Source organism: Strix aluco, chromosome 4 (genome assembly GCF_031877795.1).
Source record: "Strix aluco isolate bStrAlu1 chromosome 4, bStrAlu1.hap1, whole genome shotgun sequence".
Lineage (NCBI taxonomy): Eukaryota > Metazoa > Chordata > Aves > Strigiformes > Strigidae > Strix > Strix aluco.
The window spans coordinates 62,011,484-62,083,572 of record NC_133934.1 but is presented as its reverse complement, the minus strand read 5'-3'; positions in this window follow the sequence as shown (position 1 = coordinate 62,083,572).

The following is a 72,089-nucleotide window of genomic DNA, read 5'->3' as shown; positions in this document are numbered from 1 at the left end:
TCATATTCAGTATAGGATGGTGTCTACCCCAAGCAGCAGAGGTGCAGAGACTGCATTTTGGCCTGTATTACTCTCAAAGCTAGCAGAGTATTTTGCTTCTCTGGGGCTGTGCTTCTGGGTGCTGTTGTCTTGCTAACAGCATTGATGGTGCTGAATGGGATACACCACCCCTGGAAGTTTTTGAGAGTGTGATAGGTAAAGAGGAATCATAGAATGGTTTGGGTTGGAAGGGACCTTAAAGATCATCCAGTTCCAACCCCCCCTGCCATCAGCAGGTTGCTCAAGGCCCCATCTAACTTGGCCTTAAACACTTCCAGGGAGGGGACATCCACAATGTCTCCAGGCAACCAGTTCCAGTGTCTCACCACCCTCACAGTAAAGAATTTCTTCCTTATATCTAATCTAAATCTACACTCTTTCAGTTTTACCCGTTACCCCTCGTCTTACCACTAGACTCCCTCTCCATCTTTCCTGTAGCCCCCTTGAAGTACTGGAAGGCTGCTATAAGGTCTCCCCGGAGCCTTCTCTTCTCCAGGCTGAACTACCCCAACTCTCTCAGTCTGTCCTCATAAGGAAGGTGCTCCAGCCCCCTGATAATCTTTGTGGCCTCCTGTGGACTTGCTTGAGCATGTCCGTGTCTTTCTTGTGGTGGCGGCCCCAGAGCTGGACATAGCAGTGCAGGTGGGGTCTCACGAGAACAGAGTAGAGGGGGAGAATCACCTCCCTTGACCTATTGTCTACATTTCTCCTGATGCAGCCCAGGATACAGTTGGCTTTCTGGGCTGCAAGCACATGTTGCCAGGTCCTGCTGAGCTTCTTGTCAACCAGTGCCTCCAAGTCCTTTTCTGCAGGGCTGCTCTCAATCCATTCATGGCACAGCCTGTATTGGTGCATGGGATTGCCCTGACCCATGTGCAGGACCTTGCACTTGGCCTTGTTGAGATTAATGAGGTTTGCATGGGCCTGCCTCTCAAGCCTGTCCAGGTCCCTCTGGATGGCACATCCCTTCCCTCCAGCGTGTTGACCGCACCACACAGCTTGGTGTTGTTAGCAGACTTCTGAGGGTACACTCACTGAACTGAAAGGCATGTAAATTTAGCTTGTTTTACCTCTATGAAATAGGTAGAAAGACATCTATAAAAATCTCTCTCACTCTGACAGCTTTATGGGTCTGTGCTTCTGGTGGGGCTGCATGAATAACCTGTGAATTGACCCTAAAACTGGGGGGCAAGTACAGTATAAAGAACATACGTGATGGGTGTTCCATGCCTCTGTACAACAGATAATGCAGATGCACTGTAGTTGAGAGGCTGTTGAATGCTGCAGCAGAACCCCCTAAATTCCTGTGACTGGTCTTTTTGTGCCACAGCTGTTGCGTATTAGATCTTTTTTGGAGCCCTCCCGGAGTCACTTGGAGAAATTGATGCTATAGACAGCTTCTGTTGGTTTGATCACATCTCAGTAAGAAACTGAAAGCACTGGACAATTCTCACTAGAAAATAGCCTAAGAGTCTGTAAGCTTGCCTGTTACAAATGGGGCTTTACAGTGAGAAAGGGAACAAAGACTACCTTACTGCAATAATGCTCTGAAACTGTCCTTTGTGAGGTGAAAAAGAATGGCAAATGCATCCCTGCTGAAGTCTTATTAGAGAAGTCTGCTTACAACTGGCTTGGCTGCAGCAAATTTCCAGTGTACTTTCACATAACCCTCTGCTTTATTGTGGTTGCACTGGCTGCCAGAAAGCTTGACAGCAGATTTGATGACTGATATTTCTGTTTTATTCAAACATTTTATTTTATGCTTGATCCAATCAGCCGTTGAGGAATGGATTAAAATTCAAGCACCACAGGATTGCTTGGACGGAAATAAGAGTTCAATAAATGTCATCTTCTGTGGCACTAAATTGACTGTTTAAAGGGCTAGGCCTTTGGTTCAACCCTTCATTGAACCTTGGCTTCTGCTGATTGAAACCTTTGCTGAGGACTTTAGTATAGAGAACATATGTAGTGGCTAAAGCTCTCTGATTGCCCAGGGCTATTTATAGAAGCCTGTGTCCTATTTTGAAAACAGATTTCTGCACAAGCACTCTGAAGTGCTGATGTCCTTCATGGAGCCTTGAGCTGCCTTGTGTCACAGAAATAGCCTCCTAATATGTTTAGGTGTTGAAAGCAAAACTTCACAACAATTCAAGGATCAGAGCCCAAAAATGTCATTACAAAAAGCTGCCAGCTGTATGCAAGCACCAAAGGTGTTGCCTTCTTAAGTGTTGGCCTTCTTTTCCCTTAAGACCTTCAGGGAAGTATAGCTGGGACTCATGTCCAGGATTGACTGCATTCAAGTAACTTGCTGTTTCACTCTTGGATTCCTTCTAACTTCCCTTAGGGTTTCATGTGCATATCACTTGATAGGCAACTGGAAGACCAAGTCAACCCTTCCTCAGCTTGAGGAGGATTTAAATCCCTGGTTTTGCTGCTCTGGAAAATGCCTTGATGAATAAACTGTTCTGTCTGGAATTTCTTCACCTGTGAAGGAAGTTACTTTAAGTGGACTTGGGTTGAGAGTGTATTTCCCCCATTTCTTTTGTACTGTGGTGGGGAGTCCAGCTCAAACATCCTGACAGATCAGTTGTTTGTCCCAGCTTTCTCACAAATTTCTACATCCTTTTCTCCCCTCTATTCCCTCTGCCACAGTGAACTTTCAGAGGTTGATCCAGAGGATTCTCAGCTTTGCCCTGGGGCATCATGCTTATTTCCACTGCAGCACAAGATGATTTTAAAGGTCATTTTACCATGATGCTGTGGCCTGCATTCTCCTCCAGGCATAAAGATAAGGCATAAACAGTGAAGTCCATTTGCAACCCATTTAAAGGTTACAGGGCTCTTTATCTTGTGAATGAGAGAAAAAGATGCAAACAGTTCTGGCTGTAGATGTCAAGAGAAGCTCTCTTTTCATAAGAAGATATGGCCTTGCACAGAGTAAGCCCTGAAGAGGAACTTACCATTTGTGCTCAATTTTTCACAGCCATTTACTGCAACAGTGGAGAAAATGAGAAGGGATTGTCTTAATGGAATCCTTCCCTGAGTCTCAGCTCCTGAGTTGTGGAAAAGAAAAATATGTCGAGTCTCCATCATATACTGAGGTTAGTCTAAGAATATAAGTCTTTCCACGAATATCTTGATCCTTTATTTTTCCCCTGAGCTCTAAGGCTGATGCTTTTGAGCGATATAGACCCTGCTGCTTAAGTCCTCTGTGCCTATGTGGTAAATTTGACGTAGATGCTTTGAGGTAGCCAGATTGTAGCAGTGCATTATCTCTTACTGGGGTGCCTGTGGAGGATCGGGCAGTGAGCTGTGGCTTATCTCATCCATTGCTGCATACTTAACTGGGAGTGCTTTACCTAGCAGTGGGAGTGCTTCTGCATCGCTCCTCTCATCCTTCTATTAACAGAGAGAAATAGAACATGAAAAGCAATTCAGATCTCTGACCCCTCCAGAGGGTGATTCAGCACACCTTTTTTACTTTTTCTGCATTGATTCTCATTTAAGTGTTTTTAACTAAACACCTGAATTTATATGGGACAAGTCCAGGTCTGAGTGTCCTCCTTTTTCATGTGACCTCTGCACAGGCTGCTTATACAGTCCTTGCACTCTGCTGCCTTTCTGCGTACCATTTTGTAGAGTCTTGTGCCCTTCCCTCTGAAGTCCTAGTCACTCTCTCTGTTGTCAGTCAGGCTTATTTTTCTTGAAAAAATATATGTTCTACTGAGCAGTGTTAGTTTTACCTTTTGGCACACAGATCATTCAAAATTGCCTAAAAAATATTTGTCACCGTAATGATCAAAATTTGTAATGAGACTACTGCTTCCACAGACAAGCTGCTGTTAAATAACTTCCCAAGATCTTGCACAGTATTCACAGAACATAACGAAGACAGGGCGACCAACTGCAATAACAGAACTGCCTGTATGAACATTCTGTTCCATTGGCAAATCTGAAACTCCCACCAGGATTAGAGTTTTTTATCAAAGAACCAAGAAGGGAAACATATTGCTTGTAGTGGAGAAGCAGAAGTAGGAACCTAAAGCAATGAAAAATTTCAGGCAGTATTTTTGCAAACCCTTATTTTGCAGATATTTTTAGCAAGTGAAATGAGGTTACCTCCACAAGCTCCTCTTACTGTTCTGGCTGGGATCTGGGGAGCAGAGCTGGTGAGACTGACAGTTGGCTACTTGAAGATGCTGCCAGCTCAGTTTACTGCAGAATATCATCAACAAAACCATCCTCCAGTCATTCCTTGTTGTTCATTATTTACTGATTTCTCAAACAAAAGAGAAGTCAGTTCTTGGAGACCAGGCTACAGAATTGCACATGTGCCACGCTATATGTAAGACAATTCATTATCCAATTGCATCTTGCCCCTTGCTATCGAGAAATGTATATGAAGTAGACAGTAACATCTTTCCTTGTTTAATTACTCCCTTCTAAGAGAAGCTGAGACATTGAAAAACAATGCTGGATTTTTTATGCCATTTCATGAGACAACCAGAGGATCCAGGGAGTTTGCCTGTTATGGTAAGTGTAGGAAAACCACCCTTGTTTCTTCTCCTGACCTGCTGCCCCTGGTCAGCAGGGAAACCTGTGCCTCCAAAACTGTGTTTGCCTGTACTAGTTCACTAGGGAAAATGGCACTATTCAACAGCACTTTTGTGGTTCCTCAAATATTTCATTATAATCATGTTCATCCAGTTACTTGCAAACAAATCCAATAAGAGAAAGCGTGTCTTCTAGAAAGTCTGGTCCTGACTTGAAAACTAAGGCTATGGAATAGGTGGGCACTGGTTTAAGAAACAAAGCATAGATTGTTCTTCATGTCACCATGCCTGAAAAAATAGTTAAAACTAGAGCTTCCAGTATTTACTCTGAACACAAGTATGAAGATGTTACATTTGGAAAAAATAGAACATGACTTAAAAAAACGAGTTCAAATCTGGAGGAAGTGGATCATCAGAATGTAAAGCATTCACATTACTCAAAGCTGTGTCTAAAAAACATTGTCAAGAGCTCCTGTGCAAGCTAATAAAACACAGTGAATAAATGTTGGAAAACTTAGAGAGATGTATTTGTAGGGTGAGAAATGCACTGCAGTGCATATTGGAAGGTATGTAATGCAAGGTTCTTCATGAATTATAATCACCTGAAGATGGAACTTGATCAATTTCTCTAATAAAAGATTCCTAGAAAGTGGACTTTTAAGTTCTTATTTAGGTACTAAAATATATAATATGAAAATTGATGAAAAATTGGAGAAGATGCAGGAAACAACAACAACAAAAAAATGGACTGAGGGCTGGAGAAAATGCCTGGTGGTAAGAGATTTAAATCCATCTGTTTATCTTACAAAAAAGATTTGGAGGTGACCCGATTGCAGGTGAAGGACCTTTATGGGAAGAAGAAACCAGGCAGTAAGAGGACTCTTTAATCTCACAGAATTGATCTCAGTTAATATCTACATCATGTCTTCCTAGGACCATTAGGTGGTAGAATTACAACTGACTGGGAATTTTCTGATGAAATGGCTCTGAATTGAAACCAGAAGGTACCAGTTTTGAAAATATTTTTGATGGGAAAAGTTTCTCAAGCTCTGAATAGAGATTCAAGACAAAACTAGTGAGTCTTCAGGAGGGCCAATAGAAGTAAGGTAATTTTGTGGGGTGTGGAAAGCAGAGTTATGTGCCATCATAGCACATAATCATAGGAGCCTTATGAAAGGGAGCATGTCGTCAGCTGAGCTACCTGCTGCTCTGGGAAATAGCTCTTCCTTTCTCTTTCCCTTTTATTTTTTCCTTCTCCTTTTCTATCTTGACCTTCTCCCTTCCCTTTGCTGTCAAAATCACCTTCTCACAAAAATAATTTTCCCAAACAAAAACACCCTTTCAAAAATATTCATACTGTCCAGATATAGGACAGAAGATCCCTAAATTCAAGAGGGTCCCAAGGTAGGGAAACTGTTTCCTGCATAGCTGTAGAGAAAATGCCAAGGCAGCTTTTCATGCTGTCTGTTGCACTGTACTTAGAGTAGCCAGACTTCACAGACTGCTGTCTGTGAGTCCCATAAAGTAGATGTTACAACATGATGTGATGCTCACCCCATGATTTTTGTTAACTCAAACTACCAGTGGCACTCTACATGGGACAGTGTTCTTCAGAGAAAAATTTCCTATTCAGGCTGCTGCTTCAGCATTTTGTTTATGCACCAATATTTCAGCAAACATCTTGCTTCTGCCACAATGTAAATAAGACATTTTCCTTGTAAATAAAATACTGATTGATCTAACAGGAAAGAGTTAGGTGTGTATCTCTAGCAGCTCTAACAGAGAATAGAATGTCTGTGAGAACAGAAGTAAATAAAAATTGCATGGTATTTATATAAAAAGAAAGGTGCAACATTCTGTGAAGAGCAAAGACCTTCCTTGGGAGAAGACTGGCAGCAAATCTAGTTATTTAATGTATAAAACAGTGCATGCAAAACAGGACAGACTTGGATCTAAATATCAACTTAATGTCTCATTTCAGGAGGGTTTTAAGCAATAAGGCTTGTCATCTGTAAGCTAACAGCTATCATGGGTTGATAATTTTTGATGAGAATTTATGAATTATGAATTTTCCCTTTTGACACTGAGTTAGAACAGATTAATCCTGTTTCTTACTACAGTAAATAAGGAATGTTTCTTTCTCAGTTTTACAGGTCTTGCTGATGTATTGTAAGTTTCTTCTCCCTATGGAAAGATGTTCCAAAAGGAAATATTGTTTGTTTGTTAGAGCACCCCAAAATAAAGTAACTCTGTGCTGTGTTTACAGTTTTGTTCTTGAAACCTTGTGCATTAGAACACAGTGAATATCTAGGTTTTAGTCACTTTAGTCTGGTGAAGCTAAAGTAGCTGTGAAGGGTCCAGTTGCATTTATTCAACAAAGTAGGGATGATTGTGCAGGATCAGTCTAGGCTAACCACACACAAAGTCACCCTCTGTTCCCAGTAGGTTTTGCAGTTTATTGAAGAACTTCCAGTTCAGACAGTGTTGCTGCAAGCAGGGAGGAATTGCCAGTTTCTGCAGGTCTACATTTTCTGTTTTGCCCAGCTGCAATCATGGTGCTTCTCGCACTCTAAAGGAATAAAAGAAAAGGATAAGGATTTCAGCTGAGCTACAACATTATGGTGAGATATGCCAATTGATCTGGTTAAAGCAATGTGTGCTGGAATTTTTCAAGGAACCAAAGGGAATTGTGTCCAATGGCCATCGGAGAGCAGTAAAAATAGCGTACTTATGATCAAGAAGTTTTGAAAGTTTTTGTTTGAGATTTTTCTTTTCATCAAACATGGAACATCTGTCTGACTTCCTCTTTGATCATCCTGAGGCATTATTGTCCATAGTATTGAGTTCAGCTAGCTCAGTCCAAAGGGGATTACTTTGCAACACAGATGTGTTCGCACTGCAGATAAAATAAACGCTAGTATTGCCTCCAAAAATGGATGTTATCATTACTAAGCAGGACATCACAGGAGGCTTTGTTTGACAGTGCAGAACAGTGACCAGAGTTTCTTACAAACTGTTTCTTTCCAAAAGATTTAGGGAAAAACAAATGCCCCCAGCTGCAGCCAATTGGCTTAACAATTAAAGATTTAGGGTCCTTATTGGGTTGTGGCACTTAAGTGCTGAGAGCACAGCTAGTGCACAGCCTTCACCATCAAGAGGATGAAGCCGCATTGTTTTATCTTGTACTTGCTACAGCTTACTGTCCTGGTACAGTTTCCCCAGTTCAGCTTGTACAAGGTAGTTTGGTGGATTTGATTGCTCAGTTTTCTGTGTTTTCCCCATATAATTCCTTTGTTGCAAATATTTCTGATCACTAGCATCTGTAACCCTTGGTGCTTAAAAATCTATAAACCCAACTTCCTAATGCCCTGAGTTCCTTGATTTCCTGCAATGTTTATGCTTCAGGAAAAGGGTTGGCCTAATTTATAAATGTCAGCTTGCATCCTCGACATCATCTGGGAGGCCTCAGCACCTCTTTCAAAGGAGTGTTAGTCAGGAATATTACTGACTTGGCAAATCTGGCTTTACCACAGAAACATGTTTCCTCTTAAGTGCCACTTTGAAGCATGCTTTTCAAATTGCACATGGCTAAGGTGTATATAAGGAACTTAGTATCAGGTAGTGTAAATGGGTTCAGCTTCACTGCCTTGGTAAATTTGTCTTTATCTTAAATGAGAATCTAGCTCACAGATTCTAGCAGAACAATAGGATGTTTTTTTTTTCTTGTTTGCTATTTGTTTTCACTGCAAAACAGTTCTGGAAACTATTCAGAAATAAATACCTTTGCATCATCACAAGTTCTGCATTTTGAATGCATGTTAAAATAAATTTGCTGTGAGATCACAGACCAGTTTAAAGAAAGCTTTGCAAATGAAATGAAATCTCTGGAGGGTGCTACTCTTTTTTTTTTTTTTTTAATCTCCATTTTTACTTAACCACAAAACCAAGAAAGAAATGTTATCTCAGAAAGAGGGTGAGTACCTTGGGGTCTAGTCCTACTGGAACCACCACTAGCATTTTTCTTTCCTTGATTAAGCTTTTTTTGCTTTCTTGTGTACAAGAAAGTATTGAAAGTATTTGAAGTAATTTAAAGATGGTTTCTCTTGGGATTTTTTTTTTTTTTCTTGGGAGTGTAGCTCAAAGATGTGGCAGGAAACTTTCTTTATACCTTAACAACACCCAGTTCCTTGCAGCCCTTTTTTTTTTATTCCCATCTTGCTGTGGAAGGTTGCTGGTTTGGTTTTGGTTGTAAGTATCCTTCCTTCTAAATGTCTAAACCAATCTCCTATTGGATTTTGTCAACTTGTTTTTAAAGAAGTAGTCTCTGGAATTTCAGTGTTGTGTGAGTTTAAAAAAAAATTCCAATAAAACTTTTTTCAAAGATTTTTGAAAAACAGTGTAGTAGGGATCTTTGTGCTTTTCCAGCAGTTTTCTTTCATTTTTTGCATCAGCCTTATTTCCAGAGTCTTCATTTCTTACACAGCCTTAAGAAAACATACTGGCATCCCTGTGCCTCATTACAGGATTCACATCAAGGCCTGGGTGACAATGTCAGCTTTATCTACATTATAGGGACACTCTAAACTGCCCTGGAGACCAGAGCGGCACAAAATAGAAGGATGACTCCTAGAGGAAATGCTTCCATCTCATGCTTTTGCATGTCCCCACAGGACTGATAGCCTGGAAGGTGTGGAGCTATACCTGTGGCCAGTGCAGCTGTCTGTGATTTTTGGGCAAGTGGCTTAGGATGGTGTGTGCCACTGAGTTCCTTGGTATAGCTCAAATGACTGGCTGGGTTTGTTTCTTTCCGTGGGAGCTCAGGGTGTCTCTTAAGTCTTTGTTCTTCTGTGTTGCATCACCTCATAAATCAGGAGGAATCACACTACTTTATCAGCCTTTTACACTAAATAGATTTAAAAGGGATTCTGAAGTCCTGTTGTGGTGGTCAACATATAGGAGGGAGGACTGCATTTCATTTGCGTTTCACACCCTTCTTAGAAAGGAAAGTGGAAGTAGCCAGTACAAATCTGAAGCCATTAGGTCCTGATGCGTGAGGTAAGATCTGCATCTCCAGGAAAGAGACCTGGAGAATTACACAGGCTTGAGAACAGCAACACTGAAATATTTTGCAAAGCACAGATATTATTCTTGCTGTCAGCAAGGCAGTCGTTACCTTTTCTAGAGGTGATCTCGAGTGAGATGGGGTCTTCTGCCACAATGAAAGATACAATATGGCAATTACTCTACAAGGATATTTATAATTCTCTGCAAAGAGGACCATATCTGCTTTAGTGACTGAAGAGTGCTCAGGTTCTCTGGTGATTAGGAGCATGCAGCTAGAAAAACTAAATAACACTTTAAAGCTCAGATCACAAAGGTCTTACAGCATAAGAAATGGCTATGTGTCCTGAGTAAAAATGTCCTAAAGGGAGGCCAGATGTTTAACTTCCTTCTCTGTTATAGCTATATTTATGTTCCTGATCAGAACAGGCTAAACTTGGACCATGATGATGCCCGTATTGTAATGAGCATTTACTGAAATACTTAAAAATAGTGTACATGGCTTTTATGAGAGAGGATTTTTTTTCTCTTAAATGTCATGTTTTCCTGCATTTTATTCTAGAAGAGCTTTCCTTGGACTCACCTTTTGTAACCTTTAATAGCATTCAAGCCCTAAGACTCACAGACTCCTCTGTCCCCACTGTCCCAAGCTGACCTGCATATGTCCAGGACTGTACATTCCTAAATGACACCGTGCCTTAGGCTGGGGCAGGCTGTGGTGTTACAGATGATCATGTAGAAGCAGACTGTTTGTTTTAGAGAGTGAGAAAATTACTCTGAAATGACCATAGGATAAATTTGCCTCCTTGAGCTGGCACTGTTTTACTTTCAATAACCTGTGTTAAGCATTCACAGCTTTTTAAAAACAAAAGGAGCTTGAGTATTCAAAGGTTAATACATTAATATGCCCATGGCTTTCCATCCAGTCCTGCTTTCTCTCCTTCTCTGGCACTTTCTTTGAACTCACAAATGAATCACTGAATTAATTCTGATTCTGTATGGTGAGAGAAAGGGAAGTCAACAGTTATTTACTTAGGGCTAATGGAGGCTGCATGTATGTGTCTTATTTCTTTGCTGGTGGGCAATTATCTTTATTGCACAAGACTTCTCTCCAGCTGTGAGACACAATCCAAGCAGGGAAAATGGGGTATGTTTCCTCATGGTGTGTCAGCTGTTTTCTATGAAGAATTCTGTATTCATGCAGACCTGTTTTTAACACTAAACCAAAGCTGCATTTTCTCAAAGCTCATTTCTTCATAAACCAATGTAACAACTATTTTGATTGTTGACAATTACACATTGTATATTTGGAACACATCTAACCCATTAGAGTGGCAGCATAGCAGAGGGATGTCTTGAGGAACTCGGAACAATCTTTTCATGAGATATGTAGCTTTTGGAATGCACTGGGAAGCTTTATGAATAACGCATTTGAATATAATAAGACTTTTCATGAACATTTACTTATGTTATATCTTCTCTGATTTCCAAATGCTGGTGATATTTCAAGGTATAAAGCCAGGTTTATAAAAGAACTTGCTTGGCATCTCAGAGATTCAGTGAGACCTGATGTAAGGGTCTAGGGATCAGTCAGCTTAGGGACAGTACAGAACTTGGATGTGGATAACTTCCATGAGTGTGACCCAGAGGAAACAGTGAGTGTTTTGAATGTGCTCTTTTATGTATGCATCAGCTTTAATGAATTTATCTAAGTGCTTCATTTCTACAGATTGAGCTACATGGAGCATTATACATATGAATCCAGACCCTTTGTTGGCAGAAAGATTCACAGAGAATGTAAGAGCATGGTTTGTTGTTATATGTTGTGCTGTTAATACAGTTCACAACTTCATGTGCTCCAGCTATTTGTCCCAAGATAGTATCAGGTATTGGGTACAAGTGTAATGTGGAGCTTACTGATTCTGGGTTTGCTTTTGGGGAAGGAGATATCCTGGATCCATGAAGCACCAGCCCACTGGTGCTGGCTGTGACACTGAATTTGTGAAGCATATGCTTGCTTCCAGCCTGCTTTGTCCATTTGTGTTTTGGTGGTTGAATAAGTGAGTGTTTAAGGTGTGTTGTATTCTGGATAGGGTTCAGACCTTGCCTTCAAAATGCATAAAGATGTCATTTCCTCTCAGATAGAAGCATTACAACAGAGCAGAAATATATAACTAAACTGCTACAAAACAAGCGTGTCGAGATACCAGCCCAACTTTGCAATGAAGTCTTCAGCAGTAGGTGGGAAACAAGACACAAAACAACCTTGCAGCTCAGGTTTAATGAGCTAGCTTTCTGCATTCCATCTCAAACTCTGAATATCTGAACATGTGATCTATCCTGTGACTGTGCTTATCAGTTGCTGAACATCAGTCATACTGTGTTTTTTAATGAATGTCATATCATAAATATACGTAAGTTGATAGTAACAAAAAAACCTGCCACTTAGGGGTGGAGAGATTTAGGTTGGTTAACACTCAAAGTGGACAGGCTTTTGTTATCTGTATGGGACATTGGGATGTGTAGATGCCTATTTTTGTTTCTTTGTTCACGGAAGTACTTTTTTTTGTCACTCTGTAAAGTGTTGTTTTGGGTCCTTATCTTGTAAAACATGAAAGCAGCAGATACCTAATGAAGTAGGAGGAATGTGTCAAGGGCAGAAGGTGAGATGAACTGGATAAAAACTTGTTAATGAGGAGATAATGGTATTCTGGGAAAGGCTGAAAAAGAAGGTTGGGAAATTAAAGCTTCTTTCACATTATGTAGTAACTTGTAAATATTCTAGAATTTCATTTTTAAAGGCTCATATAGTCTTTCCAGCCCAAGGCTTATAAAGATGGCACAGTGAGTTCCTAACTTAGGGACGTTAGTCTAGACTTATGACAATACTTGCAGACAATAAATGGGATTGCCTTGAGTACTGGAATTCTAAAAAGCTTTGTGTTTATGGACTCAAAAAATTACTGAGATAGTTAGAGCACGGGAAGTACGATGTGTGTTTCGTCTTTTGGAAATGTATATTGTTTAGGAAGTGGAACAATTTGTTTTTAACAGCATGTTAATTTTTTAGCTGAAACATTGGATTTAAGCATCACTGTGCCAGGATCAGTTTGGGTACAGCAAAACCCTTGTACTTGGTGTCACTGGCACATGCCTCCCTCATCAGTAGTTCTCTATTTCAGAACATCTTTGCAGAGGTCTTATTTCAAAACAGCTTTAATACTAATGGTTTCCAAAGGACTTATTTTTAAACTTATGCATTTTGTTGGTGTTTCTCTAATTTTCAGGCACTTGAGGCAAGGCAATAACTCCTCAATTTTCAAAAATATTTGCAGTAAAAATAAAATTTCTGGGTTTAGCTGCTAGAAAAAAAGTAAAACCAGAAAATGAAAAGCTATTAGGCTGTTATCATTTCAATACCAAGCTTGATCAGTTTTTTCCCCCTGTACTTTCATTAAGTACGCAAGGCCCCTTTTCCAACTTAATTATTGTCTAGTGAGGTAGAGACTGTTCTGCAATGTAAAGAATGCAAAATCTTTGCTATGTAGTCATTGTTAGGTAAACCCCAGATAATTGCTGGGTCTATTTAAGATCTGCATTTTAAGTGTCATTGTAATAACTAGGGAAGAGGAGAGCAGCCTGAGTTAGCATAACTTTGTGGCATGGGTGTTCTACCACTGCAGACAAATTAAGTAAAATAGTCCCACTTGTGTATTGTTGCTATAAGAATATCATTAGGTGCTGTCATTCATTCAGAAGTGTTTCTGTAATGAATTCTTTAACAAAGGTTGCAGAAGTGGATAAAGGAAAATAACAGAATCCTTTGTTCCACTTAGGAAATTGCAGACAGTTACTTTTGTGATGCTAGTGAAACAATAATACTCTATTAGAAAAAGAAGTGGATTTCAGACTAGAGGTTTAATTAAAAAATAAATAAAAAGGAGTGAATTGCAAGGGTAGTCATTTTCCAACTCTGCAGCTTCTAAAGGGAATCTCCTTCTTGTTGCAAGATAAAGCATGCATGGATGCTAGCCTTGTAGCTGTAGGCAGTATACACCCTGCCCATCCTGGTTTTTTGACAAGCCTGAAGACACCGGAGTAGCAAGTTAGCTATCAAGATTATGGGGTGGGTCAAAGCTCTTACTGGGGCTTATGATTAACATGCCATTGACTCTGACGGGTACCAGCCCTTCTCCCAAACACCCTGTGTTGGCTAGGACAAGCAATGACAAGGGAAATAGCAGTAACAGAAAACGTGTCTTGGAAGCATCTGTTTTAGCTGTAGGCCTTTTGTGTGCAGAATGACACTGACACTTCAATGTCTTCAGCCCATTTATTACAACCGGGCAGGCATTGTGTATGGCTGAATCGGAGTGGTTTTAGAACTGCTCAGCTGTCAGGTTGCTTGAGTGAAAGTTGTTATGCAGAGTGGCAGGGCACATCTGGACTTGCAATGTATTGGTATTATACTCTTCTTGCTGTCCCAGGCTATTATGCCTCTCACCTTGAGGTTGCTGTGCCACTGCAGAGAAGCTGCAGCTCTTGTGAAGCTACCTGAAGAGGTTGGATTTTACCATTTAATGCATTAAAGCAAATCAAGACTGATTTTGGTTTACTATAATAGCCTGGGCTGCAAACCACTGTGGAGCTTCTCTGTAGGCAGTCCAGTAATTTCAGGAAGCATCATTTTCTGGGAGGAGGGGCAACAACTGCTCCAGCCACCACTAGCATCTAACACCGTCCCTCTTGCTAAATTTGCTGTGGTTGTGTATTTTTTTTTATATTGTCTCCTGCAGGCTTTGTGATTTGTTGCTGCTGTTCCTATAAGAAAGAGCTTACAGTGACAGTGTTGTCAGCAGGGTCTCATCTCCCCCTCCCCAAGGCTTTTGCTCAGGTAGGTCATAGCAAGATGAACCAGGGAAGGTCTTCAGAAAAGAAGCAGTTGGCAGACCTGTGTTGGAGGGAGGCTCCATACACACTTGTGCTGAATGGGCTGCTGTGGCCACAGGACATATACAGGTCAGTAATGTTGTCAGCTGCCTCAGAGACTGCTGACAGACCCCTATTCTCTTCCAGAGGGAGCTTTCGTTCACACTGCTCTGTCTCCTGTTGTGTCTCTTCCTCAGCTGAAGCTCAATTGACAGGCACTAACACGTGGCTGCTGATGCAATGTGTTGTAGGAACCTGGCTGTCAGTAGCTCAAAAGCAGCATTTCTCTGAAATAGAGAACTAGATTGAGATCAACCGCACATATGTCTTTTTATATCAGCTGTGGTTTTCTTCTTTGAGGGAAACTCTGAAAATTCCTACCAGCACTCAGCAAAATTACTGATCTCTGGTTTTGACAAGGCAAATGGGCATAAATTAGTGACAGGATATGCCTTATGTTTCAGCAAGGTTCCTGAGCCTTCCTTGTGAGATAGGACTATGTTTTTCATCTGGCATTTGGGAGGGCAGGAGGAGTTTAACACAGACTTTTCCAGTGTAGTGGTTTTACCCCATCAGGTATACACATATTTAGCAATTAGTTCTATGAAGTATAACGATGCTCTCTGCGGCACTTCAGTGTTTCTAGATGATATTTAGACTGTGCAATCAGACTGTGATTAGATGGTTTACAGTTCAGAATCATTCTGACAGCTGCAATTTTGTGGCTGTAGTGACAGCAGCAAAGGTAGTTCTCAGCAACACCTTTTCTAATGGTGTGATCTTACAAAAGTATCTGAACTTTGGCCAAAGGCCTTGGAGGAAGATTTTGTGCATCTGGCTGTATGCTTTGGAACAGTCTTTCAGCGACTGTGGGTTTGTTAGACCTGCATCTGTACAATGGCTCTTGTTACCTGCTGTATCACTTGGCAGTCTAGTCTTCTTTTCTTGCATACTCAATCAAAATAGATTTCTTGCCCTGAGAGCAGGATGAGTAAAACCATGTCGTGCCGCCTGCACTGAAAACGCTAGCAGATTCTTACTAAAAATTGCGCTTAGTAATTTCTTGGAAGCATGCTACTCACTAACTCACTATTGTCTTGTTGTCAGCAGCATAAGAGGTGATATAATAGTAGACTGACTGCTTTCTTCCAATTTTGCTAAGAAAGAATATCCTCAAAATTTTGACCTTGTAACATTAAAAAGCAAGTATATGATTTCCATTCAGGGACTCAGGAGACACCTGAGTAACTGTTACTATTATAATTTTCACTTGATAATAATTTTTACTGTAGCTGGACAGTGGTGCTGACTCTTGAGGCTTCAACAGTGATTTCCTTTTTCACTGGAATTGAAGCAGAACATTTGACAACGCTTTTTGGGTGACAGACTTCTGGCCAAATTTCCCTCTTTGGAATGAAAGTCCAAATGTTACCTTGGGTACTTTGTACTTCTGGGGTTTTTTTGTCAGGTAGTGATCAGGTGGGCTGAGGGAAGCACCCTGGACCTCCTCAGGCTTTTCAGGGTGGTATTTGCCAGACTTCTTGTTTTTCTGGAAACTTTTCATTTAGCTGAAACTGAGTATTTCTGGACACACACATTTAAAGTGTTCTTATGTTTTCTGCAGATTGCCCAACATTAAATGGAAAATGCAACGGTTTCAAACCAGTTCTTACTGTAACAAGACCAAAAAGAGTTCACAGAAGATCATCTTACAGTTTTACCCCAGGTACTCAGTCCCAGTAGTCTTCATAGAAGAAACCTCTTAAACTAGGTAGACTCTTTACCTGCGATGGCTCTAATTCACAGCAATATCCAAGTTGTATTATTCCACTAAGCCAGAACTACTGAAGATGCAAAGCATGAGTTAAGGCAAAGCCATTTATTGAGACTCCACAAGTTTCTGTTAATGAAAAGATAAGCACATTTCCTTATATTTGCCACACTTTAAAAGTATCACAGTTGCATTTGATATTAAGGGCCCATTTATAAATATTTTATTGCAGTTCAATAATTGATAAAGTGATTTACAGCCAACTTGATAATACATTAATGCTTGTGGAGTACGTTATGCTAACCATATTAGCTGAAAATATGTTTTGTAATTGTAGTGGTTTGTCGGTGCCTCATCCATTAAGCTTTTATTGCCAAAGCCTTTTAATTGTTTCTTTGGTTTGTTATTTGAAATGGGTAACTATTTAACTGAAGAATGCCTGGCCTTTCTGCCTTTTTTTATTACTATGTGTGTGATAAATGTGCTCCTAATATATGCAAATTAGCAAGCTGTTACAACCTTTTCATGGTCCAGCATCACAGGGTTGGCTATGCATGAAAACACCTTGCTTCCCCATCTCTGGAAAAATCTCCCTCAAAAAGCCTGGTGAATTCAGAAACTGCTCAGTCTCAGCTTCTTCCAAGATCAAAAGGCACCCCAGATGAGTATCACAACCTGATTTCTTCTTTTCATAGGCTTGTCATTGCACCAGGAAGATGATATGTGTCAGCCTAACAGCTGACTGCTGAAATGCCTCCAGGATTTCCCCAGAGAGGGTTTACCCCACCCCAGGAAAGCTTTTTCTTCCATGTCTAAGGCTGTGGGTAGGCTAGTAGAATTTTTGACAAAGGGAATCATTATAACAAACATGTTAAAAACCTGTGTAAAGGCAGTATTATTCTTTTTTCTTCTGCATTCTATTCATCTATGAAACTTATTTCCTGAAAAAGCTGCCAGGTGAAAATCTTAACAGAATTAAAGATAAATTGTGATATTACAGGGATAACTAGATTGTGTACTGGCAAGAGAAAATACTAAACAAAGGATGCTTTTGGAAGAAGTAAAAGAACTTCTACAACAGGAATCACCATCTGTCTATTTGAAGTTGGGAGGATGCCATCCTGTACCTCAGTCCAAAAATCTTCCTTGCATCTTGTTCTGAGGTACCTGGCATTAGCTGCTGTCAGAGGTTTGGTATAAGACTCAGTGCTTGTGGTTTAACCCACTGCTGATATTTTTACCAAAGACTCTGAGACATGTTAGCTATAATAATGTTCCATTCTGTGCCCCTTTGCCTCTGCGTGTATAGCCACAAGGGCAATGTCTGATGCATCTGAACAACTTGCTGAGAAGCTGCATCTTGGTGATAGCTATCAGTTTAAACTATAAAATAACAGGTATACATACTTACAGGGATGGCTGTAATAGAAAAGATATTTCCAATAATAATAATACTTTCAGTGTAATTTAATTATCTAATTCATCATCATCATGTTCAGGCTGAACAGGTTTTTGTAAAGCCGATCTAAAACAACAGCATCTGTTTTTCTCCATCACACTCATTTCAATTCTTCTTAACCAACCTTAGTCAACATCTTGACATGAAAAAAAAAAATGCCATCACACAACTCACTGTTTTGTTTTTCTTTTTAATAGTGTTAGGGGTGAAATGCTGGGTGGAGAAACAAGTCTTATGTGGGCTGGGGGGGCGCCAGGTCTCCACACAGCAGTTCCTACTGAGAGCACTGAGTAAATAAAGTGACAGAAGTTTCAGACTTGGCTTTTGTGTCTTTCCAGGAGATCAGCTGGGAGCTGTTGGGTGCTGAGCTTGTTTGAAAAGCTGATCCTCTGTAAAGTCTGATCTGGTCTAATTTTAGGCATGCCAGTCAGGAAACTTGTTTTCAACTGTGATATTAAGCTTACATTTTCACTACCGTAATATCACTCGTTATTTGTAGTGAAAGCCTTTATGTTACACTAAACCATTCCTTTAGCTATCTGGCATTCATACCTTTCAAAGAGTGCTCTGGGTTATCATCCCTCTCCTCCTTTTGTATTTTTGTCTTTCTTTTTTAAGTTGGAAGTCCTCGGTTCTATAAGCATCTTATTTGGTTACTGTCTTTCCAGTCTTTGGGGCTCTTTTGAACTCCTTCAGCTTGCTCATTTTCTGGGAATGGTTTGTTTCCTGTCCGTGCTTGAGTGAAATTGCCTCTGATTCTTATAGAGGTAATTTGAATCAAGACACAGGAGGTGAATGCTCTGCATACTGAGATGCCCTCAGGCTCATCTTAATATCCACCCTGGTCACACCTCTCAATGCAAAATGTGAAGGAGTCTTGTCCTGTCTGTTTGCAAACAGTTCTAGAAACTCCTTTTAGATATACGAGGTACTTGGCATATGTTGTGAAGCTTCCAGTTGCTGATTTTGTAAGGTCAGGAAGGTTGACTCCTATGTTCTAAAGCTTTCGTTAAAATGTTTGTCATTCTACATGTTGATTTGAGAAATGTGTATCGTGATGAACTGTTCCCCTAGGCCTCTGAAAAAGCTTTTGCCGATAATCTTAGACTTGACAGTGAGCTAAAATGGGGTTGTGTCCACTCTGTGTGGTGTCACAGAATGTCTGAATGGATAGGGAAAATGAGCTTTTGGAAAAGACTTCTAAAAAGTGAAGGGTAAAAATTTAACTTTAAAAAAACTAACAAACAACAAAACAACTTACAAATGTCTTAATTGATTTATTAAAGAGATTATGTGAAAACCCCTCCTGAGGTAGTGTGAGAAAACATCCTCAGCTTCCAGCAGAGGTAATCTGAAATGTTCATCCTAGAAACCTCTTGCTGATAGAAGAGCTCATAGGTTTTTGGAGAAATGTTTTTGACTCTAGAACTGACTCATCACTGGAATGTGATGGCCTTCAAGGCACACTGGCAATACGTTTCTAGGAATGACTTAATTGGAAAGGACAAAAGTTATGGATGTTGGTCAAGCATTACATTGCCTACATATTAAAAACAGAGTAGAACAGAAACCTACAGAAAGAAGTAGGTTAAGTTAAAATGTTGAGAAGTGCTGGAGCACACCAGGACACAGCCTGCAGGAAATTTGGAAATCCTAATACTCGTGTGTTCTGCTGCAAAATGTGCTCCTGGCTTTGTACTAAGATTTCAGCTTCTTCTTGTCATTTGAAAATTTAATATGATTCAGCCTTATGGTTATCAAAGGTTCTAGAGCAGCATTTGAGATATGTGACAGAGATAGTTTGTGTTATTTGAATAGGGTTTGTTATCCAGAAAGGTGCAGGTCTCCCATAGGTACTGTGTTACATGTCAGCTGTGTGTAGATGTCCTTGGTACCTAGGATGTGTTATGATGGCAAACACTCACCTTAAGGAACCTGGGTCACCCCCAAATGACACTAAGACTGAAGTTTATTCTAGAGCTCTGGGTGGATTAAAATTATCAGTAGATTTCAAGATGGGGAGGAGAAGAAAACCAGAAGCCTTCTGAAGGTGTTAAAATCACGTTAGCATAAAACAGGAGTGTTCAGTTTACAAATTTGGATCTCTGAAGTTGTAAATGAACAGCTGGTGCTGGTGCTAATTGTAGTGATCTAAGGTAGGTGACTGATTTTTGGGAAGGAGAGATTAGCAAGGCACTGCAGTAGTGCTGTTGATGTCTGAAAGGGGTAATTTTTGAAGTGTTCCGCCTTGCCTGCAAAGACTTTTTGCGTCTATTAACTTTCAAATCAGTCAGCTTACTTACATGCTATGCCTGCTCTCCTACTATTGACATGGCTTTGGCGTTTAAAATCTGCATTGCTAGAGGGACTATTGATTTTGGGTTCCTTTATTTTTTTTTTGATTGGCCAACCTCAGAAACCATACAGACAATGATCCCAAATTTCTGAAAACTGAGTGACCCCTTTAGGAAAACTAGATCAATTGCATATACCCATCTGGAAGCTATTCAAATAGGGCCAAAATAGTTCCCTTCTTAGGCCCTGTATGTTCTGATTCCATACATCGCTTTAGTATCTTACATTTCATAATTATTTTTTTTGTTATGCTCAATCTTATTGCAAAATGGTTAGTTCTACTCTTTTAGTGGATAAGGAAGATTAAGTCAAAATTTCATCAAACACCTCTCTGGTGGAAAAAAATGTGTCTGTCATAAGAACCCCATACCCCCCTCGAAAGTTCATCTTTTAATATTACCTGATTCATTATGTGATTTCTAATTTAATTTCTAATCTTACTGTATTTGTGTATTTGAAATTATTAGCAGAGGTGAGCCAAACTTCAAAAGCTCTCTCTTCTTTGGAGAGTGCTGACAGATTTAAGAGGGGCTTATATTACTTGCTTATGTTATGCTTTACGGAAGAATAGCATTCATGCCTGAGAGTGTGAATAGAGCAGTTGTTAAATCAACGAAGAGGCAAAGCTGAAGGAGGTCTAGTTCTTGGTATCACCATTGGTAAGACTAATAATTTTGAAGGAAGAATGTAAAGGGACTGTTGATTTCAAAATATATTGATGTGGTGGTTGCTTCTACAACTTTGTATTATTCAAGCAATATTTATGTCCTTTTGAAATACAGCAGGGGGCACAGATTTGATTACTCTGTTGCTGTGGAGACCACAAATATATATAGCTCAGAAATTTTCACTTCATTTCTGTTCTTAAGGCCATATGACATCCCTTCAAAGTGATGGTTTTAGGAAGGGCATCAACCTTGCAGGAACAAAATCCTGTGAGGGGGCCACAGGGCTGATGGCATGTGGAGAAGTAACAGGACTTGACAAAAACATCTAATGAAAGATGAAGTGGGTGAATTGTGTTTTTTCCATCCACCTAGTTCCAGTGAAGCTACTTTATAAAGAAATAGTTATGGATTTGATTCATGCGGGGCACTAGGTGACTGTCACAACCCTGAGTGGCACCTGTCTTGTTGGTAGGTGGGATTTACATTAAGTCAGTGCTTAGCAGCTCATGGCCTTCAGAGTATTACAGTGTCTCAACTGATTTAACTGGGATGAACAAGACAAACTCAGGGAAATAGAAAAACCTGTGGAGGATACTTGAAGGCATCATGGAGCAGTTCAACTCTCACATGGTATGACCTTCAGGTCCTGTGTTGGTGGGAGTGAATAAAGTCTCCTGACAAGAAGGCAGGAATGTGAATGGGGAGTAAGACTGCCCAAGTAGCCACTGCTGTCTCCTTCCCTTTGCTAGGAATGATGGTCTGATATCCCCATGTAATGTGGATGCACGCCCAGGGTCAAATATCTCAGCCTCTAGAAAGAGGTAGGTTATTGAACTGGGAATCTGACTACAAAGGATGCAGATATAAGGGTGTTTGATGCCAGTGTGAGCTGTGCAAGGAATAACTTGATATATGTGTGAACATGACACAAACAGCCTTTTTGTCATGTTGTGCTGGGACAGCTGCTAGTTGTGCTTTCTGCATGTGTGTACCCATCCCATGGAAGGGAAAAAGATGAATTATTGAATGCAATAGTAAGGTCTTAGGTAATAGATTTGAGACAAGAGTCTATGCAATAACACTGTCTGACATGCTGTCAGTGTCAGGTGCGGGGACAGATGGAGTAGGGGAATCTCACGTCATGGCTCAAAAGAAAATATCATAGGAGAAAGACATCATATCTATTAGAAAACTGGGGAAAAAATAGAATGGATGGAGGCTGTATAGGGGGAGAGAACCGATGTGGAACCAGCCAGGCAGTGCTTGAAATTGAAATGAAAAATAAAAAAATAATCTAAGGGAGTGTTAAAACCAAAGGCAGGGGAAAGCTAAGAAATGTAGATATGTTGAGAGAAGATGCTGATGGGGGAAATATCTTTTCAAGGAGAAGTTAAGAAACTATAATTCTAGACAAAACTAGGACACAAGTTGGTAAGACTGAGAGAGGGAATAACAAAAAATGAGTTTGGAAAGGTGAAGTCTCGATTTATCAGTTCATGGAGACACAACCAGTGTGACCCCAAATATGTGCGGCCTTCCTGAAAAGACTACGAAGGAGCCAGGACAAATGGGAATATCTGTTCTAATTGAAGACACTGATATAACAGCTATTTTAGAAACCTGGTGGAATATTTAAAAAATGGGACACTGCTATCTTTAGGTATAAAGTCTATAGAAATGATAGAGCAGGTAATTCTTTGGAAGTGAAGTTACATGTTAAGGAAAGCACGCAGTGCAGGAAGAAAGTTATCAATAAATCTTTATGGATTAAAATTCTCTTTGGGAGTGGGGAGAAATCCTTGTAAAGCCATTGTATCAGCTAGTCAGAGTAGCTGTGAGATACATAGATCAAAGAGTCTGTGGGGAAGAAATACCAGGATAATGGGAACCTACATGGGATACACAAGGGAATGATTGCAAGACATCATTTTTAGACTCAGTTAATAACTATCTGAAGCAACTACTCTGCTGGATATGAAGGAAGAAAACTCTTGACACAGCCCCATGTAAGGCACAGAATCTACTTCAAATTATCAACTGCCAGAGCTTTATCTTGCAGTAATGCTCATAATGTGTACTTGGAGGCAGCATGATGCAGTGGCCATTTTTCCGTGGAAAAAAACCACACACAAACTAACAAAAAAAAAAAATTACCACTCTAGTGTTTAGCTTTTAAACAGAAATAAGAAAGCTCACTGAAAGGAAATTTTCAGTGACTGTCAAAAAGCAGGAGCTATGTCTAGGTAGAGGACCAAGGAATAGTACCAAATGTAAAGTATGAGGCTTTTCACTGCTTGTATTATCATAGTGTTTAGGAGACTTGTGACAAGATTGCCTTTTAGAAGGCACTATATTTAAATACATAACAAAAAGACAGTCTCCATCCATCCTAAAACATTGATGGTTCAAGGGGAGAGTACTAGGGAAGAAAGGATATTTTTTTAAGGTTCTTTTTTAGTGAAATGAACACGTGGATTTCTTAGTAAAATTGGAGCTTGTACAGGGCTCAGTTAGGGTAGAATATATCTGTCATAGAAAATATATCCTTTAACAAGAACAGAGTTGCTAGTCATGGTAACACTCTTCACCTTTGTTTTGTGAAGCATGAGCTCCAGAAAACTTTGCAAATTGTATATACATTATAAATTGTACCTGTATGAGAAAGGTCATGTTCAGAAGTAGTTGTGCTGCACTTGCTGTCTCATGATGTAGCTTCTAATGCTCTATTTGTTATGAAACAAACCTGATAAATTGCCTGTTGCAAAGAAAGGACAAAAGACTTGAGGAAAAGGAATCCATAAAATGAAAGGGACTGACTCCCTCATTTTGTAGATGTTAGTTCTTCCCATGCTAGTTGGGATGACACAGCTATTCTGATCAAGCTGTCTCCATTCATGATCCTGTACAGCTGCCTTTTTGTTAAATAACCTACACATATAGTTCTGAGCTACAAGCTGTTATGTTCATTATAGCTGTTTTGAGTTTTTCCATCTAACTAATTTTTCAAATGAAATATATTTTGTATAGTGAAGTACCTTGTTTTCAAAGGATTTGTGTGTGTATCTTACTGCAGTCCTGAAACAGGTTAGTCACACATCTATTGCAATGGATGGTGCTGTGCAGGTGACTCACCCTCCTGTTTTCTTCTATAAATCTCCCCTGACACAAATCCCCCAGTGCAGTGACACACCCCGGTGTGCTGCCAGGACCTTGGGTGAGGAAGTGTCATGGTACCTCAAGAAATCTGAGCTGTTGGTGAGCATGGAGGCTTGGCAATCCGAAGCTACAGTCAGGCACACACTATGCTTTCATCTGAAATGATTTGTGTTTGGTTTTTAGGTTTGATTTTTTTATGTATATATATATGCCAGAGGTCAACTTTCCTCTGAAAAAGTGTTTCTAAAACGAAATTCAAGAGTTTAATGTGAAGGAAAGGTCAAGAATTGCTTTTCAGGCTGTGCTGAGGCAAAGTAACTCAGAGAAATAGTCTGAAAGAGAATTAAAATGTCAAGCAAGATTTCCTAACAATGAGGTTCATTAGTCTCTCCTGGGAATGATAGGACCCCTGTGTTAAATCCTTTAGGCTAGAAATGAGGAAGGCATTGGATCAGTGCTACTTTCTGTTCTTTCAGTATCATTTGGCCCCATTCGTTGGAGTTAATTCAGTATGTAAAGAAAAAACATCCTGCCTTCTCTTCATACCAAGGACTCCTTTAGGGGCTGAACTTGTGCAGCTCCAGCTGCAGATAAGAGTAAATAATGCTACCCCATCTGTGTGGAGCAGTATCTGTATTCTGTCTCTGGTCATCATTTTAAAGTGTAACATAGCTTTCCTATGTGGAGGAACAGAAGCCCTAAGAGGCAGTTAACGCAGCAAATTAAAATAAGGTTATACAGAGGCAGTTTAGCATTGAAGATGACAGAAATTATTACAGATTCTGCAAACAAAATTAACAGGCTTACAAGGTGAAAATAAGTATTTCTGGTGTTGCTGGGCTGCCTGGATGTAACACATCTGTATTCTTTGAGCATGTTCCATGGGACTTTGAGGCAGCAGTGTTCACCATGTTGGCCATGCCTTTAGTTTTGTGGTAGGTTGAGGAACCAGCTTGAGGATCTTGAGGGGGTGCAACAAAAGACTGGAGCAAAACCACAAATAGTGTGGTGAGTAAGGATGGTTTTTTTCATCTTTTCCTCCTTGAGATTCATGCTTTTCATGGAAATTCTTCACTTGGAATCCAATGAGGAACATTATCTTTTCTGTGGTGCTTTTTTTTTATTTGCCTTATAACTCTAAATCTCCTTATGTTGGAAGGTGAGTTTTATACTAAACATGTGAAGAAGATGACATAAAGATGTTAGTAAATCCAGTAAGGAAGTTCTCATGGCTTCATCCAGACTTCATTTGTCAGGATTTATATATGGAATGATCACATAGAACAATCTTCCATTGAGACCCACTGGCTAATAACAGGTAAATTCTGCATGACCGCTAGTGGAACTGTTAAGAGATTACTGCAGAAGAAATAAAGGAGTTACATTTTTGGAACGAGGTATTTTCCTGGTCTGTTTCCTTAGAGGGTGTTTAGATAGGTGAAGGGAGAACATTGTACAATGGGCAAATACAGACAGCATATGATACTCTTATTTGGCTCAGATATGGAGTGGCTGTAAATTGGCACAACTCTCTTAAGTCAGAGAAAACAAGCTGACTGACATCTTTGGAGAGTGTAACCCAAAATGTGTATCCAGATTTTATATGGATTTTTTGAGGAAGAAGGAAAGAAATCCTGAAGACCACTTTGAACGCTTCTTATTGCTTTTCTACTTCTGCATGCCTTAAAGTATAATGTAGCTAGGATTATGCCTTTGTGCTATACTACCCCTTTGTGTAAGACACAGCCTGACTCCCTGATGGTTGAAAGAAATACTACAAATTTGTTCCAAAGTGCCAAACGGGGGGTTACAAATCCACAGTAATTAAGCTTTCACCCCTCAACAAAGTAAAGTAATTAATATCTTGTTATAGAAGAGCTTTAGCAGCTGAAGTCTTACCCAGCTGTGATTTTTCTGAACACAATGAAGTTGAAGTAGACAATTAATACCTGTTGTATGTAAAGGAATGACCCTTAAACAATAAATGTTACCAGACTTCTGAGAAATCACTTAATAAAAGTACACCTCTATACGATGATGCAGTGATTCGGACTGTTTCTCCAGGCATGCTTTTGTGTAAGGAAAAAATAACAGCTGGAAATAAAAACCAGCGGTTTTTAATATATCTCTCACTGGGTAAAATCTGATGCTACTAAAGAGAATATATCTGGATTGTAACTGTAGCTCTGCTGTCACTGAAAGACATATTTTAAGATCAAGCAAAGAAATAAAAAAATATCTTTAGGTATCACATTGGATGTTACATGGAGCTTCTGAATTTTCAATATATCCCTTTTTCTCATCACCAAGTGAGAAAGAATGCTAAGGTTTGAAACCTGGGGACCATACTTAGGTAGTCTGATTATCTTTGCATGGTCAGTAAAGGAAGCTCGCTGCCCTTTTAGGCTTCATTGGAGTGATTCTGGGGATTTAAAGAAGGTACTGAAAGAAAGAAGCCTAGAATAACCTTTCTAGAAACAGTTAGGCTCTGAATAACATCCCTCAGGGCTCCAATTTGGATCCTAATGACTTAGTCATACTTTCTAAATAAGCAAACCTTATTTTTTTTTTAGGTTTTGAACACTTATTTATAAGACTTTTGTAAAAAATACTTTGATCCAAAATCTGAATTATCCTAACTGGTACTTTTGCGAAATCCTACCCTAGTGCAAAGAGTTTGGTGGAAAAGGAAAGGTGTTCAAACTAGGGATGGAAGAAGCTACATGTACTGTCAAGCACGAGGACTTGTCCCTTGAGTAAGTTTTCTCTGACTGCCCTACCGCACCCTGTCACTGTAGTTTACATTGCTCCAGCAAGAGAAGCTATGGATGGCCTGAACTCCCTGATATTTTCTTTTTCCCATATCTGGAAAATACCTTGATAGTGTCATCTGCCTGGATGCACTTTTGTGTCTCTCTCAGCAGGCTAAGCTTGGAAACCTTTTATTTAGGGAGAAGGTTCTATCCTTAAGTCTGTCCTGACTGTGATTCAGAACATTGTTTAAATTGCCCCTTAGTCTTTCTGGGTTTCTCAGTAGCTGGGAAATATTACATCCATCATATCAGTGAGATTAGCACTACCATCACTGAAAGCTAGAGCCTGAAATGCCCATATGTCATCTAGCTAAAATTACAGTATATGTTTATTAGCTTGCTAGAATTTATGCCCTATGTTCTGCAAAATGTTTTGTGTATGCCAGAACTATTCATTTGTGTACTAATATTTTAAAATGCTGCACTCCTTGGAAAGGGCTGGATGCTCATTAGTAAAATGAAGTGTGAAGGAGATGAGGTTAACTAAGCAGGTGCTGTCTGAACTGGAAAATAGAGTCACTGCGTGCTCAGATGTCGACATTTGGTCTCTGACTAGTAAACTGATGCAAAGCACAGATGCAGAAGGAAGCGGTAATCCTGGAACAAGCCCTACATTTATTCCTGTGATACAAAGCAAGGAAGTATAGCTTTGTTTAAACGGAGTGTGTAAGTCTCTCCAAGGAATCCTTTGTATGTTTGTAGGCAGAGAAATGAGGAGGTTATATTTCTGAGAGAACAAAACAGATGGGGGATTCTGATCTTTACCAGGATCTCCATAAGCCTGCAGCCTTTCACAAATGTTCACCAGGGCTCCTTGTCCTCTTTACATCATCTGGTGATTCTTCCTTAACTTATGATACTGAATGGTTTAAGAGCACATGCTTAAGCATCTCAGGCCAATAGGACAAGCAAGCCTTGTGTTTGTTACCCATGGTGGAAATGTTGTCCCTTGGTGGGAATGGAAAGGGAAAAGAACTCTGGTCACTGAGCATGAGCTACTGAATTTTAACTCAGGTTTTATATATTTAGTGGTTTGGCTGTCTCAGGGCTTTGGCTGACAGAACTAATATCTAGATGTTTAAATTTTATTCTCCAAAATAAATGCTGGTTTCTCTCGGTGCATATTTCAGAAGATGCTGTATTGTCATTTAAGGCTTTATTTTGATTACTTCAGCACAGTCTAATGTCCCATTTCTCTTAAATACGGGGCAATATTTTCATCATGAAAAGCCCAAATACATGCTTCCACATCTATTTTTTTTTTTTTGTCTGCATTGCACTGGTTCCACATGTGTTTGACAGTTGAATGCTTTCATCAACTTATCCAGGCAGGTCCTTTGGTTTGAATCTACCAAGTCATAACTAAGAGCTCACTGTCATGAATCAAGCTTCCTCAGTCAAGCATGACAGCAGGGACCATAGATTGCAACTCACACCCTTGTTTCCTGATCTTAGCCAGATTGTGTTAGCAAAAAATGGAACATTTTTCAAAGAAAAGCTGTAAAATAACAATGTCAGACATGTTTAATGGACACTTTACTACTTTTTTTACAGTACAGAAGTTCAGAAAAATTATTGATCAACAGCAGAATCTAACCAGCAAGACATTAACATAACAGAAAAAAAAAAAATTAACAGCACTGTTGAACAGTAGAACTACAATAAACTGCGCAAGCAGGAAAGTCACAGGGCTGGTAATAATGGAGTGACTAGTACTGAAATATTTCATATGACAGAAAATAGTACTTATATCTAGGAAATACCATATATAATCTTGTTAAATTCGGTGGCCATTCAAATAAGGCATAGCAAACAGGACTGTGCATTCTCTGAGATAGCTTCTTTCCAGCTGATTATTTGTGTTCCCCCCAGAATAATTCAGTTTCATTCTGAGCTTGAGGAACTTAAAAGGAACTTGCAGTTTAATACTATAAAAGGTTAAATATTAACAGAACAAACTGAGGCTGTGGTCACAACTCAGAAACCCTTTGTATAATAAGGGATGCTCAGCGGGACTGCTGATCTCATTTGTATTAGTGTAGGGACAGCGCTATGTAAAAGAGTTTCATACATTTCTGTGGCTTGATTTTTGAGTGGATTCACTTACACAGTATCATGAAAACTTTCTTGTTTAAGCTGTGCTTCTTTTTTACATACAGTAAAACTTACAGAACAGGAGTCTGGGCCCAGTTTGCCCACCTCCTTGCACTACTGGCTCAACAGGCCTTTGGGTCCTTTTTCAGTCCCTTAAGTATTCTCTCTGTCATCATACACACATGTATGCCTAACACATCCTTCTAAACTCCCTGAGTTGAAAGTCTATTAAGTACTTTTAATTCACTTGTTGATGTTGTATTTTCCCTAGGGCTTGAGGTATCTATATGGTGGTTTCTTGACATTTCTCCCATGGATGTGGTGAATAGATTGTTCCCTTTGCAGAAACCTTTTGTGTATTTAACAACCTTTTAGCAGTGGCCTTATAGTTTATCTCCAGCCTCCCAGTCTTTCCTCACCTGTTTCATAGTTAACTGTTGTTGTCCTCTGGCCTTCTCCTGCTGTGTCCAGATCCTTTCTAAAGTGCCAAACTGTGCTGAGTATTTCTGCTGTGGCCTTGCTGCTGTTGAGACTAGGAGCACTCTAACCTATTCAGGTACTCTCTTTTTACATCTCCTGCTGTAGTGTTTGATTTATTTGTGACAGTTCCTGTATTTTGACTTATTTAGAGCTAGTTGGGAGTCACAATATGTTACTGATAATAATTCTCTGCAGAATTTCAGGAGAGTACTTTGTATCCTATTGTCCAGGCTGTCATCAATGGTGCTGTTTAAAGTTGGAGTAGGAAAGGCCCTTCTGGGAGTCTTCTTGATAGTCTGCCAGTTTGGGTGGAAAATAACACTGAAGAACTTTGAGCAGTTTTCTGTAGAGAAATGTGAAAGATGAACATTTTTTGAGCATTTCAGGGATGCCTAAACATTGGTTCTAGACTTGCAATCTTTTCTGTATTTTGACTCTTTGCAGCTTTGCAAAAAAGCTTATTAGATATTTACTCACACGGTTGTGCTTAAATTTACCTTGAAAGGTGATTTGAAGTCATTCCTGAAAATGGAATTTACTTTCCCATATCATTTGTGTGTCTTGTCAGGTTTTATAAAAGTAGTTTTATCATTAATGCCAGGGCTGATCCAATATGAAATCTTTCAAAACAACAAAGGAGATGAATATTAGGTGCAAACTTATTTACTAAATTTTGTTTAAATTCCTATAATACGCCTTATTGCCAGTAATGGACTCAACCATCAATCTGGTTAAATCTTCAGTGAAGAATTTGCCCGAGAATAACAAAGCGTAAGAATTAGTCATTATGTGTCAGCAAGTGCTCTTTCTCAAGCCTGGCTTAGTCACTTCATGAGGCAGTATACAGAAACCTAACAAGCTGTGGTGAAGTCAGATGCCAAAGAATTAAAAGTCCCTTTGGGGACAGCAGACCTCAGGTCGAGCAGGGTTCAGAATACAGTCAGAGTTTTTAAATCATCTGTCAGATTGCTCATATGACAAATGTAATGCAAACCTAAAAATTACTGAGCACTTCTAAGACTAAAATCTCAATTTAGATGAAGAAAGTAAGTATCTGAAGGTCAAATGTTTTACTTGAAAAGTACAGTTTCTTCAGGTGTACTAAATACTATTAACAATCTCATCTATAAAGCAGAAAATCAGAAATCATTACGCAAAGATGTGTCCTGTCTGGGAAGAAACCAAGAGTTGAAATACGGTGTCTTTCTACAAGATAGCGTTCTGCTTCAGAGATGCTATGTAGAGAACCCTGGTGCTTTAAGCCCATGAACCTCTTACAGGAAATTGCAGCTCTGCCCTAATTTGGAGAATTCAGTAGTGTTACCTGAGACATGGGGGTATTATGTTGGCTGGGGATGGGACTATTGATTTGTTTCACCAGAGCTCTGGGATGTCTGCAGTATTTCACCTGTGTCTCAGATATTCCACACTGACGAGAACTGCAAGTAACAAAAGGAATGTTTTATGGAAAATACTTGTTTTTCACTGAACTGGAAAACCCCCAGAATTTATTTTTGCGTAATTGCCTTTGCTCATGTAAAACTGAAGTGATCTTCTATTCTGTGCTCTGCTGAATTTTTTTTTCAATGTGTATATATATTTTGTTATGTTTGTTTAGGAAAGCAGATCATTAACACAAGTATGATCAAACTGAACTATTACTACATAGTTCTTCCAGAATTTTCTATGAGTCTAAATAGAGCCTTTTACCAAAGTACAAAGGAAAGAACATTTGACTGTGAATTTAATCTTGATATCCTGGGAGAGAAAAGAAAAACCAATCCTTTTAATGGGCTACCTAATTTCACAAACCTCCTTTCATATTAGTAACTGGCTTGAAATGAAAGAACATTAATTATATGGAACTAAACCATGGATAGTTTCAAAGTAGAGGAGTCTCTATTGAATGTTACGTCTTGGTCTATTTCTTACAAGAAGCCCTAAAAATGCTGAATATTGTTCATAAAACAAGTTAATAATGCATCCTCTGTATAAGTCCTCCAAACACCGAAAAGTAACCTGTTTTCATAAAAGAAAATAATGGCATTCATAGAATATAATCCAAATTGGTCAGGAAAACTTCTCTTGTTTGTTTTATTTTCATGTGCACCAGTGTTAAGAAGGGAAACCTTAACACTGTTTTCATGCTCTGGCAGAAATAGACTTTTTCAGCTATCTCCCCTCTTTAATGTCAAGTTTTCTGGATAATAAAAATGGGAAGATTTTTTTAAATGCACATTTTTATTAAAAATTGCCTCTCTTCAACCATGGTAGAAAAAGGCAGTGACGTTTTACAGTTATCCATGATTTTGTCATAATAAATATCTGGGTTTTTTTTTTTAAAAATAAAAAGGTTTTAAAAGGTTTTGAAATGTTGAACTAATAGTCTAAAATTCCCTGCTATTGCCATCACAGATGAGAGGGAAGTTTCATCCATTTAATTAGGTTTCTGAAAGAGGGCAAGGGTCTGAGTGTAGTTTCTGTCTCCATAATCTCCTTAAAGGGCTTAATTTAAGAGCCTGGCACATCTGAGGCAGGATAATTTGGAAGTGTAGGAATAAGGAATAAAACAGGGAAGCCCCTCAAAAATATCCATGGGAGACGGTACTGTTCCTCTGTCTAAAGCAAGGCAGGCCCAGCTGATTGTTCCCTTGCCATTGTCAACCAGTGTCTAAATAAATACTGCCTAAAGTCCAGTCAAAGAAAGCATCACATCAGAGGGGACTTCAGCAGCACCACAAGTCCCTGCCAGAGCCCCTGACCTTTCCAGGATATACAGAAGTGCATGCAGTTTCTCCCAGTTCCCAATAAACTTCTGGGGTTTGAGGTCCATCTCCATCACCACACAAAATGAAAGGTCCTGTTTTTCCCTGCATTGTAATAACACAGCAGTAGTTGTTGGGTGTCAGTGATTCAGGCTTTACTACTTCCATCAAATCTGTGTATTTTTTTTTTTTACCTGGAACGGTACTATTTAGCCCTCCACATCTGTGTTGTCCAATTGTGGTTATTTTATGGATCTAGCGAAGTGGTAAGAAGCACAGGGCTTTAAAGCCTGATGTTTAAAGATTCATTGAAAAGCTGAATATTTTCTGTTCATTAATAAAGGCTGGGATTGACCTGTGCAGTAACCTTGTAGGGACTTGACAGCTTTCAGATACACTGAACATACTTCGTGCTGACTGAATGCAGAGATAGGTAATTTGGCTTTGCATTTGCAGCTAAGGAGTCACAACACTCAGACTACTGAAGAATGTGTATTAAGCTCTTCCAACACCCTCACTCCACTTAAGTAAAGCATGTGCTTAATTTTAATCAGGGAAGTGTGCAGTTCCTTTGCTGCATTTAGTTGGAGGGCTAGATTTTTAAGCATACTGAGATGTTAAAGAGGCACCAGTTCATCCTGTCATAAGATCCCATCTTGAGAGGTGCCGATCGCTGTTGCTAAGCACCAAAGTTCTGTTTAGAAAAATCTAAAACCTGCCTTAGCTTGCTGAATCAGACCTCTAGCCCTTGTTTGCAGTCCATGGATAAAGATTATGCACCCCCTTTTCGTGATGCTTCAGCTTTGTAAAGAAAGATGAGTGATGTAGTTAAATGGGCAAAGCACAATTCAGCTTATTTTATGCTGTAATACAGTAAGGTAACCTTAAACAGCTGTATTGCAATTGTTGGCCCTCCTGTACTAATAATTATCATCTGCAGTAAAACTCCCATCTTTTCTGCTCTGTTAGTGATTTTTTTGAAGTCTCAAACAATATTTAGCTTTTGTTCTATGGGAAGATCTTTTTGCAGACTAAAAAGAGAAGAAAAGGGCAAAGGAAACTTATTTTTAAAGGTGCCATTCTGCAGTAATTAGATAAGCATTTATGCCCCTGACAAAGGAAAAGAGTAGATAAAGAAATTTAGGAAAGAGGGACTGAAGGTAACTTTCTGGGCTAGATTCCTACTGTTATAAGGAAAGAGGTCACAGCAGCTTGTTCGCAGATACTTTTAGCTCCATTTAGAAACCAGTGTCATTTCTTGTTCCCACTACTCCTACTGTTGAAAAGCTTCCAGGTTTAATGGTTAGAGATTTCCTTATAGTTTCTGTCCTCACCATCCTCTTTTCTTTATTCAGTATCACTGTTGTCACTGAAAACTGGGCCACTGTTTGTTAGTTTGAGGAGAGGTGTATAATCTTGACCCAGTGTTCTCTGGACAAAAGCACTTTTCCCCCTTTTTCTTGCTTTCTACAGCTTGGTATACTTTTACTCATTTTTCAGTATCTGTTCAAGATCTAGCATGACTTGAGTCTTGGTAATATTCACATAAGTCCCACACTTTGCTTATCAGTCCCTTTTCTTCTTTTTGTAGGCTCACTGCTTACTGTTAATATGCTTAAATCTGCTCAAGTCTGTACCCTAGTCCTACAGATTTTCTGCCTTGCATGAGAGGCATCTTAACGGAGACGAATTCCTTCGCATTTCAATCCTTGTGCTTGTCAATCTGGTTGACTTCACTGTTCTGTTTTGTTCACTTCTTAAAATGAACTCTTACAATGTTGAAAGTCTTTACTGCTTTTTTTCTTATTTTTCTATTTAATTTAAACTAAATTTGCTAGGTGCCTAACTGTATGTCTTTATAAAATGTTGCATTTTCTTCTATAAATCAAAGCTATTTATAATGTTAAATATGAAAGGGGGATGGTAGAGCCTGCCGAGGCTAGTTAAGCTATATTTAGCTTAAAATGACACTCCTTTTAGCTTAGAAAACTAATCTTCCTAAGTTATACTCAACTGAGATTTTTACAGGGATATTCAAAAGCACCTTGGGACAGACTCTGAATCGTCTCCGGGAGAAGCTTATGTCTGTGGCCTTTATGGGTTCTTCATAGAAGGGACTTAGGGAGACTAGCTAACTAAGTAGCAGAAGATCTAACTTTGAACAGTGTTACTTAATGGTGTTAGACAGCCTTTAAAGTAATGGAGAGTGCAATCCTGAGGGCCCTGGGAAACGCAGAAAAAGAGTTTGCAGACTTGGATTGAAGGGTGTGTGTAGCAGAGCTAGGCTTCCTCTCTAGCTGGCAAAGATTTTCTTTAAGTACTTCCCACTTTGGTTGGGAAGGGAAGTTCTGAATGGGGTGAACAGTTGAGTCTCACTGTTTCTTGGGTTTTTTCCTCTTTCTGCATCAGATTTCTTCCAAAGGGAAATTTTTATCATGTGCACTCATGTGTATAGGAATGCATTGTCAAACGGGACATGGATCCCACTGAAGTCTTTCCATCCATCTTTACTCATGCTGCTTTGGTTGAGCCATTTTTGTTCTTATTTAAACATGGTATACCTGTGACCATGATTGTTCCCAGGCTTTGCCTGTTCATATCTTGCTTGTTTTCTCCACTTACTTTAATTATTAGAACTGGGAATAATTGCACCTCTTTTGGGAATTAAATAGCCTAAAATCAGGGTGTAAAAATATCAGATATAATGAAACCCAAAATTTAACTTCTGGTTAACTTTATAGAAAAGACCATGTAGAGGTTCAGTTCATCAGATCCACTGTGCATGTCTCTTGGCTGGCCAGGGTTTGCCACTAGCCCTACGCTAACTCAGAGGGTTATATATTTCTTTTATCAGCAGGTGAGATGTGACAACTAGGTCTCTCATGTGCTTTTTATTTTTAGCATGCAACTACTGAGCCCTGAAATGAAAGGACCTGTATTGAGGGCATCAGCTGTTAACATGTGATTTTGTTTGGGTTTGTAACGTAGTTGTGTGTTCTGTTATTTTGGTAGAACTTAGCAGTATTTTCATGTGCTGGTGAGTGGAATTACCAGGGTAAACTCTCCTTTGTGGAAAATAAATTTGAAAGTAAGTATTGTAGTGGGATCACATAATGGTTGAGGTCTGAAAGGGCCTCTTGAGGTCATCTGGTCCAAGCCCTGCTGCCCAAACAGGGCCACCTAGAGCCAGGTGCCCGGGACTGTGTCCAGATGGCTTTTGAATATCTCCAAGGCTGGAGACACCACAACCTCTCTGGGCAACGTGTGGCAGTGCTCAGTCACCTTCACAGTGAAAGTGTGTTTCCTGATGTTCAGATGGAACCTCCTGAATCAACAGGAATCCGAGCAACGTAGTGATGAATTTTATTGTCTTAAAAGGTGTAATTCATTCCACATAAAAATGACTGCAAATTTTCTCCTCAGAAGATGATTTATAAAAGAAAATGAGTGAATAAATGAATTAAATGTCAGTCATTATAAAAGTTTGTCCTACAGTTTTCTGGATCCTGTTCTTATTTAATATAATGTTGAATATTACTGTTTCTGCATACTGCAAGAGTTCTATGTGGAGGTGAGGCCAGAGGTTCATTCTTTGATTGATCATAAATTGAAAAGTGCAGAAAAAATTCTTCACAGACATTGAGCAGGATTTCTGAGTCTTGCTAAATGACACGGCAGAGATTTGTAGTCCAGCTCATAGGTTGAGACTTTTGCCTTTCAGGATTTTCTGGCTGTCTCTTAGCTCCTACACATAAAGCGTGTTTCGTGTCCAGCACTTGTGAAGGTAGTAACCTCCTGAGGAAGCTCCCTGAAGTCAGAACCAAACAAAGCAAGATGCTGGCTTCTGAGATAATCTTCGTAGTCTCTTTCTCTTTGGAGCAAAGACAGGAAGGTTTCTTGATCAGCTGCTCTTACAGGTATGTTCACTTTTTGTTATATAAAGCCAGTTTTATATGCTTAGCCAAAGAATATCAGTGAATGACATAAAGAAAACAAGAGTAAGGATAAAAATAGCACCTATTGTGAAGTTGGACCATAGATATGAATAGAACAAATGAGACCTGAGGCCTGTCTAGTCTGGGTTGTTGACTGTGACAATGGCCATCACCAGATACATCAAGGGAAGGTATCTGTCCTTTTGCAGGACTCAGCTATGGAATAACCTGCTCTCACATACACCTTCTTGTATCCTCTTATGACTTATGCATTCAAGCAAGAACTTTAATAACCTCACCACTGTTGTTCAGAGTTGGTTATTTGGATTCTTGCTGCTCAAATAGAAGTACTACTGTGTGAACTTGTAGTGATGCATATCCCCAATGGGAAACCTTCCATTGCACTAGCAAGAGAGGCAGCAGAGTCACCTCTGCCATCCGCCCTGCCAGGGTTTAGTTACATGCTCATGATCTGGACTTGGCTAGATGCAGTTTAGCGCTGATGCATTGTGATGCTTAGAAAGCCTATGGGGAGACACAGGAAGGTTTAGAGAGGCAGTTTACCCTGCAGCAAGGCTTCCAGAGGGAGCTGGCTCCATCCCACATAGTGCATGACTTCCTTTTAGTGCAGTGGGATAGGATTTGCTGGGAAACTTGATTCTTGATAATTGGATTGGTTTGTTGAGGCCTGAGTAAACCCCCATATAACATACTTGTTGCATATGTGCACACTACAAGCATGTAAAACATGTGAGACCTTTTCCATTACAATATACAAACAGCCACTTTTACATTTCTTCTCTGGATATGGTTTAATGGAAGCATCACTGACTTGGGAACTAAAAACTGCAGGATAGATATGGTCACACTTCTGCCACTGGCCTGTGCTCTTACCTTCAGCAAAGCACTTCTCCCTTCTGTCACCCAGATGTTTTTAGCTGGTCAACCTACTGGAACAGGGTTGCTCTCTCACTTATGTGAATAACTTTTGGAAAGATTTGTCTCCATTTATTTTATTTTTTTTTCTACACAGGTGGGTTCTTTTCTAGACTTGATTTTTCAGCCTTCTCAATTTGCAGATCTCTGGAAATATTCCAGTGCAGGTGTGGACCCCAGTTGAGTAAATTTCAGCCTTCTGATAATAGGCTTTCTTTTCTTCATTACCTCTGCTGCCATAATTAAATATTTTTACTTGGTAGAAATGAAAAACCCTAAATGTTTGCATAGTTCCCAGCACCAGCAGTGCTGGATTCAGCCTGTTCCTTTATGTGCAGTGCCGAGAGCGGTCTGAGGAGCGTGTGATGCCCTTTAAAAGAGAAAATATGTGTATTGTGTTTACAGTGACAGCATGATCTTCCCCTTTCAAACTGGAAAAATGCTTTCTCAGCGAGGCTGTGTGAACTGATGAACAGGATTTTGGTTGTATGTTTACTTCCTCCTGTAGCTCAAGGGCTGCTGCAGGAGAAGCATGTCAATAGGTGGAAAATATTTTGCAAACACTTCTAATCCTTTCCAGAAATTTTTACTAATGGTGTTAACAGAGCAGAGCATAGATAGAGAGTTCATCTGTCGCTGTGTCTGATTGCTGCTACTTGCTTCCATATCTAGGTGTGCTCAGTCTGGGGAAAGTGCCTCTTGCTGCTATGGCCATCCCAGCTGGGTGAGAGCTGGAGAAAACATGGCAGCACTTTCAACTTCTCCACACATTATGCCTGATTCAGCCCTTTAACTGCTCCTTGAAGCCTCTGTCAGCCTGAGATGATTAGAGGATCAACTGGGCACTGTCATGCCAGCAGTTTACTGCTGTTTCCAGGCCCTAGGAAATGGGTGATATATTTAGTTTCACCAGCTTTCCGCAAAATGTGTTTTATAGTTTCTGTGGATCTGTTTTTGTTGGCCATCTCAAGTTTATTATAGGGTGGGTGTGTGTGGGGGGTATGTTCTCTAGCCTGTGTCATGTGGATTTATATAAAGAACATATTTTGAGGACTCTCTTGGGTGATGTGGCAATGCCAATGTTGCCTGCAGTAACTGAGGCAATCCCTTCTTGTCCTGTGACTATTTTTATTTTCCTTTTCATTCCTTGACAGTAATTCTAGCTTTGACACAGCCCTATACCCCCTGTTGTCACTGGCCAGATATAAGCTGCATAGTGCAGAAACACTTCTCTGCTCCTGGGTCTACTTTTATGTTTAGACTCATGTCTTCAAGGTCTGGACAGTTGTAATTACGTGCTTATTAGTGCTGAGAAGGAAAGCTTCTCTTGCTAAGAAATATGTTCACTGGGGAAAGCTTACTTTTGGGTGATATTTTCTTTTGGGAAAAATCAAAAAGAAAGGATGTGTTTTGGGTTACTTTGAAAAGAGTGTCTTTCTGGGCCTGAGCTATTGTGCCATTGAGCTGCAGTCCTTAAAGCTCCTGTTGTCTCCTAGAGCCTGGCATATGGATTGACTGAAGTCCTCAGTGCTTGCCATGGTGGCACATGTTGCCTGCGGTGCTCCCAGAAGTCCTGCAGAACAGAAATTAGCTCTAATAGTGCCTTGCACAGCAAAGGTAGTGTCACAAAAGGCCATATCAAGGTTGCATGGAGAAGCTTAAAGTTGCACTGCTTAAATTTTGAGTGCTTAACTCACAAGTGTGTTTGTGGGTCATTTCCTCAGCTTTGTTTATTATGGTTGTTTGTAGCACTATAAAATACTGAAATTGCACAGTGCATTGTCACACAGACATCGCATGCTAGATGAACAGGACAGACCTTTGGGTATCATAGCTGAGGAATGAAGAGACTCAAAAAGAAGACCCAATTCCTATGTCAAGAATCTCATAGCCATTTTTCCCTCAGTCTTTCAAGTTGATGCATTTTTCTCATTGCAGTCTTCGTCCTCTGTCCCTTGATTTATACTCCTTATCTTAAGCTTGGTCACCCATTTTCCTGGTTTTTGAGTCTTCCCTTTACAGCTGGTTGCACCAGTTTTCCCGGAGCTTCTCATCTAGCATTAGTCTTTGCAAACCTCATCTCTTTCTCTCTTCAGGTGCTCAGTCCCAGGCCCTTGCTATAGCCAGTCCTGGTTTCAGTTTTGCCTTCAGACAGCCGCCTTTACTTCTCATGAATTAATCCCACTGACAGTTCCTCTGTTTCACAAGATGCTGCTGTTGCTGATTTCCTAAAGTATGTCACATCACAGGATTTTTTTTTTTTCCCTGTGATGTCAATGGAAACTTCATATCTTCAAAACTACCACTGCAAAATTGTGAGGTCCAGTTCTATGACATTATTGGTGCTCAGTGAGAAAGTTGTTCAAATCGGATTGATTTATTTTTAAAAGGGGGAAACAAATGTGTTTTCTATAATAAAATGTTTCAGATTTTCAGAAACAATGGAACTTTTTTTCTGAAGCCCCACCCCTAAAAAACAAAACAAAACAAAAAGCCAGCCTGAGGTAGACACCTAGCAAAGGCAATTGCTGGCAAACCAGTCAATTTGGCAAAGCTGTAAGTTATTGAAAAAAGGTCTTATGATGAGACATGTAAGACAACTTTAAATGTTGGTGTTACTGCTAGTTCCATCTATATCATCCAGCATTCTTTTCATGCTGTTCTGACTCATTTGTAATGACTTGCTCATTTTTTAATGAATCCAGATTTTTCCTTTTCCTACTGGCAGGGTCTTTGACTTCAGTGTCAAAGACTGAAAGGTACCCCTGACAAACATCCTCTCCAAAAAACAAATGTCATGGCTAAATCATAATGTAAAAAGAACCAGTTGGTACTGTACTGTTTTGCTCTTGTTTAGATGTGATAAACATGTGGAAATCATTATACAACCAGAGACCATTGTCAAAATGTGTGGATAAAAGCCTCACTTTGATTTCACAAACAGAACAAATGCTTTCCCATGTCTTCACATGCAGAGACTTAGAGTGAGGTGTGCAGTAAACGTTTCCAAAGCCAGCTGTGCTTCAGGTTCATTTCATGATGCAGCAATAAGGAGAATCTTTTTTTTTTCCATGAATGCTCTTTTCACCTAATGAAATTTTACCAGATTAGTGCCCCATTAATATTTTAACACTGTTTTATCATTCCATGCTCTTTCAAAAGAGATTGCATTTGTATGGGTAAAAGAATATTTTGACTTATGTTCTAAAGATATTTTTCATATTCTTAAAGAAGGTTTGAGGATTTTTTCCCCTCTCTGCTTGTGTTGGAAGAAGACATGACATTTAGAGACATGCTCTCCCTAGGTGGAGAACTACTGTGGGTAGTTCAGAAGATCTAATTTATCTTCCTGTTTACAAATTATTTCACTTTTCTTATACCTTGGTTTCCCTCATTGGTAGTGTGGACTGGACTGCATTTTGTTAACTGCTTTAAGAACCGCTAACAGGACGTAATACACAGGAGTGAGTTTGCTGCATCTTCCTCTGAAGCATTTTTCCCTGCTATTTATCAGATGTAAGTAGGCCTGATTTAGTGTAGTGATCCATTTATGCCTTGAATAATAGGTTTGCATTGGGTATATGCCCTTCATTGTTGAAATTCATATTTGGAGATTACTTCAAGACTTCCAGATCAAGATAAAGAGTTTTCCTGAGCCTGTATTGTCAATTTGGGTTATTTAACAGTCACCTAATCAGATAATGCAAATATAAGTCCAGAGTCTGAGATAGGAAGCACGTGCTGTAAATGCACTCTTTTCAATTTCTCTCTTGTACAAAGTACTAATGTTGTTGCTCTGAGACTGAGTATATTTGGCAGACTCTTCTGCTGAGTCTTTGTTGCATGATGTGTATTTGCTGGCACAGTAAGCAGCAGCACCATCCTTCTAATAAGGGTGCACAGGTACTGTGTCTCAGAGGTCACTTGGTGTAGCTGCATCCAACATTTTTGTGACCATTCTCATGGGGACCTGTTATGTCAGGGATCCAAGGTACTGTTTTTGTGAGATGTTTGCCATCACAAGCCCAAACAGAGGTTTAGAGCAGCTAATACCTTCAGAACAGAAGGGTAAGTGGCACCCAGACAGGGACTTAAGCAAACTGCATTGGTGTGTTTGGGAGTTCAGGGGGCTAGCCCTGATAAGCCTTTGGCTTTGTGGCCCCTGGCAAGAAAGGTTGGGAGCCTGTAGCCCACCAGTCCAGCTGATGTGGTGCAGCAGAGAGAGGCTGTGGTTATGAGATGTCTGTTATGGGCTCAGAGACTGCTTAAGAGTAGCAGTATCCACAGGGAAGGGAGGTCATAATTTTGGTACAGAGAAGATTGAGGGTGAAAGAATTTGGATCTGTTAGCTGGTTGAAGGTGGAGAGAAGATCAATGTTGTTATGATGTTTTAGCAATTCTTTTGCATTTGAGAGAGTCCTGAGCACAGACTGTTTTTCTAGTGCTGAAAGGAAAGCCTGGCTTTTGTGTCTGCTCTGTTTGAACAGATGGTTTTTGTATTCCCAAGATGTTCTTTGCTCTGAGACACAGCTTCATGCAGAGCCTATATACGGGCTGTGCTCTTCTTTCCAGGAAATAGGTATTTGAGGTGCTGCTGTTTCTCTACCTCTCACGTCCAACCGTGGTTTGGCAAGATATGTTTCATAAAATGAATATTCCCATCAATAGAGAGGAGCTAGATGCTTAGAGAGGCTTCAGTATGTCTGTAGGAGTGGGGAGGAATAAACAGAAACAGCTGCACTTGTAGTTATCTACTGAGATCAGTACTTAGGGGATAAATACATTTTTCCCCAAGGAGGTTGAAATAATACCACTCTCCAAAGGCAGTTGGTTTACTTGTTTCCTCAGTTGCTTTAGATCAGATTTCCGAGACATGCAAAAAAATGTACTGGATGGCTGTTTGTGGCAGGGGCTGGGGGCTTTTTGTGTTTCAAAGGATACCTCTCACAGGGTCTGCCATCAACCAAGGGAGTCGGTCAGTGTGACTACATTTCTGCTAGTGCCCTTGATTCCTGGTGTCCTGTGTATTGATTGCACGAGTAATCCCTGTGGATAATGACAGGTGTGCTTTGGGGAGTCTGGACCTAAAGTTTAGCTGGGTTGGGCTTCTGTTCTATGCATGACACCCCTTCCATGAGTCTGTCACAAGTTTTTCTCTGTCTAGCAATTCTTCCTTGACCAGCACATGTACAGATTTTTAACATCAGGACACATTATGAGGAAACAACACTGCTGGGTAAGAATGGTGTTAGGCCACAGCGTGTTAGATAGCATGGATTTGAGAAACAGATCCAACCCCATCACAGTCAGAGAATCGTTTTGAGCAACTGCCAGGCTTTATCACCTTGTGGTATACATTTTCAATTCCAGCAGCAAAACTTTCAACTTTTGTTAAAGTGCAGTGAAAATTTTGTTCTGTTTGGGATCTGCTGGCTATAGATTCTAATGCTTCATGAAATGAAAGTATAAACTATATGAATGAGCTGGGTTTAGGAAGCTATTTATTGTCTTCAGCAAGCTTATAAACTCCTCCGAGCAATATGGTGACAAGCAGTGGCAGACAGAATTCCCCAGTCATGAATCATCTGAAGGTTTGCTCTCCACTGCAGGCAGCATTCACTCCAAGGTTTCCAAAATCTGGGCTAGAAGAACAGGGTGGAATACCTTGAAGAAGGGTGTCTCAGGGGATTCATCAGCAATCTTCTTATTTTTTTCCTTGCATGTCACTCCGTGGGATATGCATGCCTTTGCCAGTAACCAGATTAATTTAAAAAAAAAAAAAAAAAGAGAGAAGAAAGTACTTCTCCCATCCCTAGGCTGCAGGAAACATTTGGCAGGCAGAGTGTAATATCAAATGCCTGAAGTAAAAACAGATTTTGGTGATGGTAGCAACATGTCCTCAGGTGTGAGAGTAATTGAGAATGGCTGCATGTGGCTTGCACAGCAGTCTCACACAGTTCTTCCCTTTGCAACCTTTTTCTTACAAGCTCTTTGTCACTGGAGTAGTCTATACTCGTGTGAATAATCCCTTTGTTGCAGCAGGGTTTATCCTGCCAGCAGGAGTGACTGCCTACCTCGATCAGGTCCTTCATTTGATGTGATTGCTCTGAGCTAGGTTCAGGAGAGCATGTAGCTCAGCAGTGTGGTGGATTAGAGAACTCCACCCTCCGCCTTGTTGCCCCAGAGTGCTGTGGCAGGGCCCTTGCAAGACAGCACAGCTCTGTTGGCTGTGCTGAGTGGAAGAGGAGACATAAAGGTCCTTGCTTTTCCTTCCTGGAGAGCAAACTGGCAGAACCAGGGAAAACCAGGAGACATGGTCCTCTCCATGCTGCCTTAGAAAACAAGAGGGGGACACCAAGAAAAACCACCTGTGGGAGCATGGTGAACAAGTGGACTGCTGCTGTGGCTCTGTAAACTGCAACAGTCACTCGCTTCTCTCCTTAGGAAATGCAGATGACCTTAGGGAGAAGGAGACTCAAAGGAAGGGAAAGCTGTTACACAAACACTAGCTGCAATCCTTCATGCTGTTTACTAGAGGGGCTAAAAAAATGCTTGATGCTGAAATACACTGATAATTGAGAACTGAGGAAGTTTTTTGCAGTTTCACGGGCTTTGAGCTATTCTTCCCTTGTCTGCTGAAGAGAGAAATTGTCTTTTTGCAGGACAAAGGAAAGAAGCGAGTGTAAAGTTTGCAGAGAGATCCTTTGTCAACAAGAGTTTTGGTTTTTTGTGAAAAATGTATTTCAAATATTTTGTCTGAAAGACTGAAACCAGCTCTGCAGCTAATAGTTGTTTTTGCAGAGCCCCTTGTTTAGCATCTACTGGATTGAGCTTTTTATATTCTAGACATTTCTAATAGTGTTTTAGTCTCCAGTGGTGTTTTTCTTGAAAATTCTTTCTTTGAATAATAAACCAAAATGGAATTGTCATTGTTGTCTTTACACTGCATGTAGCAGTGCCTTGATTTCAGGCTTTTGATGTCACTTTCAAAACAGAGTTGTTGCATAAGACTGATTTTTGAGTGATACATAGTATACACAACTAGTCGAAGATACAAATGACCTCCACTTAATTGGCTGGCAGAGGATAATGAGTGCTTGTCACATCAGTATATTTTATTTCAGTTGACGTACATATTGAAAGATGTACAGTCATCTAATTCTGTAAAATCAGCTCATTATTCTTCACTTGTATAACCCTACCATAAACACCCATTCATATGTTTCAGTTAAGAACTTTATGAAGGCCTGTGAAGTACATGCTGATCATACAGTGCTTAAAAAGTTTAATCAAAGTATTTTCATGTGAAGGTCCAGTACCTGAGTAGAAGAAAATATCAGTAATGAGGGTAGAAATAAGTACTAAAATGAGATCTAAGACTGAGAGCCACCTAAGATGCCTCATACTAAACATTTTGCATTGTCCTCACAGGGATATCATGTATTCTTGCTGTGAGGGGGACGGCAAAGGAATCATATGGTATCTCTGTCTGAACAGCACTTGTTGGTGTGTGAACTGTTTTTCAACAAGCTGTTGCTGGTAATAGTGCTTCAGAGTAAAGCTGGCAGTAGGAAAGTTTTCAGCTGTCCTGCCTTTTGGGGTTTTATCCCATAAGTCTTTGTTGGGTGCCAGTGAATAGTTTGTATTCTGACGGTTGACATAGGTTTGCTGCATCTTCCTCATACACAGCTGACCTGGGTTTGTGAAGCAAGAACAATACATCCCACATGTCCTGGCCTCTGTGTGCATGTGCATATCAATTTTTCATGGACCGTCAGACCAGTGTGCTTTGCTGAAGCAGCTGTGTGTGTGTGCTTTATCTGCACATGGGCATGCTGAGTAGCACGACTGGATTTCTACAAAATGAGGGAGTAAGCCCACCTATGCAATGTATGCATTGAGTCATGTGTTAAAAAGAATGTATGGCACTAGTAAGTTTGTTTTATAATGTGGTCTTTTTCTGATGCCACTGTCCTGAATGATAGTTTCGGTCTCTGTCTCATCTTGGAGAACAAAGGTGATAGATCAAAGCCTGGATGAGTTAAGTCAAAACCTGAGGATGGTTTTTGCTTGGTGGTGTGTGTCAGAGAGAGTTAAAGAAATAGCTTCAGGTTAGGCTTCGGGAGTCCTGAGAGGTAAGGGGCTTCACGCCTACATAAAAGGAATCTAAATTATCCAGATGCTGAATCCCTGATATCTGCAAGCCTGTCATTAAAACCAGTGGAGTTGCAGATGCTGTCTCTGAAAACTAGAGTGCTTCCTGGGACCGTTAAGTCCAGGCAGACAAATCTGAAGCACTCTATGGCCATGGTCAAAAATATGATAGTAACTCTAAACTGTAGCCTTTATTAATTGTATGACAGCTTTAGGACTATTGTAGCACAAGTGGAAGAGAACTAGGCCCAAGAGACCTAATTAATGAGGTGCTTTGTTGCTTGGCAAAAATATATGAATTATACTTATGTAAAGACAGATGTAGCAGTTTGCCACTTGATCCAGAAAAGTGGCCCCTCTGTTAATTGGGAAGTATGAAAATGTAAAGACTTGTTAGGCTAAAATACGTGTAGTCTAAGTTTAAAGATTATTGTAGTACTAAGTGCTTTGATATAAGACAATTGCAAAGTTAGGTTATTGTAGTGTCACTGTATGACAATATAGCACTGCCACAAAAGTAATGTGTGTAGTTAGTTCATAGAAGGGAGGATACAAAAATGTGGTTCCAAGGTATGTGTAGTATATGAGATGGAAAAGGTTATGAAAACTGAAAGGTGAAAGGGAAATCTGCTGGCACTTGAGACACAAGCACAGGCTTTGATTTGGGCAGAGAGGAGCTGGTGAAACCCACAGCTGTGCTGAGTAGGACATCAACAGGGGTGAAGGCAGGAGCAGAGCCCCTCTGGGACCCTTGGTCATTTCTGTAGAGTCCTGCAGCACTTTAAAGCCTTCCGTGGTCTGTGGGCTCCTTCTCTGAACACATGTTATGCCTGGGATTGTTGTCTTTTTTTTTTCTCTCTTTCAGATTATTTGCTTGTCTCTTGTTCCTTTCCAGTCTCTCACAAGTGTTCTTGGACAAAGTAGTGCATTTTCACCTCTTGGTTTGAATCTCAGCAGGGCAAGAGGTGGTTGGTGTTTTGTTTATACCAGTGCTATTTTGTTGCCCTTTGTTTGCTTGAGCCTCTTTTACAGTCAACCAAATTTACTGCCTCCTTCTTGCTGCTATTTTCCTCTTTATTGGCTTCCCTTCCCCCCAGTCCTTCCCCTATGGCTCTCCATTTTCCATTGTCTTTGTTCTTTATTTCCCTCCTAAGATCCTGAAACAGCTCTGGGAAGATGAAGTATTCAATCTTATTTTCCATCTCCAGCTAGCGCTTTATTAATAACCCATATTTATTTAGCATCTAGAGTCTGCCAAACACACACATTCATACACACAAAGCCAGCCACCAGTGTTTGCTGTCAGGATAATGTCTTACCGGAGGCTTACCTCCTTCTGCCAAGCCTAGCTAAATGCCTCTTTGTGGAAAGGAAAGAAAAGGCTGCCCTTGTTGAATGATGTTTATGCTCCAGCATCTCCCTGAAGAAAAATGAATGTGGGTCAGAAATGATCCTGGGCCCTACTATTCCTGTAGCAGAGTGTGATGTTTGAGAGTATTGTATTTGCACGGTGAAGAGATGATTTAGAGCTGGCTGTAGAGTTGAGATTGTAGGGTTCAGGGCCATGGGCAAAGGCAGTGAAACGTCTCAATGAGGTTCATGGACCTCCCAGTTGCCTTAGGAAATGCCTGAGACCTTGTCTCTACCAGGATTGGGAGGGTTCTGAGTTGCAGCTTGTTACTCCCTATCATATGACAGTGAGGGCAGGACACAACTTCCCCCAGATTACTGCCCAAATCTGCACGAAGATTCAGTGCACGAAGAAGCTGGGTGTCTGTGCTGGGGGACTGCAGTCTTCTCTGTCTGTAACAGACCGTAGGGAAATGCCACAATCCTCACTTTAATGGCAACATTTGTGGACGGCTAGGTCCAGACTGGCACCAGCAAGGGCTGCTATCAGTGCAGAATTGTGAGTAGCAGCTGCAGCAGGACTGAATTCAGGCATATTGCATGGGCTTTTGTTCAGACCTAAAGCCTAGGGACTAAACCTTAAACAGCTGACTATGCCAATTTGCTGTCCCTGCTATTAAATAGACCAGACCAGGGTGTATTCCCTAACCATATGGGTAAAGCAGAGTGGCATGGCTCTGCTTCACAACCAGTGTGCTAAATCCTCTTCTCTGCAGATTTGATGGCCTCGTCCAGTCTACCAAATGGCAACAGGTCCTGCTGATCCCCTAGTTGTGTCCTAATCCCATTTGGGACAGTCCTAACTGGCCTGGCCAAATCCATGCCCAAACCATTCCAATAGCTGCACTGTTTAGATGGTTGTGTGTCTATGCTAGGGCTCTCTTTCTTCCCTTTAGTGGCATAGATACTGTCACTGAGCCCTAGCTTCCAGAGCAGAAACAGTATCAAATCCTGGATGGAAGCATCTCCCAGTAGGCCTTAGGAGGCTGGAGCTGAGCTTCACAGGGAGAAGTCAGTCTGAGATGGTGTGCTGGTTGTGCCCATGGACAGTATGATGAGCTGTGTCATCCTCAGGGTGCTCCCCATCTGTGAAAACTGCCTTTGACTAGCAGAGCTCCATCAGGAGGGTGTCTGAGCCATGAAAGAGCTCACAGAAATAAGTGCAAAAGGGCTGTCAGTCAGTTGGCTCAATCTCTTGTCATAGAATCATTTAGGATGGAAAAGACCCTTAAGATCGAGTCCAGCCATTAACCTAGCACTGGGTGGACTTGGGTCCACCACTAAATCATGTCCCTAAGTACCAAGTCTATATGTCTTTTAAATACCTCCAGGGATGGTGACTCAACCACTTTCCTGGGCAGCCTGTTCCAATGCTCGATGACCCTTTTGGTGAAGAAATTTTTCCTAATATCTAATCTAAACCTTCTCTGGTGCAAGTTGAGGCTGTTTCCTCTCATCTTATCACTTTTTGCTTGGGAAAAGAGACTGACACCCCTTTTTAGGCCATGCCTGCTCCATGGATCAGAGAAGTCTCTGCCTGTGTGTTTATGGAACTGCAAAATAAGAAAACCTAACCTCATGTGAGGTTTGAACATCTTCCAGTAATCCAACTAGATCCCACCAGCTTCAACAGGTTTTAAATGGTAGGCTGCAAATCTGTTTGGTTTGTGAGGTTGAATCCTGTTATTTTCCAAATGTCACTGAATACATGTTCTTTGCTGTCAGTTACTGTTGAGACATTGGGGTTAGAGAAATTGGGGTTAGAAGTGTGTTCAGTCTTGCCAGAGATTTGGGCTTCCTCTTCCCTTTCTTCTTCCCTCTGATTTTTTTGAGTGAGACCAAAATAATGGGGTTTTGTTTGTTTATTGTTTTGATTGTAAGTAGCTTTGAGGGAGACCAAAAAAATGGGGGAGGGAGGGAAATCAAACCTTGATCTGCAGTGAGAAGTACAAGGGAGGCTTCTTCCAAGCAACCTTGATGATCCAAGGATCAGGCTGATCCTATTCTTAAATGGGACCCATATTTCAGCAGGAATGAACATGAACAGTTCTGCTCAACATGTTACAAAATTCACTGGACTTCTGATTCAGGTAGGTTTAAATTCTTTGTCAGGGACCTAGAAACCCAGAGCTGCCACTGCTCTTCTGGTGGAAACTTGTTTTCTCTTGGAAGTACATTGGGTGTCCCCAGAGAGCAATAAGGGCCAAAATAGCAGAGAAAAAGATGAACAAATAAGTTACACAAACAGCATATACATGTTGTGAGGAAGGCACATGTGAGCTGGAGCGGTAAGACTTCCCAGATAGGGAAGTCTGCTCTTAATTCAAAGATAGGTCTGGCCCTATCTTGACTTGTGCTCAAGTCAGTGATGAACCTGAATGGAGAAGCAAGAAATTAGATCAGGATAATACTAGCTCTTTTTCAAACCATGGCACACAGCAAAGGATTCTTCACAGCAATGATACATGTGTTTTTTATATGTTCCTGCCTGATATATAGTTCCAAGAAATGATTCACCTTTTTCCTGACTCTCTTGTCGGTGGAAGATTCATCGTACCAGGCACTTGGAAACCATTCCATTTCAGTGATGGGACTTTATTTTCCTCATAATAATCACCACATGCTAATCTTAGTGGAAAATGAGATATAGTATAAAACTATGGGGTAGTGTTTGTGCTATCAAATGCCTAAAATGCTTTTATCCATCAAAAAGGAGCTTTCAAGTTATATTCTTACTACCAAAGCCCTGTTACTGATTACGAATAGATGTGCCCCACAGCCTTATCCACTGTCTCTTTGAATTAAGAGCAAAGACTTGCCCTGAGTTCAGGGGGTACTTAAGAGGAGAGCCACATTCCTGAGTGTCTAAAACAATCCTATTGTGAGATCTAGGGCTGTCCAGCATCCAAATTGTTGGTGTCTTCTCTGAAACACAAATGCTGATTTACCACATCCATGTTACACAGTTCTAGATCTGCAACTCAACTTCTGTGCTAAGAGGGCACATAATTTTTGCTCTCTGTGTCCTTCAAGCCTTCAGCTTTTAAGGAATTGCTTTTTAATGAACAGTGCTGTTTTGGCTATAGCTTAACATATAAGAAAAAAATCAGCTATTTTCTGTGCAGGTATAACGTTAGTTTTCCGTAGTATGTTCACACCTTTTTTTGAGCTTGCAAGCATCTTGTTGCCAGTACTCCAAGGAAATGCAGTCACAGTGCAGAAAAAAATAAAAGTTCAGTTAGTCTCTGCATTGTGCTTTTTTTTTTTTCTGCTTTTGTCTCTGTATGGCATACTCTGTAAGAGGGAATCATTAGAAAGACGATGTAGAATTTCAGAATGAATCAAACTGCAAACATTAAGCCAACTTAGAAAATTGTCTAGAAACCTTACAGGAGTTACTGACTGATGTTTTGGAATATAGTTTCATTAGTATAATTCTTATTGACACGGTTGCATCTAAACTAGCAGTTTCTATAATGAAGCTGGTATCACCAGCCAGTTTCTACTGTGTTGAGTCTCTCCCTTCAGACTGTATTGCTTTTCTACCTTCTGAGATCCCGAAACCTGTGGCTTTGTTAAGTGTCTCAAGTAGATTGAGCTGTTACTCAGGTTTTTTGAGTTACTGTAGTTAGCTGTTTCTGTTTTACTTGTCAGTCACATGGTAACCAAGGTGACCTTGGTAAGATTTCCAGCTGTGGAAAGGTAATTAAAAAAAAATTAATAATCACTTCAAGTACTATTTAAATTCACGGTGTTGCCGTTTGACTTGCAGAGAGTCTGCATAAGGTTGGTGTTAGGAATGTAAAATGTTTCATGAAACAAACAAAAAAATCCTGTTTTTTAGCCAGTGGTACATTTCTGATTTTCTGGGGATGAGCCTAGAACTCATCAGAGATCTATAAATGTGTTTCAGTTCTTGACAAATTGTGACAAATTCAGGACTCAAACACAGGAAAGATGTTTAGGAAATGTATTCATGACACCAGTCATTTACCACATACACAGAATGATGATGATATCACAATTTCTTTTCCTTTTGGGAAGGAATTTTTTTTTCTTTCTTCACACATAAAACCTCTAAACCAGGAAACAAGTGACTCCTAGATTTCACTGCAAACAATTAAATGAGTGGATCCCATTAAAGAAAACATCTGGAGATCCTACAACTCTTTCCAGTTTTCAGTAAAAGGGGTAGCTTCATTTAGCATCAGAATATGACCATTAACAAGTTTCTTATATCCTATCATGTATATGTTCTGATGGGGAGCTAGATCCCTGAACATGTGCCTTATGATTCTTAAACTTCAGGTCCCAACATAGAATTCATGCAGCTGTGATTTCCAGGCTGATTTACATTCATTCATAAGAACCTGAGTTTGTTGTTTTGAGTGTTATTTGGTGGGTTTGTTTTTTTTTAAATAAACAGATATTTTATTAGAGGTATTTGATTCTGAAGATAATTCAAACACAGTGTAGCAGACAACAATGAAGGGAAATAGCAGATAATCACAATCGACCATCCAAGGTTCATTGAACACTCAGCAATTGAATTTCCTCAACAAATTCTCTGTAATAAATCAAATGATAAACAAATTTACGGTCTGGTAAAAGGAACATTTAAGCTATTGTGATCTAATTAATGTTTGCTATTTCCATATGCTGGAATTTAGTGTGCTTTGCATCAATCCAGTTTCTGGTCCATTACCAGCTTTTCTAGATAGAACAGAAGAGAACAGTATCATGTTCAACTGGCAGAGCTGAAATCATGGCTAGCTGGTGCCCCTGAAAGCATTGCTGACTAGAATTGTGCTGTGGAGATAAAACAGGAAAACTCTTTCAAGGCGCAGGTCTGCCAGTATGCAGGGAGAGACTAGGAGTTCATGTTAGAGAAATCCAGGTTAGGTAAAGAGAGTGAGTTTGAGGAGTAAGGGTATTCAGCAACAGAAGCACTTATGGAAGGATGATAAAAGATTCTGCGTTGGAAAAACATCTGAAATCAAGGTCAGGTTTTTTTACGATAACATGTTTCTTGGTTCACTAATAAGTTATGGGTTCAGTGAGTGAAATTTCATGATGTTACTCAGGGTGGCAGATCTCATGAGTTCACAATCCCTACAGCCTTGAAATATGAAGATATGTAGGTTCTCCCAGCTTTCTAAACAGACTGTTGCTCCAGTCTTACATAGGAGAGGTGTTAGCATTGCCTGACTCCCTGAGGGTGAGGGATACCTAACCGCTCTTGCAACAGCTTCTCTCGTACGAAAAGAGGGGAGAGCAGGGCTGTAGCTCCAGTGCTTTTCTCTTCTCTGTGGGGATCAGTAATAGATATTATTAAATGCTTTTAAATTGCTTTAAAATGCAATCAGGAAGTACTAGAACAATTTTCTTCTTTGTCCCTGCATTTGAAACTTCTTAGAGGGAGCTTTCGAGCCATAGTTTGGTGCTGTATCCCAGAGCTTTCCCTAAATTAAGAAAAATTAGAATTAGAGAGGAGGTCAGTATGTCCTGGTAGAGACTGCTCATTCAGAGAATGAGAGTGACTGAGGTATGAACACTTGTGTGTTATAAATTCACCAAGAACAGTATTTTGCCCCTTTATGGCATTTTTGCTGCTTTTGTTTCTCACTCCTGGCTAGAACTCAAACCAGAAAAGGGGACTGTGAGAGTGAACAAAGCTGATGAAACCAATTTACCCTAGTTTTGTGAAAATCATAATAAACTCAGGCTGTGGTTAATTGGTAGTTTGGACAAAGTTTCTTTAGAAACCTATTCAGTTTTTTCTAATAAAGTGTAATATTTGTGCCAGTAGATTATCATTGAGGATCAGCTGCACCTGCTGATTTCCTTTCTGAGACGGTGCGATGGTACAACTGATGCTGTGTCACTTCACCAAATAGCTTTTTGGGAGGGAGAGGATGTTTGATCTTCTAGCAAAAGGGGTGTGTTTGTCTCTTACATGTTTATATAAATAAAAGATGGTGTATCAGTGAGGAAGGCAAAGGAATATCTCTTATTATATGAGATCATTTAAAGAGCAAGGGTAAAAAGTAGGCAGAGTCTTGCAAAATAGCTGCAGTAAGATTAGATTTGCAAAAATAGATGCCTGTTCAAACTGAAGATTTGTTTTCCTTCCAAAACTTTTGTGATGAATGTAGGTGGATTGGCAATGGGGTAGGACTGTTCACATTTTGGGTTCTAGAAGGTGTGATTCAAGAAACAGGATAACTTAGTGTTGGCAAAACTTGCTCTCATTTTACCTATCAGAAAAACAAGCAGCACTCTCCTGTTTTATCCTGGGCCTCTGTGCGCCCTGTCCTGTCTGCCCGCCTGCACCTGCTGAAACCCCAGCTTGGTGGGTGTAGAGTTTCTGTGATGTGACCAGTCAGCAACTTCCACAATGTATTTTTTTACTCTCTGATTGTTGCAATATGTGCTTCAGGAATAGTGAGAACTGTCACCTAGTCACTGGATAACAAGAAGAAATGGATTCCTAAGTAACACTGTAGAGGATTTTCTCTGAAATCTTTTGCTAGAATATGATAGGTTTGTTTATTAACCAGAAATTACAGAATTAGGTTTTTGTGTTTGATTAGTACTATGGTTTGCACCAGAACATGGGGCAGCAGAAAATTATAAATTTTCAAGTGCATGGCTGGAGTTTGTTAGTTTTACCTGGAAACTTCCAGTCAATACATTCTGTAAACCAATTACGTTTTGTTTTCGGGGCTCTTGTCTTACTGATGAAAATGCAAAACTTCTTGAAGAAACAGCCTTATCTTTCAAGTCAAGAAAAGATGTCTTTCAACAACTCCACTTTTAGACACTGAGCACAGAGTTAGATGATCACTGTCTTCATTGTAGAGAGAAACACTCAAGGCACAGGGAGATTGAATCTATTGCAGAGATGGGATTTTCAATCTAGTACTTGAAGTGGTAGAGCTTGCTTCCAGAGTTCTGAGTCCTTTAATTATAAATACCTAGGTGCAGTTCTGCTAAAACCTGCTTAGCAGTATGTGTGTGTGTTTGCTCCTGCTCCAAAATCTTAGTATACAAACGGCTGAAATTTGGCTTTCTGCTGGAATGATGATTAAAAGATGGTATCTGCTAAAAATATGAAATCATAGAGAGTTTTCCCTCACAGTCAAAGAACTTTTCTGTCTTTGAGGTTTTGGACAGTTTATTTTTCCTTTTATTAGTAATTCTTGCTACTTTCTATCAGCCATATAGCCAGCTGATAAAAAAATCTTTCCCAAATAGCTTTGCTTTTGTTTTCTGGTATGCTAACATCTGCTGACAGAAAACTCAGATGTGTTTTATAATACCTTTACATCACCATGCCTCTATAAAGTTCTATGACTTCTACAACAGGGTTACAGTGCTGGTGGATAAGGGAAGAGCAACTGACGTCACCTACCTGAACTTGTACAAAGAATTTGACGCTGTCCTGCACGACATCCTTGTCTCTAAATTGGACAGACATGGATTTGACAGATGGATCACTCGGTGGATAAGGAATTGGCTGGATGGTCGCACTCAAAGAGTCGCAGTCAACGTCAAGTGGAGAGCAGTGACGAGTGACATTCCTCAGGGGTTGGTGTTGGGGCCAGCACTGTTTAACATCTTTGTCAGCAACACGGACAGTGGGATTGAGTGCACCCTCAGCAATTTTGCTAACACCAAGCTGTGTGGTGTGGTTGATACGCTGGAGGGAAGGGATGTACCATCCAGAGGGACCTGGACAGGCTTGAGAGGTGTGCAAAAACCTCATGAAGTTCATCAAGGCCAAGTGCAAGGTCCTGCACATGGATCGAGGCAATCCCAGGCACAACTACAGGCTGGGCAATGAGTGGATTGAGAGCAGCCCTTCAGAGAAGGACTTGGGGGTATTAGTGGATGGAAAACTTACTATGAGTCAGCAATGTGTGCTTGCAACCCAGAAAGTCAACAATATCCTGGGCTACATCAAGAGAAGTGCGGCTAGCATGTGGCTAGTTAGGATTCCCAGTGCATGGAAAGTCTGATAGTTTGCTTTCAAGGGCAAAGTTTCTTAACAGAATGAAAAATATCCTTTGAGAACAGGAGGTCAAGGGAGGTGATTCTCCTTCTCTACTCCCCTCATGAGACCCCACCTGCAGTACTGTGTTCAGCTCTGGGGCCCCCAACATAAGAAGGACATGGACCTTCTTGAGCAGGTCCAGAGGAGGCCACAAAGATGATCAGGGGACTGGAGCATCTCCCTTATGAGGACAGGCTGAGAGAGTTGGGGTTCAGCCTAGAGAAGAGAAGGCTCTAGGGAGACCTTGTAGTGGCCTTCCAGTACTTAAAGGGGGCCTGCAGGAAAGATGGAGAGGGACTCTATATCAGGCAGTGTAGTGATAGAATGAGGGGAAAGGTTTTAAACTGAAAGAAGGTAGATTTAGATTATACATTAGGAAGAAATTCTTTACTGTGAGGGTGGTGAGGCACTGGCACAGGTTGCCCAGAGAAGCTGTGGCTGCCCCCTCCCTGGAAGTGTTCAAGGCCAGGTTGGACGGGGCTTTGAACAACCTGGTCTAGTGGAAGGTGTCCCTGCCCATGGCAGGGGGGGTTGGAACTAGGTGATCTTTAAGGTCCCTTCCAACCCCAAACCATTCTGTGATTCCATGATAGTGAGAAATTCCTTTCTTTTCTCATCTAGGAAGTGAGCTTTCTTTCCTCTTGCTTGTACCTGAACTCTGATGATGATACTGTCTTAAAACCTTTTCTGCACATTTATTTACCTTCTGAGTTTTCTCAATGTACAGCAAAGAGAACTGTTTGCTTCCATATTATGAAGTTGGCAGATATTCAGAGTTTTTCTTAGTGTATGCAGTGTCTAGTTTAAAAACAACCAAAAAACTGTCCAGAGGAATTCTAGCCCAGGAAAGCAGCATACCTAACTCTGTCACATCCCGCTCAGATGAGGGAGACAAGTGACATGGATTTGTAAGTCCACTTGGAGGGCCTCTGCTCCCTGCCCCATCCCTTATCTCTTTCTCAGGCTGTTTTTCTCAGTCTTTGTTTCTCCCACGCTTGTTTCTTCCAAGCCCTGTTTCAAGAAGTTACATGTTGTCTCTCACAGACTCCTTAATGGTTCCTTGCTTCCTCATTTGCTTATTGTTGTTTTGCTTCTATTGACAGAAGTCAAGAGGTTTTCATCTTCATGCTCCTTTTCATGACAGTGTGATCATGTTCTGCTGGTTTTGTTTATGGTGCTGTACCTCACTTTTCAATTACAGGTGGAAAGGACACATGGTTTGGCAGTTAATGCAGCATACTATTACTTAAGAAAAAAATGTTTAATTCCTTAATCTACTGTAAATCTTCAACATGACACTTGGCAAATCAAATATACCTTGTCTATATTCAGGAGGCATCTTGTGTAGCTATATCAAATTGTGCCACTCCAGAAGACATTATGGGCTCCACCTCAGCACATTAATTTGGACTCAATGATCTTAAAGGTCTTTTCCAAGCTAAATGATTCTGTGATTTAAAAAGGTACCACTGGCAGCATACAATGACTACACAAGTGATTACCAGAAGTACAGAATCATAGAAGTAGAAGCAATCCAAATTTATATATTGCCTTTACTTTTTATATTTCAGTTTCCTCAGTGCAAAGTAAAACATTCTGAATGATTAAACAAATAGAAAAAAATCTATTGAGCACTTTTAGACATAGGTACCACCTCTGGCTCAGGAAGTCCATAATTGGCTGATTGCTGGAATGTGGAAAGTTAAATGGTAAAAGGACCACTGTAAGCTTGTGCGATTGCTAGTTCCCTCCTGTGTATCTTCTGCTTGCCACTGCTGGGTACAGAAAACTGAGGTACAGGAATTTATGGTGTGTTGTTATGAATATTTCTTCTTCTTACAATCATAGCTTTTGAGGGCAGAGTTTGTCAGTTGTTGTTATCATCAGCAGCATTTCTTTGTTTCAGTCTTCTGTGCATACTTTGCTGTTACCACATTAGTACTGCTTAGAATGTGCTGAAACACGAATTCCCACTGCATGGAGAGTCTGTTAGTTTGCTTTCAAGGGCACAGATTCTTGGCAGAATGAAAAATATCCTTTGAGAACAGAAAATCTGAAATGGTATTTAGAAAAAATTAAAGTGAAGTTATTTGTTGCCTTTTTTCCCAAGGACACGTAGAGCTGCTCAGAGTAGCCTGTCAAGGAGCAGGGCAGCCTAGAGAGCCTGATCCTTGCAGCTTCCCAAGAGCACACAGAGATGCACGGAACATCCTTCTATTGATCCTTCTTCCAACAATGTGGAAACAACGTGGGAAACCTGATTTAGTCCTTTAAATATGGAAGATCTCACAGTATCTGTCTCAGTCTGCCTTTCTGGAGGAGTCTGTGACTTTACAGTACTAGCAGTGAGCAGATTGTCAGTTTTGAACGAATTACCATCCTGAATATTTTCTGTGGTGCGTGAGCATAGAAAAACATACAACCTATGTCATGAAGGTTTGATTTGGAACACTGTCTAATGTGCAGTCAGAGAAAAGAAGCGGTAGTTATTTGTTAATCACAGAAAGTAACTTTACCTTCTACATGTTACTCACCAGGTCCTTACAACTTTTGGTGCCACATAGTCGGGGGATTTTAAAGGCTAGCTGTTAGGAGCCTGATGCTGCCTTCATCAAAACAGCAATTGCAAAAATACACTAGGAGTATGAGGGATATCATCTGTTCATCAAGCACACTGTTTGTAACACCTCCAGTCACAAAAAACGTTAGTGAGACAGAGTCTCTTCATGCATTTTTGTCTGTCTTCCCATTTTTTTCAGTGGGTTGGGCCTCTGGCTAAATACGTTTGATTCCTTCTATAGAAGGAAAGATTGCAGACATGAAAAGCCTCAACTGAAAAATGGCTAGTGTGTGACAGTTTCATTCTTCTAGCCTATTGTTTTATGATGTGACTATTTTTAATAACAGTTCTTCAGAGAGTCATAACCCTTTGTGTGATTTACTGTGGTTATCCTGCATGCCACCTGTGCATGGTATTAATTAAGACCTGGGGAGACAGTGCTATAAAGCTGAAAAACTCACTTTGCCAAAAGGTAGTGCAATGAAAACCAGAAAAACCCCCACATGTAGCCATTTGAAAGTTCTTCCAAAATTGGTTTATGACCTTTTTCTCAAGAGCTTGAAGGAATATGGCATCTTAAAGATAAACTTACAGGTTCAATTGCCTGCTTAGATGTACAATCGTGCTTTTTTGTCCACTTGAATTAAATGTGCCTAAGGGACTGAGTTTATTTTCTGCATCCGTTGAAGCACACGATTGAAATAAACAGCATGGTCCTAGCAACGTAGCATGCTAGCTATTAATCCACTAAGTACCCTATTAGTACCTGTCACTTTGGATTAGCAATGAGTTTTTTATGTTCATCATGTATTTAAGTATACTGACTTTTGGATGGATTAAATCTCTCTTATTCAACTAATTCCCAAAAAGCATCCATCTGGAGAACTTTATGCCTTAGAAGTCTATTTCTCAGCAATAAGTCCAAATAAGATGGGCTTTATCATCCCAGAGAGTCACTCAGGATGAGGTAATGGGAATAATAATTGGTTTATAGGGTTTTAAGTTTTTGCTGCTAGAAACCTGCTCATACATAAATCAAAGACAGATATTTCATTTCTGTCAAGCATTTAAATTGTTCAGCAATTGATTAAATGTCAGGCAACCTAATAATTAGTGTACCTGAGTATCATTTAGAATGTAAACTCCCTGGGTGGGGATTTTTATTCTTCCTTCTCTCTGTATAATCACCATCTCAAGTCTCAGTGCATGATTTGGGCTCTTTAACTGCTATCATAAAAGAAATAATAATGTCTGCAAAACTCCCCAAACTAATACCATATTCTCTAGTGATAATCTAATCACTACATCTCTGAGGCATGCCACTGTGCTATTTTGCAATGGTGATTAAAAGGGACAACTTGGGCTTTTACGTCATTAATTTTTCTACCCCTTTAGTCCTAATGTCCATACGAAGTGCATCTTGCCAAGGCTGACTGTTTGAGAGCACTGCTTGAGCTGTGTTACCCTCAACAACTTATTTTAATTATCAAGGTCAGTACTTTTTTTTAATTGAGAGGAGTGCAGTGTAGATGGCAGATATAAAGTTAGTACACAGTTCACAACTGTTAACTTTACAGCATTGTCAAACAATTTCCTCTTCCCAGAGTGTAATGGTTTAGCCCCTGCCGGGGTCTGAGACCACGCGGCCGCTGCCCCTCCCCCACAAAGGGAGTGAAATACAAAGCCCCGATCTGAGATAAGGACAGGTTTAATACAGCAGTGCAATAGCAACACAACAAACAACAACAATAACAATAAGAATAATAGTAATAACAATGAACAGGGCAAAATATCTACCAATATAGCAGTGAGAGAAAACCCGGCGGCGCGAACCCCACGCGATCACCGATTCTTCCCGCGCTCTGGCGCCTGGACGCGAAGTCAGCATGGCATATGAATAACCCGGCTAGAGCTTCCCCCCCACTGCTGGGGAAACTTAACCCTATCCTGGTTAAACCAGGACACAGAGGAAACTGTGGAACAGCAATCCTGCAGGCTCAAGCCCTGCTTTTGTGCAGAGACAAGGTGGATTGTGCAAGTGAGGTCGGTGAAACTGCTGTACTATGCAGCAATCTGTGAAAGAAAGGGCAACTTGTGGGCAGTTTTTTAGCTCTTGGTCTCTGTTGTGGCTGAAGCTGTTGGAATGGATTTTGATAGTATTTCCATTAGTGGTCTCAGTAAGAGATATCTACCAATTGATTTTCTTTGATCAGCATCAAAGAGCCATTTCATAAAATTTTCTCACAAAAATCTCTTTGATTCTGTGGAGCCAGAATCTCCCCGGAAAAATGAAGTTTTATTGCAATGTGTTGATTTCTTAAGTTTGAAGTGTATGGCAGTCACTGAAATGTTGGTGAATCAAAAGCAATTAATTGATGATCTTGGACCTTTGGCAAGGAATCCTTGTCTGGACAAGGAAAGAATACCAGAATTAATTTGTGGACACCTTCCTCCCTATCCAATATACTTTTAGGTACTAAGTAGAAAGTCCTGATCTTTGTTTTGTGATTGGAATTAGTGGAAACGGGAAAATCCATTTTGTTAATCAATTGCAAGATCCTAGGGAGCTTCAATTTCCCCTCAAATTTTTTTGAATTTTAGGCTTTGAGTTAATGAAATTGAAACAGTATTTTGAGGAAAATAGAGTCTCCAGAGAATCAGCAGCCATGATTTTGAACCAGTTGAAGTGACATTAGCAGACTCAGCCGTGGAATGAGAGACTTGCACTGGAGATGGTGCTGGGTCTTTCTCCTGCTCTGGTGTGCTGAAGTCTGAAACAGTCTCTGTTGGCACTTTCCAGCCCCTGTGTGACTCCAGCAAAGCAATGTTCCTTCACTGTGAGTCTTCTGGCCACCAGTAAGAACTCATCCTTGTGACAGAATAACATGATGTATCCTCTAAATTAGCTGTAACGCCTAATCTAATTTAAGTGATTAAATTTTGTCAGTAACCTGAAGTCTTAAGGAAATGGGAACAAAAACACCCTGATGCTTTCAGATTTCCTTCACAAGATCTCCACAGATTGTTTTGTTGTTGCTTACATGATTGGTATGTCTGCATCAGAGACATGCTTTGGGTTCCAAGTTTGAGGGTGCTCAGGCTTTCTGTGTACCAAAGAAGCCTTTTCTCCCCTAGCTCATGTTTGCAACTTTTAATTTACCCATTCTAGTCAAGCTACTGGATAGACTTGTAAATGCTGCATTTTGGGGGATAACTTGCTATGTCTGTTTTCTCAGCCTCCAAGAGAATAAGATTTCAGCCAATCTGAAAGGTAATTGCTCTCTCTAAAACATGACAAGAAGTGCAATATATTTCTCTCCAGGCAGCCTAAATTTCTGCCATTTAGCTGCCCTTTCTGTTAGGATAGTAACAATTTCATGGTTGTTCAGTTGCTTAGCACAAATGCTCAATTTAATTTTTTGTCTTCAGAGAGAAAAATAACATATTCAAACAAACCACCCTTTCTTACACTTGTCACATGTGCTTTTCATGTCCCATCACTGTTTCTATTCCATTGTTCTTCCTATATGCTGTTCTTACAGGCTACCTGGAAGTCTTTGATTTTGATCAGTCATGAACTTTATGGTAAAGACTGAGGCTGGGATTTTTAAAGATACTTAAAGACAAAAATAGCATAGTGAATGATGCACTGGATCAGAGGTACAGGATGTGTTTTTCTCTTCTGCTCTTTGTCTCTGTAATTTATAAGCTGTATGCATATGGCTACACTTTCTTATGTATTTATGAAATGCCTAGCACCAATGTTAGTAGAAAATGTAGAAGTGGTTGGCACATGACATTGTTCAGGCTGTCTGGTGGTTTCAGAACTTCCAGTCAGATTTATGGATACAGGAATATCTAGGCTCACATCTGGGACAAGATTTCCCTTGTATTTCAAGATCAGTCCAGAACATGCATCAGGAACAATGTCCAATGAGGTATGTAAGTGCCTTAAAAGTCTGCCTGGCATTTGGAATTGATTTGAGAACCATGAGCAAGGTGACTGTGTTGCCTAAAGAGAAATAACTTGGTGACATAGTTTTTTGTTATTTATGTTGACATCCTGGTGCATGAGCAGGTCACCAGTTATGGTGAACTTAATCATGTACCTCCATGTGCTGGCTGGGACTACCCTGGGAGTATGTAACAGCACAGCTTCAGCTGCCAGGGAAAGGTTTCAGGCAGCAGAGATAGGCAGCAACTGAACTGAGCATCTCCTGGACTAGACCCCAGTCAAGTAGTCAATTTTATTTTAATCTAAGTTACAGAATTAGGTAATTGTGCTGAGTCCTTCTTTGTGGTGCCAAAGTCCTTTCTTGGATGCAGTTCCAGGTGAGGTCCCATGTCTTGTACTTCCCATGTGCTGTGATCTGCTCATTCTCTCAAGGACCATACCCTTACTGTTTCTACTTCATGATCTGCTCCAGAACGGAATTTCATGAAGTTGGATTGTTAAATTGTCTCTCTGTTTTCAGCAACTCTTTTCTAGCACTCACCTTGTACTCAGACCTGTAGATCCAGCTCTGTAGAAACCTGCAGAAATATTTTTAAGAGTTGTCTATATCTGGTTGCAGAAGCCAGGACAGGAGGAATATTCCCAGCACATGTGTCAGCACAATTCATTTCTTCATAGCAATCAGCTGTATAATCTGGACATAACCCAATTAATCTTCCCTGATGGGCCACTTCCTATTCTGTTTTTCCATTAACTCTCTAAAAGGTGATTAATCTATCTGATCCTTTGTTTAGTCCCAAAACAGCTTGAAAAAGAGCTGTCTTGTGTTTTTTGTCTGTGTTACCATGGCTGTTGGTTGTTTCAAAGCTTATGGAGAATTCCACAGAGGAGAGGTGCTTAACTGGGCTACTGGCATCAGTGATATATTTGTGTATTTGAAAGACTCATTTACAAATGCAAAGGGGACTGCCCTGAAAGCTGTTTTAATCAAAACAAGATTGACAGGCATGAGAAACTTGTGGTAAATGTGAATGGGAGAACATGAAATGGCCTCTTTACACACCAGTTGTGGTTATGATGCTTTCTGTCACATAGCTTGAGTAATTTTTTCTCTTCTGCCAGCATTGTATGTTTAAATTCCAGCAGGGCAAATGGATTATGATTTGTGCAAGTATGGAGAGGAGTGTTTGGACTGAGAGTAAAGTGATTTGATAATGGAAGGTGGCAGGAAGCTGGGGATGGTGTGTATCCTGTTGGATTTGGTCAGAGATCTGTCTTCAGTAGAGGAAGGAAGACATCATGACAAGGTTAGACACAGCACACTGGGGGCTTAAGTTTTTGTTTTGTGGATATACTTGGTATTTGTTTTAGTTTTTTCTTCAGTTGCAAAGTGATTGCCCTGAATTAAAACTATGGTGAAAAGCGCAAGTCCATAATAGAATATGTTTCACAGACTGAGGAAGGAAAGATGGCCTTGCTGTCATTTCAAGTTCACATGCTGCATGCCTTATAACAAATCGTAGGTGAGCAACACTGTTACTGAGTCAAACTGATGGTTCAGTGGCTTTTGGTTTGACATAGGTGAAATTGACCCCTGGTCATTGTAAGATATAGGCACAATAGAGCTATGCCTTCAACTTTCCCACTTGCAGTAACTGCTTGGATCTCTTGTCCTTGATCTGGCTGCTTTATGCTGTCTGTGTTAAAACGCCAAAGGATCACCAAGGTTTTCTGGTAGGTCCAGGAATCCACTGTGCAAGCCAGCTCCAAGGATTGTCCCTCAAATCCTTGTGCTGTCAAAGGAACAGTGCTCTGAGTGCTGCAGATGCTCTGGGAAATCCCTGTGCCCCTGGGGAAGCCTAGAGCATCAGGCCACTGTCTCACCCTGAGGGCTGTTTGCTGACATTAGAGGCTTCTCCTTCCTCTAGGCTAGCTTTGAGAGAAGGACAAGCTGCTTGAATTTCCTCCTCCTTGCCCTCATTATTTGCATTTTCTGTGCTGCCAGAGGTATTGGTTTTCAGTGAGATGATAGCTCGTGTCATCTTGCAAGCAGGAGATAGACTGCCAGCTCACTGAAGTAGCTTTAAAAACAGTCATCCTTATTTGTAGAGCAGCAGTGTGTACCGGCTTCTGGCCCATCACACCGTGACTCTGTGGCACCAGCATATGAATCTCTACCTCCTTTTCTTCCCCTTTATGTCCTCTATTTGGCCTGTTGGCTTTTTGGATCTGGAGCACTGTCTCACTGTGTTAGCAAATCTCTGGCATAATGACACCCTCATTTGTACTGGGATCTCTAGATACCTTTATAGTAAAAATGTTTCTGCATGTGCTCCTTTCAGCCTGGTCACTTGGAAAGCTCCAAGCCCATCTTTTCTCCTTGTTAATAAAAATCACTAGTAATGCTTGCATCAATATGTAGCAGCAGCAGGAACAACAACAATCTCACTTCAGCAAGGCCTGATCTTTCCTTGCAGCAAAAGCAATCAATTTGTTATCAGAATTGCAAATATTTGATAGCTGTAATAGCTACACTGAAGGAATTGACTACACTAATAATGTTTTGATTTTTCTGCTCAGTTTTTCTAAAGCAAAAAAAAAAAAAAAAAGAGAATACCAGTTGTTGTGTGTCCCCCTCCAACCCCCCAAAAAAGAGAAAAGTCTAGGGCAAACAAAGACAGGAAAGAAGAGTATTTGTTAGGAAACTCTGTCAAACAGCAAAGGAGGATGGTGAAAGCCAACTCAAAGTTTTCCAGTATAATATACTGAAACAATGAAATTGACTCAACAGTAAAGTTTTTATTGTTAAGCAGGTATTCTTTATTAGCAGCATTGGGGTTGCCCTGGGGATTCTCCACCATAAGGGCTCCCAAGAACTAGCAAGGGACATCAGTTTACATGCACACAAACCATACATATTCATTAGATTTCCTGGAAAGGGGTGTTTTATGATAATAAGTTCCCAGAATTCATTTACATAGTCCGAGCATGCGTAGTGAAAACAGGGTGAGGATCTTCGGTGGTCGAGGGAAGAAGTAAGTAGTCGTCTTCACAGTGTTAGTTGACCTTCTTTCCAGAGCATGTGTTGTGAAGTAAAGTCCAGGTGCTGCCTTCCTAAATCAGCAGAATCATCCTCCCTATAATAGGGTCTCTGTGTCTCTTTGTTTGAGTACCCCCTTATCTTAGTTTTCTCATTCTAGGAGTTGCCCAAGTGTCCGTTGAAGGCCTTGAGTCTGCTATCAGTGATTTACATAGGGAGCTTAACGAGCCTTTCAATCTTACCTAAACAAAGAGACTTAAAGAAACAGTTGAGGAGTCGGGAGTCCTTGAGAAACAAATGAAGCAAAAGCAAAGCTTTGAAACAAACGAAGCAAAGCACAAGCAAAGCTTTCATACATCACGGTTTAGTCTTAATAATTGTCAGAAATTCATTTGTCTGAGCCCTTTCATTCCCTTTCAATACTAAATAATATAGCATAGAGCAGCAGGAAGGCAGCAAAACCTTTTCTGTCCTGGGACTAACTCTTCTTAGGTCAGCTAGAGAGGGATTATACCAGGCACTTATACCATAGGAGTGATGAAGCTCACTCTCATACCACAACCTGCCAGGCAGCAACATGCTTCGTCTGGAGTAGCTGAAGTAGTTTTATATAAGGCACCTCCATATCTACCTGTAGATACACATTTGTGAAAATTCAGCCCAAATTAAAGCATTTGCATTTGTTATAAAGTAAAAAAAAAAAATCTTTTAAGATCTGGAACATCTGGGTGCTTGTTGCATGCATCCAGCAGGCAGAGAAGAGAAAGTGCTTTTCCTTTCATACAAGCTCATTCACTAACTGATGATAATTTTGGACCGTAAGAACAGAGCCAGCCCATGGCAAGGAAGGACTAAAGCATTAGCTGTTTTCACTGGTGCACAAGATCCTGAAGTGTTATCTTAATAACTGGATGTGGCCTTCAGTTGTGAGATTTCCTATTATTTTGAAGACATGTCCATTAGATCCTTCAGAGATAGAGTGCAAGTCCCATTAAATGTTGGTTTAGGAAGAAATTACTATATAATGTAATAGCCCAGGTACATAGGAAACTGCTGATTAGAGAGATTTTGACTCCAGTGAGGTACTGAGTTAGTTTTCTCTTGTTCTCTTGGTTATACAAAGCTGTGGACCTTGCAGTGCAGGAAAAAAACCAGCAGTAAACCATTATAAAGTCTTTACTTTGAATTATGCACAATTCTGTGTCTTAACACACACTACTACAGTATGACCTACTCCTGTCTGGGAGTTTTGGTAATACTAACTTAATCCTAATATGTGATAATAGTAATACATGCCTTACTGAGGCAGCAGTGACACTTTAATTTTCCAAATATAAATCAAATAACGCTGGGTAAAAGAACCAGTGCATTTCATTTCTTATATATGTTTTTCCATCAGAAGATGGAGTTTTACTGTCATTGTAGGTACTTGAAAAAAAACTAATGTTGACTTTAAAATAATTTAATTGTTTTGAGATTTTTAAGGAAGAAAATGAATTATATTTTCCAAATACTAATAAGTCATTCCTGTGAAGTACAAGACATTTCAACCTCAGTAAACAAAATCGTACCAGTGCATTGAAAAATTTTTTTTTGTTTCTTGTAAAACAATTTTTTCAGTTTAGAATGTTCTGAATGAACACAAACATAAGTGTTAATCTCTAAATTTTTCACAGAAAATATTCTTTTTCTTATACTGCTTTTTTTTCCCTGTCCTCCTTTAAGCATATTAAACCCCCCCAAAATTCAATACTTTATTTTAATTGGACTTATTTTGATTAATAACAATTTCCATTGCAACAAACAGGAAAGTTCCCTGGCAGAATGCAGCTCTGAATCAATGATGGACAGCTGCATGCCCACCCTTGAAGCTGTAAACATCCTGAAACCCCATCCCAGAAGGACATGTTTTGTCAGGTAGGCACATATCGGAATCTTTACTGTTATTGAATAATCAAATGCCCATCAGTTTTTCTCGCTTTAACTCATCTATGTTTTGAATGGCAGTAAGCAGAATCTCAGTCCTGTGCAGAAAATGAAAACTATACCGTGATTAATGATGAGGTATTTTAAGCTCACAATTCAGAAAGTTTAGTTCTAGAAAGAGCAAGTACTGACCAAATAGCAAACCACACACATTTAATGTAAAGGACTATGTCAGAAATGAAGGTTTTCACTTAGACTTGTCAGTGCCATACCTCCCGTGAACAATAGAGATGCTCCTATCCAATCTTCCAAGATCTATATTTGTCACATGCTTATTGCTGGTAGTATTTTGATAATTAATTTTGTGCTGTGTGTACTTATGCACATTATTGCTCTTTTTAGTGCTCACATGTTTCCCATTTCAACACAGATTTCTGGTAATCTAAACCATAATTCAGTTACCAAGACTGCATCTGCTAGCCTCAAGATGACAGAAATGAAAGTTTCTCAGAACTCATTAAATGTTTGCATGGCTGAAAGAGTATGAACCAAACATGTTTTGCAGAGAGAAACATTTGATTTTTTCCTATTAATTTTTTTTTTTGGAACATTTTGTTCTTTTCCAAGAATCCTCTCTGATGAGAACAGGGAAAAAATCTCATAGCTCAGAAGTGACTGTCTGACAATCTTGTGTCTCAGGTTTCCTCCCTGAGTAGCATTTTCCCATTTCACATTCACTCAAGTCACTGAAAATTTGATCCTGAAATTCAGACCAACTTCAACAGCACTCAGTGCACTAATGCTGGCCATTTTTAAAACTTCCCACCGACACTGCTAGATGATGTTTAACTATCTCAATGTGTCTCTCATTGCTGTAAGTCAGGAAGGTACATGTAGAGAATGACCTCACTCAAGAAGGGCCATAGAGAAGTCTAACAGCATCACTGACAGTAAGAAATCACAAAATCAAGGGCTCCAGTGTGATTCTTTTGTAGCCAAATTAGACTACATGGCTCTCATGACCAAACACAATCCCATTTCTTGTGGCATGCTTCTTTCATACTGTGGTGTGAGCAGCAAGGGAGTCCCCTACTGCCTTACCACCCAGGAACTCCTGCCACTGAGTCTGTGTACTTCATTTTGCTCCTCTGGGCCAAAGAGAAGAAGGGCAGGATCTAAAAATGCTATCACCTCCTCCCAATCTTAGATATATGGATATGTAGAAAAAAACCTGGGGTTTTCTTGCATGCCTCATATCCATACCTGTTTGCTTCTGGGGTGACATTCTCAAAGGCTTGCAGTGACATTTGGGCTTACATTCTCCTTGCAAGTCAGTGGGAGCTGGCTAAGAGTCTAATTTCTGCAGCTGTTTAAGAAAAACCTAATTTTTATTATTCTGTCTTAAACATGCTAAGTGTGATGCACTAGGTATGGCTTGCATGTCCTTCACATCTCCCATCAGTGCTCTGCAGCAGAGGCAGTTTGTGCATTGGAATGGGGAAGCTGAGGAAGAAGAGTGGAGGGACCTCCTCTCTCCTGGAGCCCAAGGGAAAAGGTGTGACAGTGCAAATGGCACGTCTGCATGGCACCAACCCAGGGCTCAGCTTGCTGTGCTACGTATGCAGTACAACTTTGCCAAAAACCACGTCAATAAGTTGGAGCAGATGTCCTGAGATGCAGATGAATGAGGTATTGGACTCTGATTTGCGTGAGTCAAGGCAAAATTTTTCATCCCAGGCACACTGAGGACTTCAGTGCAGCCTTCTGGCATCTGAGACTGGTATCCTACACATTCTCAGGCTCTATAATAAGAGTGCAAGGAAGTTGTTTCCCACACATGCAAAATAATGCACAACATGCGCGTGCCCCAAAGTCTTCTGCTCTGATACCGGGGAGGCTCAATACACAGAGCTATTGGCCTCCTCTGACTCTTGTTCATGCTTGTTTGTCTTGGGATTTTTAGAGCACCGATGTCACTGACGTGACAGGAATTAGCTGCGGGGGTAGAAAAACCCTAACAACTCATATTTAATAAATTGCAGTTTTCCTGTGATGCAGAGTATCTTACAGTGCAATGAAATACCTCCCTTATTGGTCTGCTAGTCATTAAATAATTCCTCCAACTTGGTTTATGTCTTTCTGTTGCCAACTTGGAGACTTATATTGCTTTCTCAGTTAAATCATCGGCTCCTAATGATCCAGCTGAATTTTTATGCCCAACCTATCCCCCAGGAGACTTTTATATACACTGTAATGATACTGTTTGCCTGGGCGCTGGCGGTTAAGTGTTCTAGCACCTCGTTTTACAGTCTTTGATACATTTCTGAGAAAGAAAGCGCTTAGGATATTTATGAGAAATCAGAATGGCAGTTGTGTTAAGGCTGCAAACACAAAGCACATGCTCAGCTTTATTTAGATGCTCCAAACTTTACCTGAAATTAAAATTCATCCCTGTACTGGCCAGGTTACATCTCCTTTGCCATTGTTATTGCTGCATTAGTGATGCCATTACAGCAAGCAACATGAGTGAAGGGACTGGGAGTTAGGCACTGGAAGGTGTATAGCACAGGAGAGTGTCTTTGCTTGAGGGAGCCTGGAGGGCCCCTCACTGTGTTCCCTCCAGCTTGCAGGCTCTTTGAGACATCTCCCACAACCTGCTTCTCGTATTGAGGCTGCATTAAGTGTGAAGCTGAACTAAAACAACTCAATGAGCCATTCTAGGTAGTTTATTTTTTGAAAAACATGGTGTTTCTGGACTGTTAGAAATGCAAACATAAATTGAAAAAAACCCACACACAGTTTGAATATTTTCAAAACAAAAGTTTGTGCCATTATGTTTGAAAACATTTTGATTTCAGCTTAGGGTTTCATTTATTTTTAAATTTAAAAAGTAAACAGAGCAAGTTTTGGATGAAGCACAGTATTTTCTTACTTTTTTTCATTAACCACTGAGGAGAAATATTTTCAGTGCAAAACCAATAGGTTTGTCTATTATCAGCATCTTTCTGCACATGCTTGCACATACCAACATTTTCAGAGGTTTCCAGTGCAGCTACTGAACAACAAAAAAATCATTACTAGCTGAGTCCTTGCTAGGAGGCACCAGCAAACTCAAGGTGAGGGCAGATTTCATTGCTTTGCTTGTTTCTTTCTCTTCTCGCCTAGAATCTGGCTTGTACCTCGGGGCCAAGGTACCTGCTTCAGGAGCACTGAGGCACTGCTGGGTACCTCCTATTTGTGTCAGGGAGACGTCCTTTACTTCTGCATCTGCTAAATTGCTTATCAGACTTTCTTCTTAGCGTTTCTCCCTCTGACATACGGCACAGGGGTTATGCACTCATCTCCCCTGCCATGAAGCATTTAAAGGATAGGACAGCTACACGACCTAGATGCTAGGTGTCCCAGCAGCTGTCTCAGGGTAAGGGACCCATGTACAACACATGCTTCTGCCTGCAGAGCGTTGGGTACCAAGAAGCTGAGAAGAAAGGTCCAGTCAGGTAGCTGAGGTACAGTGGGTTGGATCCCCTATGCTGCTTGTAATGGACTTGGGACAATTGTATTTCTTCTGTGACAGTCCCCTGCCAGCCTGGCCCAGGGGCTGGCTTTTTTTTGAGCTTTTCACCAAGACTCAACAGCTCCTGCATACAGCTGGAAACATTTTTCTTGCAATCTAGTGTTATAAACATGCAGGCTATAGTCCAAAACAGGTAGATAATGTGGTTTCTTGTTTTGACTTCAGATGTCTGTTTCATTTTGGGGGGATGTACTATGCAATAAAGAGATTTTTTTTTTTTTTTTAAATCATGTATTTTTTTTTTTTAAATTGTTGATATGACTTGCTTCTTCTGAATGCTGCTTCTTTCTGAGCACTGAGATCATTCTACGGGTTAAATCTCTCTTTTGAAGGCTGAATTCCTGCTCAGCAATGCAATTCAGTGTGCCCATTATTTTGAGGACATACTAAGGTGTTATGGAGTGAGGTATTAACTGAGGAAGGTAGCAAAGTTTTAGGGAGTCATGTTTTCAGGACAGGAAGGTGTGTGCTGTGTGCATATAAAATAGTAGTAATTGGTGTTCTCTGTAGGCAGCAAGATTGAGATTTCTGTGAATAATTTAAATTTCTTCTTAAAATTCATTATTTCCCCTTGCGTTACAGTTTGCACTCTTCATTTACTTGGTAGATTCCTTGGTGTTTTGAGAAATGCTGTGTAAGTAATAAGCTAGCAATTCCTATTCATCTAGTCTTGTTCATGCTGTTTGAGATCATTAGGTGGACACTGGGCCCCCTCCTACCCGTGTCAAATTGCTATGTGATTTCTAAATAATGATTTTGTGTCATATAACCTAGGTTAACAGAAACTCCTGGACTACAAATATAATACTGGTACTTTGTATTTGGTATTGTAAATGTGTCATGAAAGTCTGTCTGATGTAGTGCAATTTCTCTCATCTTGGATTTGCAGATCTTAGATGATTTGCAATTGCCATATTACAACAGCTAGGATGAGATTTGCACAGCATCAGTGTTGTGCTAGTTCCCATTAAAATCAAAGGCAGTTCTTCCAATGGCTGCAATTAAAACAGCTGGGCAGCACCGAGCCATAGGGTTAAAGATTCATCCTTCCAATCACAGGTAACTCAATCAAACCTGTTGATTCTCTTGTTTGCTTACTTCTTGAATGGATACCACATGTAGCTGTGGGGGAAAGAGCAAAGCAAGTCAATTTGATCATCTCCTATCACTGTTTGCAGTGACATACCAGTTTATATTTACTGGCAGGAGAGAAACATTTTGGGATGTGAAGTTATGCCTATCGCAAAATGCCCTTTTAACTATAACACAACAATTCATTGAGACCTTAAGCCATAAATTAGTAACTCTAACCCAGAAACAGCCAGAGGAGCCTACTCAGAGGCTTGCAGTAGTATTTCTCTATCTGGACTGAAGTAAGCTGAGTATGTGCAGTAGGCGTCATTCCTCTGATTATTCAGATACCTACAGGTAAACTTTCCAGACTTAGTGGGGGTGGGGAGAGGAGTATTTGTCAGACAGGGTAAAACTTGAAAAACAGTCTTTAAGTTTTTTGGAGCTCTCTTTTCTTGGCAATTGCAAACCTTAACTTGTGAGCACAGAAACAGCATTTCTGTGAAAAAGAGGTTGCTGAAACTATGAGCTCTTCTGTTTGAAAATGCCTTAAATTGACTTGTGCGCATACATGAAGTTTCATGCGTGACGCTTGGTGACAAATAAGGTGCAGGCCTATACCCTTCTGAAAAGTATGAGCCACACTATTTCCCAAAAGCACCAATAACATTTTGTTGTCAGTATCAAATTCAACCTTTAGTGAATGCTCATCTGTACTGTCATCCAGAGGGTGGAGGGGTACATGGTAACACTCAGCAGTGTCTTCAGCTCAGATTAAAATTCTAAAAAATACTAGGTGATTAAAAAACATAAATATGTTTCTTAGAGCAACCCATGGTACCTTACTAACTGCTAACCAATATAACATGGCAGCATGTGTCCATCTGCTCCTGTAAAGCCTATACCATAAAAGAACATCCCTGCCAAAATAATACATTCAGAAACTGGTGCCAGAGGCAGATGCAGGCCTGCCTGTTCCCTATCTCTCATAAAGCAGGAGAAATGCTGAAAGTGCAGTAGGACCATAGACTGCTGTGAAAGTAGAAGATGGCTGGTTTGTTGAAGGGTGTAAGCAGGCCAAGAGAAGGCAGCTGTCCCTGCTGAAGGGTGGCAGGTCCCTCAGCCACACTTATGAGCAGTTTCCCAAGGATAGGAGGCTCATGTGGCTGGACAGGCTGTTTGCTTCTCTGCTCCCTCAGCAGCATTTGAATTTGCTTGCCACTTAGAGCCAAAGTTAGCTGAAGGGCAGGGATTGTAAAATAAAATGTTCATAAAACATACCTGAGAACTCGTGATGTGGTGGAGGAGAATGACATCCAAATTGATGCC